Source organism: Aquarana catesbeiana, linkage group LG07 (genome assembly GCF_042186555.1).
Source record: "Aquarana catesbeiana isolate 2022-GZ linkage group LG07, ASM4218655v1, whole genome shotgun sequence".
NCBI classification, from domain to species: Eukaryota; Metazoa; Chordata; class Amphibia; order Anura; family Ranidae; genus Aquarana; species Aquarana catesbeiana.
In genome coordinates, this window is record NC_133330.1 from 213,325,350 (window position 1) to 213,397,438 (window position 72,089).

The window sequence follows — 72,089 nt, forward strand, 5'->3', positions numbered from 1 at the left end:
GCCCAGCGTTCCAGGCTACTACCTGCTGCCTTGTTCCTGGTTCCAGTCCAGCGTTCCAGTCTACTGCCTGCTGCCTTGTTCCTGGTTCCAGTCCAGCGTTCCAGTCTACTACCTGCTGCCTTGTTCCTGGTTCCAGTCCAGCGTTCCAGTCTACTACCTGCTGCCTTGTTCCAGGTTCCAGCCCAGTGTTCCAGGCTACTACCTGCTGCTTTGTTCCTGGTTCCAGTCCAGCGTTCCAGGCTACTACCTGCTGCTTTGTTCCTGGTTCCAGTCCAGCGTTCCAGGCTACTACCTGCTGCTTTGTTCCTGGTTCCAGTCCTGCTTACTTACCTGCTTCCTTACCTGCTGTGGCTCCGGGTCCTCTCTGCATTTCAGCTTCCTCTTAAGCTTCTGGATCCAGAGGGGGCCACCACTCCTGAACTTCTGGTGACTGTCGATCCTGCCAGGCACCCATACCACTCCTCACTCCTGGCCTTCTGTCTCCATTCCAGAGGAACAGGAGTGGGAGCTGTAAGGGAGGTCCTTCTCTGCACTTCAGGCTCAAAATCTACCAGGTACGTGACAGTAGCAGACAGCCATGTCTGAGTCTGAGCAGGGAATGTCTCCCATGGAGGAACTTTGTGCACACCTGGCAGGATTGACTGAAGCAGTCAAGAATCTACAGCAAGGATACACCAGGCTGGAGGAACGAGTGTTAACCTTGTCTAATCCCATTGGGGCTCAGGGTGTTCCTTCCGCTCCTTCAGTCGGGCCTTCCTCAGCAGTGGTGATGCTCCCTCCAGAACCCAAGGTCCAGACGCCTGAACGTTTCTCCGGAAATCGCCTCAAATTCAGGGCTTTCCGCAACTCCTGTGAATTGTTCTTTGCTCTTCAGCCACGTACCTTTTCCCTGGAGGCTACTAAAGTGGGCTACGTAATCTCTCTGCTTTCTGGTGACCACCAAACCTGGGCCCACCGCCTCTTGGAGCAAAAGGACGTATCCCTGACTAATCTCTCCACCTTCTTTGACGCACTAGGTCAGCTGTATGATGACCCCCAGCTGTCCGTGACTGCAGAAGCGGCTTTGCACACCCTGTCCCTATGATGGACATAACAGAGGTCCAATGGCGGGACTGGGCGGGACTGTGAACGGCGCTCGAGAAGAGCCGAGAACCCTCGGCTATGTGTATCTCGGCTCCGCCCAGTCACTGTGTTCCATTCATTCAGCTGAACGAGCGCCGCCGAGTCCCTCCGAACACCGCGGCACCATATTTAAAAATACCCGCTATGTGAATGTCGGCGGCGATCGCTCTGATAGATCACAAAAATAGCGGGGATCAGTGTATAACACGCACCCACGATTTTCCCCTGATTTACGCCGATAAATACGGTATATATATATTAATAGACTGCCTGCATTGTATATATAGTCTACACTACACTGTGTGTGTATATATATATATATATATATATATATATGTGTGTATATATATATATATATATATATACACATACACTAAGCTGCCGGCACGCCACTAATTAACCTGCCTCTAGCTAACGTTTTCTCAATGAGAACACTATATACGGCCGCCGTGTAAGCAGCCTTATATAGTGTGGGGCGTGGATTTAGCCCCCTGAGCCATGATTGGCTAAAGGCACCCTGTATTTGTCCAATCATGGCTCTCACAGCAGAGCGCACTGTGATTGGCCAAATAAATTTTTTTCCCTCATTATTGTACACACAGCACCCCATATTGACAGAAAAACACAGAATTGTTGACATTTTTTGCAGATGTATTAAAAAAGAAAAACTGATATCACATGGTCCTAAGTATTCAGACCCTTTGCTGTGACACTCGTATATTTAACTCAGGTGCTGTCCATTTCTTCTGATCATCCTTGAGATGGTTCTACACCTTCATTTGAGTCCAGCTGTGTTTGATTATACTGGGTCTGGGTTTGATGGGTTTGATGACCTTTGGGTCTGGCACAGATTATAAGGGGAACTCCACACCAATTTTTTTTAAATTGGCGTGGGGTACCCCCCAGAATCCATACCAGACCCTTACCTGAGCAAGCAGCCAGGCAGGCCAGGATGGGGAGGAAGAGCGAGCACCCCCCCCTCCTGAACCATACCAGGCCGCTTTCCCTCAACATGGGGAGGGTGCTTTGGGGTCCCCCTCAAAGCACCTTGTCCCCATGTTGATGGGACAAGGGCCTCACCCCACAACCCTTGCCCAGTGGTGGTGGGGGTCTGCGGTGGGGGGCTTATCAGAATCTGGAAGCCCCTTTTAACAAGAGGGCCCCCCAGATCCCAGCCCACCCCCCTATGTGAATGGGTGTCAGGTAAATTGTACCACTACCCATTCACCAAAAAAGTGTCAAAAAGTAAAAACCACAAAAGACAATTTTAAATGCCATTTTTTCCTTTCAGAATGTAATTTTGCTGCAGGACTGTAAAACACATCACACAAATGCGCTACTTTACAGACAGACTAAGGGGACCCCCAGGCACCATATTTAATTTTTATTGTTTCACTTTAAGCATTATTGAAATCAGTACTCCTAAAAAAATGGTTGTTTTAAAAAAAAATCTTGCATTGATACATGTCCCCTGGGGCAGTAACCAGGTCCCCATACACTTTTTATGGCAATATCTTGCATATAAGCCTTTAAAATGAGCACTTTTGATTTTTCATGTTCGTGTCCCATAGACTTTAATGGTGTTCACTTGTTCGCACAAATTTTTTTCCTGTTCGCATGTTCTGATGCGAACCGAACCGGGAGGTGTTCGGCTCATCCCTAACCCGGAGTTCAGTTTTAAAGGGGTTGTAAAGGTAAAAATGTTTTGCATAGAATGCATTAAGGTGAAAAAACTTCCGACAATACCGCCGCCCCCAGCCCCCCTGTTTTACTTACCTGAGCCCTCGAAAGACCAGCGCTCGCCCCCGACATCCTCTTCGTTGATCAGCCTGACCGCTGATTGGCTAGAGTGGATGGATTGAAAGCAGCCATTGGCTCACGCTGCTGTCAATCACATCCAATGAAGCGGTGCGCTGAGGGGTGGGGCTAAGTGATACAGTGAGCGGCTATGGCCTCTGGCTGTATCACGGGAGCGTGCCCGCAAGAACTCGGGCACGCTCTTAGTTCTTGCGGGGAGGAGCTAAAACAGCCGCCGAGGGACCCCACAAGACCAGGTTCGGGGCCACTCTGTGCAAAACAAGCTGCACAGTGGAGGTAAGTATAACATGTTTGTTATTTTTTTTTCTTTTAAATTTACCTTTTAGTGTTCCTTTAACTAAATATACTTATTGGCCTCTTTAATAGGTACACATATCTAGTATCATGTAAGATTTATTTTTGCCTTTTTTGCTTTGTAAATGTCACTTTTGCTGTTAGAAAACAGCAAGGCTGTGTTACTGGAGGAGTGAGCAAAGTAATAATTTCTTACCATGTTAACTCATCCATAGACATAGCCTAGCTGTTTTCACACCTGAGCTCATCCCTAGTAAGAACCAATTCTTAGGTAAGCTGTGGCATTCAAGCGATCCTTAAAGCAGAACTTTTCCCATAACAACTTGATATAAAATATTTTTTTTTAGCAAGGAACATTCCACGTTAATTATGCTACCAAAATGTATGTGTGTTGTAAGTTGCCTCCAGCATTGCTCCTGTTTCTTTTTGCTGGAGGCTGCCATTTTGCTGACACTCAGAGCCCATGAGCAGCAGTAAATATTTAGACTGTCAGCAGATCAGCCTCTAGTGGCTCAAATTTCCGGCCAAAAATGGAGAGCAACTGAGCATGTGCAGAGCAAGGTGGGACAGTGTATTACTGGATTATAAACAGTATAGGCACATATTTTTTATGTTTTACAGCTGTACCTGCAAAAAGGGCCATCTATGGCCATTCCTATTCCAGAGTAGTCAATGTACTGATCAACTTCTCTTGAATGGGCGTGTTGGAAAATGTTCCTTCAATCAGCACTGCAGCCAATCAGAACACAATAGCACAGCATCAAGGACTCATTTATCCACCTTGCTTGCGAAGGTGGGGGGGAATCCATTCAGCTGTTTTGATCAGTCTGCTGGCTGATGGTGAAAAAAAAAGATTCATGTATGGCCAGCCTTAGACAACCTAGTCTTCTGCTCTGGAAGCCTATCCTTTTCAAAGTTTATTATGATTTGTGTTCAGAAAATAACTATGGCACAACAACTGTTGCAAATAGTTGTTATATGATCAGCTGTTGCCTTCTTGTCCACTTTAACAAACCTGCCCATTCTCCTCACCATTTTAATTTAAAAGGTGTTTTGTAATCCCAGAACTGGCAATGTTTGTTTTTTCTTGCGCCTTTTTATATAATTATAGAGACTGTGGTGCATAAATATCCAAGAAGGTAAGCAGAATCTGAAACATAGAACAACATTGTTTGGTACCAAGTGGTCAAAGTAGCGTAGATCATGTGTATTCTCTATTCTGCTGAGTTGAAAAAAAATTGAACATACTGAGTGACCATGATTGCATCTTTTAATTTTGACTCTTGATTTGGCTCATGTGGCTGAAGCTCACCAAAGTAAGTGTACCGAAAAAGGAGCCCACCACATGTACATTATGCAGACATTTTCCTTTTATTTATCATGAATGACAATATATATTGCCCTAGGTAATAACCAAACCTGACTCTGTTTGATAACAGTATTCATTCTAGTCAGTGTATTTTTTTAAAATTATTATTATTATTTATTTATATATGTAGTAACACTTGCTGAAACGTTTTCTGTTCCTGAAATACTGTTCATTTGATTATAAGTAAATAGCTAACATGCTAACTAATAATACAAAGTTATTATAATTTGAACAAACACGATAAGGAAAAAATATTTATTATAAAGGTTTGAATGCAGTAGAACCAGTCAAGACATGCAATGAAGAGAAAATAGCATATGCTTCTATTCAAATGCAGCCCAGGTGTGCTTTCATCTGTAGCTGAATTTAAATTCTGTCAGTAAAGTCAGAATAATTAACTAATTCAGAGCTGTAGGGACTTAAGCCCATTGTCAAGAGTTGTTTCCACACTCTTCAAAGTAATGAAAATGCAGACGGCTTAATCTCTACATTCTATTTGAGCAGTTTGTTTTTCTTAATTTTTAAATCCCCCCCTGACTTTCCTTGCTTCTGTTTTCTTTTTCATATTGGTTGATTGGCTTCTTTTTATGCTGGAAAACAAACAATTGCCACTAAGGAAAAAATATATGCTTTTAAATTGAAAAGATTGGGTGAAATATACTCAAATATTGTGTGGATGGAGAAGAAGTGCACAGTAGTATTTTTCTATTAATAAAAGGAAATACCATAAATATTCTTCTTACAGTGGTAAAACTTTATGGGGAATATATTCTTATATTAATTTAGTGACCTTGACATGCCCTAAAAGTACCATAGTTAACTGTGCAACTGTTTATGCAGCTTGTGGTGCCTTCGGGTACTTGTGTTTTGTCTTCAACCATGACCATGGTATCATTGTAGAGCACCTTGGAACGATAGACCCAGCCTGAATTCTCCATAATCAAAATTAAACCCACCCCTTAAAACCTGTTTCCTGTAATCCTAGAGCCTCTAATACCCACAGAGACTAAATAATAAGGGATGGGACTAAATCTCAACTTGGAGAAATGTTTAGGTCCTATGTTTGCCCTGATCTTAGAACTTCACAGTGACAAAGAGACGCTTCTGCTTTTTTTGGGCTTGCTTGCATTGGGCGATAGAAGAGGACCAGATGACTGTCATATTGGCACCATAAATTGTGAGGTGGCTACAGTAAAGGATAAGAAAGTGAACCTCTCACTCCTTTGTGCCTTTAAGAAGAGTTATGGCTGACAACCCTAATGCCCTGTACACATGATCGAACATTGATCGGACTTTCCGACGGATTTTGTGTCAAACTTGTCTTGCATACACAGGGTCACACAAAGTTGTCGGAAAATCCGATTGTTCTGAACGCGGTGATGTAAAACACGTACGTCGGGAATTTTAAATGGGGCAGTAGCCAATAGATTTCGTCTCTTAATTTATTCTGAGCATGCGTGGCACTTTGTGATTCGGATTTGTGTACACACGATCGGAATTTAAATGATCGGCTTTTGTTGTCGGAAAATTCTATATCCTGCTCTCAAACTTTGTGTGTCGGAAATTCCGATGGAAAAAGTCTGATGGAGCCCACACACAATCGGAATTTCCGACAACACAATCCATCGCACTTTTTCTGTCGGAAAATCCGACCGTGTGTACAGGGCATAAGAGGAAGTTGAGGTAAGAGATTTTCAGAGTTTAGTAGCGATCAATAGGTAATACCTAGTCTCCGATAGGGATGAGCCAAACACCCCCCAGTTCGGTTCGCACCAGAACCTGCAAACGGACCGAACGTTTTGCACGAACGTTAGAACCCCATTGAAGTCTATGGGACTCAAACGTTCAGAATCAAAAGTGCTAATTTTAAAGGCTAATTTGCATGGTATTGTCCTAAAAAGGGTTTGGGGACCCGTGTCCTGCCCCAGGGGACATGTATCAATGCAAAAAAAGTTTCAAAAACGTCAGTTTTTTCAGGAGCAGTGATTTTAATGATGCTTAAAGTGAAAAAAAAGTGAAATATTCCTTTTAAATATCGTACCCGGGGGGTGTCTATAGTATGTCTGTGAAGTGGCGCGTGTTTCCCGTGCTTAGAACAGTCCCTGCACAAAATGACATTTTTAAAGGAATAAAAGTCATTTAAAACTGCTTGCGGCTTTAATGTATTGTCGGGTCCCGACAATATGGATGAAAATCAGTGAGACAAAGGGCATGGGTACCCCCCCAGTACATTACCAGGCCCTTTGGGTCTTGTATGGATATTAAGGGGAACCCCGCACCCAAATTAAAAAAAAGGAAAGGCGTGGGGCCCCCAGGCCCTATACTATATACTCTGAACAGCAGTATACAGGCGGTGCAAACAAGATAGGGACTGTAGGATTGTTGTTAAGTAGAACCTGTTTGTAATTTTGAACTGGTACATTTTTAACGTGTTTAGCTCCAGCAAAAAAATCTATTTTTAAGCTTTTTGGAAAACATAGGGAAGGGTTATCACCCCTGTTACATTTGTTTTGCTGTCTGTGCTCCTCTTCAGAAGATTTCACCTCACTTTCTGTCACAATGACAAATGTTTTTAGAACATTTGGGGTTTTTAGCGAAACAAGGATTGGTGATAAAGCATCAGTGGAAAGGAGAAACGTTTTTCCCATATTAACTCTTACAGGAGAGAATTTCCCTTCCTAGGGGGAGATTTCATCTCACTTCCTGTTGTCTCCTTCTGTTTGCAAGTAGGACTCGTTTGTAAGTTGGATGTTTGAAAGTAGGGGCCTGCCCTATATACTCTGCAGAAATTGTGGCCTTAGGTTTTGGTGTTGCCACAACACTGTAAGCCCTCACAGGGCCTTGCTGTGAAATATTAGATCAAGAATTGTAATTACATGCCCCTGTTGAACAGGGGCAGAAAATTTGGGCCTTAGCCACTGGTGGCAGCGCCCAGAAACAAAAATATTCTTACAAGCTATCAGCATGATCATTGAGGAGGAAGAGGATAGTCACTCAGCATAACAGGATAGTCACTCAGCATCAGCATAGGCAGTCTTGAAGGGATCTGACATTTCAATAAAATGTATTTGGTTACATCAGCATCAGTGAGCTTGCACAGTATGCAATTGAGCTACTGGCCTGTCTTGCATCCAGCGTTCTTCCAGAACGCACATTCAGTGCTGCTGGAGGCTTTGTAAATGATCATATTAGTATCTGGTGGTGTCTGGTGGTGATCCAAGACTGATTCATTTTTATGAAGGTCAGTCGATCAACCGAGTCGGTGGACAGGCTCACACTGTGATCATTTACAAAGCCTTCAGCAGCACTGAATGTGCGTTCTGGAAGAACGCTGGATGCAAGACAGGCCAGTAGCTCAATTGCATACTGTGCAAGCTCTGGCCAGTGATCCATCCTCAAGACCCAGTAACTCAGAGGATTTTCGGTGGGAAAGGTGTCCAAGTCAGATCTTGCCCCTGGGTATTCCTGCATCATGTCAGACGCTGGCAATGGTTGCTGGAACCGATCATACCTTGGAGCTGCGGACTAAAAAATTGTAACCTCCCAGTCTCTGGGAACGCATTGCACAGACCTTTCTGCAAGGCCTCCCGAAGATGTTTCATCCTCTGCTCCCTCTGCGACGGCAAGATAAGGTCTGCAACCTAACTCTTGTAACGTGGATCAAGGAGGGTTGCCAGCCAGTAAGTAAGTTACGCAGGCTTTGCAGGATCAGGAAGGCCATGCAGCGTAGGTTTGCCGAGGCATTCGGCCCGGAGTCCTCTGGATCACTAAGGACGACATGATCCGCAGCCACCTCCTCCCAGCCACGTACAAGTCCATGGGTTTCTTGGGACTATAAATGATCCCTTAAAGACTGCTGCTGATGCTGAGTGCCAGGCTCCACCTCCATGCTGACACAATCCTCCTCCTCCTCCTCTTTCTCGTCCTTTTCCTGTGTGATCAGCGGGCACGCAGGAGCACTTTCTGGATAAAGGGAGCCTTGAGAGCTAAGGAAGTCCTCCTCTTCCTGCCTCTGTTCTGCCTCAATGCCTTGTCCATTATTCCATGCAGCGTGTGCTCCAACAGGTGGACAAGGGGGACAGTGTCACTGATGCATGCACTGTCACTGCTCGCCATCCTCGTGGCCTCCTCAAATGGTGACAGGACAGTGCATGCATCCCTGATCATGGCCCACTGGCGGGGGGAAAAAAAACAAGCTCCCCTGACCCTGTCCTGGTGCCATAGTCGCGCAGGTACTCATTGATGGCCCTCTGCTGCGTGTGCAGCTGCTGCAGCATGTCCAATGTTGAGTTCCACCTGGTGGGCATGTCCCAGATTAGGTGCTTCTTGGGCAGGTTAAATTCCTTTTGGAGGTCTGCCAGCCGAGCATTGGCATTATAGGACCTGCGGAAATGCACACAGACTTTCCTGGCCTGCCTCAAGACATCCTGTAAGCCCGGATACCTGCCCAAGAACCGCTGCACCACCAAGTTAAGGACGTGGGCCAAACAGGGCACATGGGTCAGTTGTCCCTGTCGGAGGGCAGAGAGGAGGTTGGTGCCATTGTTGCAAACCACCATTCCTGGCTTAAGTTGGCGTGCCGTCAACCACCTCTGAACCTGCCCCTGCAGAGCTGACAGAATCTCTGCCCCAGTGTGGCTCCTGTCCCCCAAGCACACCAGCTCAAGCACCGCATGGCATCTTTTGGCCTGCATAAGTGGGTAGCCCCTTGAACGCCTACGGAGCACCGCTGGTTCTGAGGACAAAGCACAGGAAGAGGCCATGGAGGAAGAAGAAGAGGAAGGGGTGGAGGAGAGAGGTGTGTCAGAATCACCAGTATTGGCATTTTGGAGGCGTGGTGGTGGAACAACCTCCAAAACTACTGCACCTTGTCTTGCATCCTTCCCAGCTGCCAGCAGGGTCACCCAATGCGCTGTTAAACTTAGGTAACGTCCCTGTCCATGCCTGCTGGACCATGAGTCAGCGGTAATATGCACCATACCGCTGACCGCCCTGTCCAGCAAGGCCAAGACAATGCCTTCCACATGCCAGTAGAGAGCCGGAATTGCCTTCTGTGAGAAAAAGTGGCATTTGGGAACCTGCCACTGAAGAACCGCACATTCCACAAACTCACGGAAGGGGGCAGAGTCTACCAACTGAAAAGGTAGCAGTTGAAGTGCTAGCAATTTTGCCAAGCTAGCATTCAACTGCTGGGCATGTGGATGGCTGGGAGCGAACTTCTTTCGGCGGTGCAGCAGCTGGGGCTGGGAAATTAGCCTGGTACAATCTGACGTCGGTGTACCGATAGCAGATTGCCTGCAAGTACTTGGCTGTGACACACCTAATTCTACACCTTCATTTCTCTCAGTGCAGGTCTCAGAGAGGACTGAAGGTATAGTGGGGTTGGAGATCCCAGCTGATGAGGAGCAAGGAGAGGTCCTCTTTGGTGTGGTTCTTTTAGGTACGCTTGCCAATGAACTGCATGGCAGGTCAACATATGTCTGGTCAAGCATGTGGTGCCCAAGCGGGAGATGTTTTGGCCACGCAAGATACGCTTGAGACATATGTTGCAAATAGCAGTGGTGGGATCTGATGCACTCATCTCAAAAAATGCCAACACTAAGGAACTTTTGGAATAACGCACAGAGACAGCAGCGCCCTGCACATGCGGAGCTCTGCGGTGTGATGCAGTCAGTGTACTGCCCTTAGGCTGGCCCCTGGAGGGCATCCTGCCTCGTTGGTGATGTGCCTCCTCCTCCTCCTCCTCCTCTCTCCTATCAGGCACCCACATGGAGTCAGTGACCTCATCATCCCCTCCCTCCCCATCACTGGAGCAAACCTGGCAGTATGCTACAGCAGGGGGAACATGACTGCCAGATTGCTGTCCTTCTTGGGCACCCCCTCTGTCTGGGCTTATGTTACTGCCTTCCTCTAGCTGAGTACCATCATCGGAGCTTTCAAAACGTTAGGCATCCTCCTGGAGCATGTACCCAACACTGTGGTCAAACAGTTTGGGGACTCCTCAGGAGGACATGGTGGGGCTAGGGAAAAAATCACTGATGCCATTGAGCCGAGGGAAGAGGCCGCGTTGGCAGCTGCTATGCCAGACAAAGTACCCTGAGCCTGGGTGAGTGAGGATGGCTTGGTCATCCACTCGACCAAGTCTTCCGCATGTTGCGGCTTAACAGGGCCAGCTGCCGAAAAAAAGGCCAGGCGTGTCCCACGGCCACGTGCTGATGAGGATGCACTGTGTCCACGATCCTTCCAGACATACTATTGGCCTGCAGTGAGATGTAGCTGCACAAATCTGGGATGTGTGTATATATATAATATATACCGATTATACTGCAGCTAGCAGAATCAACTGCCTGCCTTTAGTATTATTAGTATGAGAACACCTGCACTTGTCTTCAGGTAGCTATACTGTAGGTGCAACTGTGCAGGGTACACAGTACACTAACTGGAAATATGTCAAGAGCCTACACAAGCACCTTGAGTTCGCCCACTCCTCAAAATCATCAGAAAATCAGACCTCTGCTTCCACTCATACGCTGATGATACCCAACTTTACTTTCGCATCACCGGAGAAAAAGACCATCATCAGCGACTAGAAAAATGCCTCACTTTGATAGACGACTGGATGACCGCTAGCTCTCTCGAACTCAGCGGATCAAAAACAGAGCTTCTTCTACTACACGCAAACCAACATTCCAAGACTGAGACCCCATGGGCAACGCCCACCATCTTTGGACAGACCATCTCTCCAAGCACCAAAGCCAAGAGTCTCTGAGTCATTTTTGACTCAGAAATGTCAATGGATGCACAAATAGGATCAGTAGTCAGTGGATCTTACCATCTCCTCCGCCTGCTACCTAGACTCATCCCCTTCGTCCCAGGAGAGGACAAAGCAGCAATAGTTGGAACAATTCCAGACTCGACTACGCAAACTCCCTCTACATAGGACTACTCCAATATCAGCTTGCGCGCTTTCAACTCATCCAAAACACGGCAGCAAAACTGTTAACAGGAAAAAAACCCTGGGAATCCATCTCCCCCTCCCTGAGGAACCTACACTGGCTAACCGTAAAAAAATCGAATCATTTTCAAGACCCTCTGCCTCACTCACAAATGTATACAAGGAAACGCTCCTCAATACCTATGCGAGAAAATAAAGCACTACACACCCAATCGCAGTCTTCGATCAGCTAACCAAAACCTCCTCCTTATTCCAAAAACCCACTACAAAACAAAGGGAGAACGAAGATTCGCAGTCCAAGGACCACAGCTATAGAACGCTCTACCTACTCACATTCGCATGGAAGAAAACCATCAGGCCTTCAGAAAGAAACTCAAGACCTACCTCTTCTAAGAAGCTGGACAACACAGGACGGATCTAGCGCCTTGAGGCGATTCAGTTCGCATTTGCAGCGCTATACAAAACATTCATTCATTCATTCATTCATTCAAGCACCTGGCTTCAGGTAGCTATGCTGTAGGTGCAGCTGTGCAGGGTACACAGTACAGTAACTGGAAATACTGTAAAAACGCCTGCCTGTCAGTATATTATGAAGAGAAGAACAGGATCTAGCTAAACTGAATACAGCGTGTGTGTGTGTGTATGTATGTATGTATGTATGTATGTATGTGTGTGTATATATATATATATATATATATATATATATATATATATATATATATATATACACAATACACTGTAAGTGCAGCTAACTGACTCGACCTGCCTACTCTATCTAACTTAAATCAAATGACACTGTCTCTCTATCTATCTCTCTCCAGTCTCCACCGCAACACACTACACAAGGCCGCCACGGAGGCGGTCTTATATAGTGTGGGGCGTGTACTAAACCCCTGAGCCAATTACGGCTCTCTGTACACACAGTGCTGTGATTGGCCAAGCATGTGGGTCATACTGCATGCTTGGCCAATCATCAGCCAGCAATGCACTGCGATGCCGCAGTGAATTATGGGTTGTGACGCGCCACTCAAATTTGTCGCGAACGGCCCATATCGTTCGTAATTCAGCGAACGACCGAACACACGATATTCGAGTCGAACATGCAGCTCATCCCTAGTCTCCGATGCTTTGCTCATTGAGAACTGTAGAGATAGCTGGAACATTGGCTAATTGTGTACTTTAAGTTGAGAACAGTAATGAGAGATAGAGACAGGCCGAACACCCCCCTGTTTGGTTCACAACAAAACTCGCCAAACAGGGGAAAAGTTCTAACCCAAACGGCAAACCCCAATGAAGTCTATGGGAGCCAAACAGGAAAAATGAGAAGTGAACATTTTGAAGGCTTATATGCAAGTAAATGGCCATAAAAGGGGTATGGGGGTCCGGATACTACCTTGGTGGTCATGTATCAATGCAAAAATGTTTTTTTTTAAAACAATAGTTTTTTCAGGAGCAGTCATTTTAACCCTTTCACTGACAGGTTTGTATGCTGTACGGACTCTGATGAACAAAATAATAGCTTTGATTAGTGGCTAACAAGCTGCTGATCAGAGCTATTTGCCTAAAATGACAACCCCCCCAACCGCCGTTGCCTCTCTATAGCCTCATACACATGATAGGACTTTGTACAAACTTTCCCTTGGATTTTTGTACAAAGGGTGTTGGCCATAAGTTTGTATTGCATACACACGGCAGAACTTTTTCTGCCAACTTTTACCAAATCATGTGGTTTTTCAGCTCTTTACCACCACCCTTTGGTCAACTTCTGTATTGTTGTCTGATATTGTGTCAATCTCGCCACTTTTATCAGCGAGATTGATACCTTGCGAGCCGGGTTCACACTGGTGCGGGGTTCCGACTTGGACCTCGCCAATGCCAGGCATACCAGGCCCTTAGGTCTGGTATGGATTTTAAGGGGAACCCCTACACCAAAAAAAACGGCATGGGGTCCCCCCAAAATCCATACCAGATAAGGAGGCCCCCAGATCCTGGCCCCCCACCCTATGCGAATGAGTATGGGGTTCATCGTACCCCTACCCATTCACCTAGGGGAAAAAAATGTCAATAAAAAAAACACACTACACAGGTTTTTATAGTAATTTACTAGATAGCTCCTGGATTCTTCTTCAGACTTCGGGGATCTTCTTCCGACTTTGCCGCTTTCTCCGGCCTCTTCTCCCGGTGTCCGGTTCTTCTCTTGCTCTCCGGCTTCTTCTCCCGGTGTTCGACCTCTTCTTCCGGTGCCCGGTTCTTCTGCTGGCTCCTCCGCTATCTTCTGCCTCTCTTTTGCTAGCGGTGGCCCGGACTCCTGCGTTGTCTTCTTCCCGGGACTGTGACGTCATATAGGGGCGGGGTCACCACCTATATAAGTCATTGCGGAGCGCTCAGACAGCATTACAGCGGGAGAGAGCGTCATGTCAACATCGGAAGAAAAGAAGAGGGAAGAAGACAACGTAGAAGACCGGGCCACCGCTGGCAAAAGAGAGGCAGAAGATAGCAGAGGAGCTGGCAGAAGAACTGGACACCGGGAGAAGATGCCGGAGAGAGCGGAGAAGAACCGGACACTGGGAGAAGAGGCCAGAGAGACCCCTGAAATCAGAAGAAGACCCCGGAGCTGCCTAATAATTTACTTTAAAAACCCGTGTAGTGTGTGTTTTTTTTTTTTTTAATTGACACTTTTTTTCCTTAGGTGAATGGGTAGGGGTACGATGTACCCCATACTCGTTCACATAGGGTGGGGGGGCCGGGATCTGGGGGCCCCCTTATTAAAGAGGACTCTCGGATTCCAATAAGCCCCTCGCCCGCAGACCCCGACAACCAACGGCCAGGGTTGTCGGGAAGAGGCCCTTGTCCTCATCAACATGGGGACAAGGTGCTTTGGGGTGGGGGGGCAGGCGCCCCCCTTCCCCAAAGCACCCACCCCCCATGTTGAGAGCGTGCGGCCTGGTATGGTTCAGGAGGGGGGGCTCGCTCTTCCCCACCCCCTTTCCTGACTGGCCAGGCTGCATGCTCGGATAAGGGTCTAGTATGGATTTTGGGGGACCCCAAGCCGTTTTTTCGGCGTAGGGGTTCCCCTTAAAATCCATACCAGACTGAAGGGCCTGGTATTCCCCAAGAGGGGAATTCCCTCTCGTGCCCGCCACAGTAGGAAAATGTGTTTTTCCTATTGCAGCCAGCGCAAAATGTACAGTACCATGTTGCCGAGAACCAGCGCGATGGGATCGCGCTGGAAACAGTCTAACGGCTGCGTACTGTAGTTTGTACAAAAGTCCGATGGTTTTGTGTACACACGATCGGACTTTGCTCCATTGGACTTTTGTTGCCGGAAAGTTTTTGCGTTCACACAGCCAACAAAAGTCCGATGGAAACCGAAAAAGTTTGTCCGATGGAGCGTACACACGGTCGGATGTTGCTCCAAACCAGTTAATTTGCATATTTGTTGTCAAAAAGTCTGATCGTGTGTACGGGCCTTTACTCTCACCCACTGCTTCCTCTCCTCCTGTACTGCCTGAAATGCCTGTGCTGCCCCCCGGCTCCCCCTTCCTACTGTCCCCTGCCTTCACCACCTCACTGATTCCCCTCCTGGACCAACTCTAACCCACCATCAGCGAGCCTCACCCTGCCCCAGCATGTATCTCCGTGGATCCGATGCAATTGCTGGCTCCCCCCGCTGCCACTCCAGCCGGCAATTGCTGTTTTTTTTAAATACTGAGCACTTCCCCAGCTGGGATTCCCCTTCCGTGCCCCCCCTCACTCACTAATTCCTTCCATCCCCTCCCACTGGCTGCAGCTGTTGCCTGGGAGATCATCAAGTGCAGTGTGTCAGGATGGAGAGTGAGGGGGCTGGTTTATATCTGTGTTTACTGTGTCAGTTTGTGAATGAATGGGAGTCTCTATATAGTCTCCTCTGTCAATCATACACAGTGCAGCCCTGGTGTCTTCAGTCCCTTTCTCTGTCTTAAAAAAGAGACATTATGATCGGTTTAGACCCCTGATGTCCCTCCAAAGCCCCCCTCCCCCCAAAAAAATAAAAATCTAAAAAAAATTAAGAAAAAAAATAATAAAATAAAAAAAATAAAAAACAAAGAAACCTAGTAAAGGTAGATTTAGCCATGCGTCTGAATCTCCCTTGATGCTGAAGCCCGATCCGGGTTCTGTTCGCACTCCAGAGGCTACTGACAGGCGGCGAGGAAGCTATTCGATGCCTCCTCACTACCTGTTTTAACCCCATTTTTGCCAACAAGTGAGCTTTAACCACGTGCATTGCACACAGTTGCTAGGCCTTTGCGGCATTTCCTCAGACTTGAATGCATAGAATTCGTAAGGTGGAATCACTACAAGTCAGGTCAACTGTAGGGATGAGCCAAGCACCCCCCGGTTTGGTTCACGGCGGAACATGAGAACAGACCAAAAATTTGTGCGAACACACAAACCCCGTTAAAGTCTATGGGACATGAGCGTGAAAAATCAAAAAGTGCAAATTTCAAAGGCTAATGTGCAAGTTATTGGCCTAAAAAGTGTTTGCAGACCCAGGTCCTGCCCCAGGGGACATGAATCAATGCAAAAAAAGTTTTAAAAAACGCAGTTTTTTAATGATGCTTAAAGTGAAAAAATAAAAGTGAAATATTCCTTTAAATATTGTACCTGGGGGGTGTCTATAGTATGCCTGTAAAGTGGCGCGTTTCCCATGTTTAGAACATTCCCTGCACAAAATGACATTTCTAAAGGAAAAAAGTCATTTAAAACTGCTTGCGACTGTAATGTAATGTTGCCCCCCCCCAGCCCATGAATGGGCCCTTTGGGTCTGGTATGGATATTAAGGTGAACCCCACACCCAAATTAAAAAAAAAGGCATGGGGCCCCTAGGCCCTATATACTCTGAACAGAAGCAGTATACAGGTGGTCCCCGGGTTACAGACAAGATAGGGACTTTGGGTTTGTTCTTAAGTTGAATCTGTTTGTAATTTGGAACAGGTACATTTTCTAAGTGTAGCTCCAGCCAAAAAATGTATTTAAAAGCTTTTTGAATAACATAGGGAAGGGTTATCATCACCCCTGTAACATTTGTATTGCTGTCTGTGCCCCTGTTCAGAAGATTTTACCTCACTTTCTGTCCCAATGAGAATTGGATTTTGAAAATGTTGGGTTGTTGTAGAAACAAGGATTGATGATAAAACATCAGTGGAGACACCTTTTTCCCATATTAACTCTTACAGGAGAGAATTTCCCTTCCTAGGGGTAGATTTCCTCTCACTTCATGTTGTCTCCCTCCATTTGTAAGTAGGAGTCGTTTTTTATTTTTGATCTTTGAAAATAGAGGACTGCCTCTATATACTATACAGCCTGCCCTATACACTCTATGGAAAATTGGGCCTTAAGTGTTGGTGGTACCAGAACACTGTAAGCCCTCACTGTTCCTATTGGTGGGCGCTGTAATGGGCACTGCTGCAAAATATTATATCAAGAATTGTAAGTACATGCCCCTGTTAAACAGGGGCATAAAAATTGGGCCTTAGGCAGGGGTCGTGGTGGCACAACACTTTAACCCCTCACAGATACTCTTGTTGGGTGCAGGAACGGGCCCTGCTGTGAAATATTAGATCAACAATTGTAATTACACGCCCCTGTTAAACAGGGGCAGAAAAATTGGCACAACACTGTAACCCCTCACAGATTCTGTTGAGCACAGGAACAAGCCCTGCTGTGAAACATTAGAGCAAATATTGTAATTACATGCCCCTGTTAAACAGGGGCAGAAAAATTGTGCCTTCGGCACTGGTGCTGGTGCCACAACACTGCAACCCCACACAGATATTCTAGCTGAGCCCAAGAACGAGCCGTGCTGTGAAATATTACAGAAAAAATTATAATTATACATACCTGTTAAACAGGGGCAGAAAAAATTGGACCTTAGGCATTGGTGGTGGTGCCCTGAAACAAAAATGTTCTTAGAAGCTATCAACATGAACATTGAGGAGGAATAGGATAGTCACTCAGCATAACAGGATAGTCACTCAGCATAGGCAGTCACATTCATAGAAAAATGAATCGGTTACATCAGCATCAGGTGCTTGGTAGCTGGTGATCCAAGGCTGATTCATTTTTATGAAGGTGAGGCGATCAACTGAGTCTGTGGACAGGCGCACTCTGTGATCAGTTACAAAGCCTCCAGCAGCACCGAATGTGTGTTCAGGATGCAGGACAGGCCAGTAGCTCAATTGCATATTGTGCAAGCTCTGGCCAGTGTTCCATCCTCAAGACCCAGTAACCCAGTGGATTTTCAGTTGGAAAGGTCTCCAAGTCTGATCTTGCCCCTAGGTATTCCTGCACCATGTAAATCAGACGCTGACGACGGTTGCTGGAACCAATCAGACCTTGGGGCTGCAGACTAAAGAATTGTCTGAATGCATCGGTCAGACGGCCACCTTCTCCACCGCTCCTTCTGTGACTGACTGAAGCCTCAGCAACATGTTGTCCAGGAGGACCAAGAAATTGTAACCTCCCAGGCTCTGGAAACGCATTGCACAAACCTTTCTGCAAAGCCTCCCGAAGATGTTTCATCCTCTGCTCCCTCTGCGAAGGCTGGATAAGTTCTGCAACCTTACCCTTGTAACATGGATCAAGAAGGGTTGCCAGCCAGTAATGATTCCTCTCCTTTATACCACAAATCCGAGGGTCCTTTCGCAGGCTTTGCAGGATCAGGGAGGCCATACAGCAACGGTTTGCTGAAGCATTAGATCCAGAGTGCTCTGGGTCACTAAGGATGACATGATCCATAGCCACCTCCTCCCAGCCACGTACAAATCCATGGGTTTCTGGGGACTGTAAATGATCCCTTGAAGACTGATGCTGAGTGCTAGGCTCCACCTCCATGCTGACACAACCCTCATCCTCCTCCCCTTCCTGTGTGATTGGCAGGCCCACAGGAATACTGTCAGGATAAAGGGGGCCTTGAGAGGTAAGGAAGTCCTCCTCTTCCTCCCTCTGTTCTGCCTCAAGTGCCCTGTCCATTATTCCAAGAAGCGTGTGCTCCAACTGGAAGACAAGAGGGACAGTATCACTAATGCATGCACTGTCACTGCTCACCATCCTCATGGCCTCCTCAAATGGTGACAGGACAGTGCATGCATCCTTGATTAGTAGCCACTGGCGTGGCGAAAAAATCCAAGCTCCACTGACCCTGTCCTGGTGCCATACTTACACAGGTACTCATTGATGGCCCTCTGCTGTGTGTTCAGCCGCTGCAGAATTGCCAACGTTGAGTTCCACCTGATGGGCATGTCAGAAATGAGGCGGTTCTTGGGCAGGTTGCATTCCTTTTGAAGGTAAGCCAGCCGAGCACTAGCATTATATGACCGGCGGAAATGCCCACAGACTCTTCTGGCCTGCCTCAGGAGATCCTGTAAGTCCAGGTACATGCATAAGAACCGCTGCGCTACCAAATTAAGAATGTGAGCCAAACAGGAAACATGGGTCAAGTGTCCCTGTCGGAGGTCGGAGAGGAGGTTGGTGCCATTGTCGCAAACCACCATTCCTGCCTGAAGCTGGCGTGGCGTCAACCACCTCTTAGTCTGCCCCTGCAGAGCTGAGAGAATCTCTGCCCCAGTGTGGCTCCTGTCCCTTAAGCAGACCAACTCAAGCACAGCATGGTATCTTTTTGACTGAGTGCTTGCATAGCTCATTAAACACCTATGGAGCACCACTGGTTCAGAGGAGAAATCTGCAGAGGAAGAGGCCACAGAGGAAGAAGAATAGGAGGGGGTGGAGGAGAGAGGTGTGGCAGAATCACCACCACTAGCATTTTGGAGGCGTGATGGTGGAACAAGCTCCAACAATACTGCACCCTGTCCTGCATCCTTCCCAGCCTCCCACGGATGCGGAGTGGCCCGAGGAGAAGAAGGGAAGACGCCGCGGAGGAAGATGCCGAACGAGAACACCGGAGGAAGAACCAGAAGAACCAGAAGAAGAAGAAGATGAAAGAAGATAGAAGAAAGAAGATAGAAGATGGAAAGAAGAAGCATTTAAATAAAGGAATTGTCAAAAACGGTCTCTTGTCATTTTTTACATTTTTGACACTTTTTTTGGTGAAATGGTAGGGGTACTTTTGTACCCCCTTACCATTTCACACAGGGGGAGGGCCGGGATCTGCGGGTCCCCTTGTTAAAGGGGGCTTCCAGATTCCGATAAGCCCCCCCGCCCGCAGACCCCCACAACCACCGGGCAAGGGTTGTGGGGATGAGGCCCTTGTCCTCATGCATAAGAACCGCTGCGCTACCAAATTAAGAATGTGAGCCAAACAGGAAACATGGGTCAAGTGTCCCTGTCGGAGGTCGGAGAGGAGGTTGGTGCCATTGTCGCAAACCACCATTCCTGCCTGAAGCTGGCGTGGCGTCAACCACCTCTTAGTCTGCCCCTGCAGAGCTGAGAGAATCTCTGCCCCAGTGTGGCTCCTGTCCCTTAAGCAGACCAACTCAAGCACAGCATGGTATCTTTTTGACTGAGTGCTTGCATAGCTCATTAAACACCTACGGAGCACCACTGGTTCAGAGGAGAAATCTGCAGAGGAAGAGGCCACAGAGGAAGAAGAATAGGAGGGGGTGGAGGAGAGAGGTGTGGCAGAATCACCACCACTAGCATTTTGGAGGCGTGATGGTGGAACAAGCTCCAACAATACTGCACCCTGTCCTGCATCCTTCCCAGCCTCCCACGGATGCTGAGTGGCCCGAGGAGAAGAAGGGAAGAAGACGCCGCGGAGGAAGATGCCGGACGAGAACACCGGAGGAAGAACCAGAAGAACCAGAAGAAGAAGAAGATGAAAGAAGATAGAAGATAGAAGATGGAAAGAAGAAGCATTTAAATAAAGGAATTGTCAAAAACGGTCTGGTATGGTTCAGGAGGGGTGGGGCGCTGTCTCATCCCCCCTCTTTTCCTGTGGCCTGCCAGTTTGCGTGCTCAGATAAGGGTCTGGTATGGATTTTTAGGGGGACCCCACGCCATTTTTTTAAATTTTGGCGCGGGGTTCCCCTTAAAATCCATACCAGACCTGAAGGGCCTGGTATTGATTTTGAGGGGGACCCCCACGCTATTTTTTGTTTTATTTTGGCGCGGCGTTCCCCTTAATATCCGTACCAGACCTGAAGGGCCTGGTATGGAATTTCGGGGGGAACCCCACACATTTTTTTTGTTCTTAATTTTGTTTTTTTTTCTTAATGCTGTTTTTATCAAGTAACTTTTATGTGTATTGCCGGACCGACATTAGAGCCGCAAGTAGTTTTAAAGAACTTTTATTCCTTAAGGGCCAGTTCACACCACATGCAGTCCAGTGCATTTTTTTCTGCATCAAAAATGCACGGAAAGTAGGTTATATTGTTTTTAATGGCATAGTTCACACCAGTGCTTGCAGTTCCAGTGTATTTCCAGTTCCAGAAAAAATGTAGAATATGCTGCATTTTTTAGGCACTGGACTGTACTGGAACGCTGTAAAATGCATCAAAAACGCACTGGAATGCACCTAAATGCACCAAAAACGCACTGCAACACACTTGTCCTTATTTAAGGTTAAGAAAAAAGAGGGTGGAAACAAGCACTGGACTGCATAAAAAACGCACCAAAAACGCACTGGAATGCATCAAAAACGTGCATGCAGAAAAGCACCTGGAACGCATCCGGGCTGCATTTCTATGGTGTGATCTGGCCCTTAGGGCCAGATCACACCATAGAAACGCAGTCTGGACCCGTTCCAGGTGCTTTTCTGCATGCACGTTTTTGATGCGTTCCAGTGCATTTTTGGTGCATTTTTGATGCAGTCCAGTGCTTCCCCCCCCTTTTTTCCTAACCTTAAATAAGGACAAGTGTGTTCGAGTGCGTTTTTGATGCGTTTTACAGCTTTACAGTACAGTCCAGTGCAGAAAAAATGCAGCACATTCTCATTTTTTTTCTGGAACTGGAACGCACTGGAACTGCAAGCAGTGGTGTGAACTATGCCATTGAAAACCATATAACCGAATTTCCATACATTTTTGATGCATAAAATATGCACTGGACTGCACTGGTGTGAACTTGCCCTTAAGCAATTTGGCATATTTAAAAGCATTTCTCCTTGTTTCGTTTTTGGGGTTGTCCAATTGGTGACATTGATATATGTCCCTTATGCCGCGTACACACGGTCGGACTTTTCGTCTACAAAAGTCCGACAGACTTTCGATGGACTTTTGGCGGACTTTTGGCGGACTTGCGGCAGACTTTCTTACGAACGGACTTGCCTACATACGATTACACAAAAGTCCGACGGATTCGTACGTGATGACGTACACCGGACTAAAATAAGGAAGTTGATAGCCAGTAGCCAATAGCTGCCCTAGCGTGGGTTTTTGTCCGTCGGACTAGCACACAGACGAGCGGATTTCTGGGTCCGGCGTAGTTACGACGTAAAGATTTGAAGCATGTTTCAAATCTAAAGTCCGTCAGATTTGAGGCTGGAAAAGTCCGCTGAAAGTCCGGGGAAGCCCACACACGATCGGATTGTCAGCCAGCTTTAGTCCATCGGCGTCCGTCGGACTTTTGTAGACGAAAAGTCCGACCGTGTGTACGCGGCATTAGGGTGGGACCTGGGCCCCATACCCATACCCATTTTAAGGCCAATAACTAGAAGATAAGCCAGCCAAGTGGGGACTAGTAAAATTGCCAAAGTCAGTTCCCTTAGACTGCAATGGTATTTGTTGTATAACTATTGCACATGTTAGGCTCTTTATTTGCCCCCCTGGACTGGGGTGTGTTTTGTCTCATCTGTAATTTTGGTGCATGCTGGATGATGTGCTTAATTTTGGACAGGGGGGTGGCTTATTTTGTGCTAGCTGCATTTGGGTTGTTCTGGGCATGCTCAGGGACTTTGTTTTTTTTTTTGGTGGCGCTTTTTGAGTGTGAACATTACTTGGATGTTTCTGGGCATGCACAGAGTGTGTTTTTTGGGTTAGTAATTTAAGGACATCCTTAACAGGTGTACTCACTTTGAAGTTCTCTCTACATTGGGTGAACTTGCATTTTGTGTGTTTTTTTTTTTTTTTAAATATATTTTATTGATGCTTTATAGGTATACAGTAATCATAACCTTGGTATGTGGTACAGAGACAATGCGTTACAGATTCAACAGGTTAATCCAAGGTGATCAGATATTTACTTTTTAAAGAAACAATATACAACTCAGAGGTATATAATTGCCATTGCATTGTAGGTCTTGAAGGAATATCATATGATAGATGAACAATTATCGATTATTTTCTGATATGCTGTTTGATTAACCTGGTCAGGGTTGGAGAGTCAAAGGTTTAGTTGTCATGTGTTTTAAAGGAAGGTGAGGGGTGGTTATTGGGCGCATGGTGAGTCTCTACCGATTAGAACAGATCAGCCCTCCCCTCCGAGCACCCCAAAAGGGACCTGACTGTGCTCAGAGGGGGGGGCGTAAAGATATGTAGTGATAGGGCCGGTTAATTCGGTACTTGTTGGTTGGTGGGACTTATGGGGGGATATACGATATTGTGGGTTTGGATCAGATGGTTATCATAGGAGAGAGGGTATTGCTCAGGGAAAAAAGGGAGATAGAAGGGTGACGGAGGTTCAGGGCGTGATAATCACTGATGGCTTTGTGTAGCATCATGTGGCAGTGGGGAAGAGGCTGGTTGAGGTGTTTGTTGATAGGGATAATTTATAATGTGACCAGCATGCCCAGGTATCTTTGTATTTGGATGGTGCATCGGTAGATTGATGTATGAGGTTTTGCATATCAGCTATCCTGTCCACTCGTATCCATTCTGAGATAGTGGGAGGAGAATTGCTTCTCCAATGCACTGGGATACATTGATTCGCTGCATTAATGAGGTGCAGTATAAGAGATTTTTTTGTATATCTGTTGTGGGATGGAAGTATGGTGAAGAAAGAATTGAGCGGGAGTGAAGTCAGGGGTATATGTTGTAATTTGTGTGATTAGACAATGTATTTCTCACCAGTAGTTTTGGATGAGTGGGCATTCCCACCAAATGTGGAGTAGTGTGCCACGTGCTGCGTTACATCTCCAACATCTTGGGGGAAGGTTGGGGTGGAATTTGTGGATTTTATCGGGAGTCCTGTACCATTTTGTGAAAATTTTATATCTGCTTTCCTGTGTTGATATATTGATAGATCCTTTGTGTATATGACTCCATTCATCAGAGGTAAGGTCTAAGTTTAAATCAGTTTCCCATTGTCTCACTAGTTTATCTTTTTTAAGTTCGTGGGTCTGGAAAAGGAGTGCATAAATGGTTGAGATAAGATGTCATTGGGGCTCGGTATTGTTGCAAAGTTGTACAAAAGGTGTAAGATCCCTGTGTAGGGGTGTCTTGGGTTTGCAGCTTTGAATATAGTGACGGATCTGCAGATATTTGTAGAAGGGGATATGATATTCTGGGAATTTGGAGGACATGACTTGGTGTGTCAGGAGGACATTATTGTGAAAAAATTGTTGTATTGTGAGTCGGGATCTACGTGGATCCACGGTTGGGATACGTAAGGATAACCCTGGTTCAAAGTCTGGATTGTCTTCCAATGGAGTCATGGGACCTGGTGTGGGACTCAGCTGGAGCGGTTTACAAGCCGCTTTAAAGTTCAGAAGAGTGGTGTTGATGAGTGGGTGTAGTTTGATCTCCTTTGAGATCTTGTTTGGGTTAATCCATGGTAGGTATCGTAGTGGGATCGGGGTAAATGCGTTTTTAATATGAACCCAGTCTTTGTTGTTGCTATTTACATGCCAGTCAACAATTCTGGACAGGTGACAAACCCAGTAGTACTTCTGGATATCTGGTATGTGTAGTCCTCCTTGTGATTTAGGGACTGTCAGTCTGTTCCAATTTATTCTGGGCGGTTTGGAGGACCATATGAATAGCCTACATATCTTTTTGTATGTGGAGAAAAAAGTTAGGGGAAGTTGTATAGGGATGGCTTGAAAGAGGTACAGCAGTCTAGGTAACACATTCATTTTCAAAATAGCTGTCCTTCCAAACCATGAGAATGGTCCTATATGCCAATTTTGAAGGTCACTTTGGATGGTTTGAAGAATGGGCAAGAAATTTTGTGGATAGAGGTCTTGCAGTCTGGTGGGAATTTTAATACCAAGGTACGTGATGGCTTGGGGTTCCCAGCAAAATGGGAAGTTACGTTTACATTGTGTGACTATATCAGTTGGTAGTGTAATGTTCAGGGCTTTCGATTTAGAGAAGTTTATTTGTAAGTTAGATAAGGATTTGAAAAGTTCAAAGTCTTTCAGAAGGTTCGGGATGGTAGTGATCGGATCTGTAAGGAATAGTAGGATATCGTCCGCGTATGCTGCTACCTTGTATTGTTTGTGGTTTATTTCTATGCCTTTGATATCGGGGTTGTCTCTAAGTTTTCGAAGTATGAGTTCTATAGTGAGTATAAAAATCAGCGGGGACAGAGGGCATCCCTGTCTGGTACCATTAGACACAGAGAAGGCGTCCGACAGGCGACCGTTCACTCTAATTCTAGCCGTGGGAGTTGAGTACAGAGCTAAAATCATTTGAATTAGGTGTTGTGGTATGCCTATAGAGTGCAGGGTTGCTTCCATGAAATCCCAGGCCACTTTGTCGAACGCCTTATCCGCATCCAACAATAGAAAAAAGCCGTGTAGACGTGGTGGAAAGCCAGTGGTGTATGTTCAGAGCTTTTGTGGTGTTGTCCCTCGCTTCCCTACCGGGGACAAAACCTACTTGATCTGTAGACACTAATCTTGGGATTAGGGGAAGAATACGGCTAGATAGGGCTTTGGCGTATATTTTGACATCTACGTTCAGTAGAGAGATGGGGCGATAGTTGGAGACCATGGTAACATCTTTACCTGGTTTAGGGATGAGGGTGATGTGCGCTTCTAGTAATTCTTTGGTGGCTAATCTGGAGGGTGAGAGGCTATTGAATGCCTTGACTAGCCGAGGGATGAGTATGTCAGGGAAGGATTTGTAATAACTGACCGTTAGACCATCCGGACCGGGGCTTTTGCCCGGTTTCATTTGTTTTAAGGCGTTCAATATCTCTTCTTCCGACAGTGGTAGGTCTAGAGATGTGGATTCTTCTGTAGTGAGGGGTAATATTGGGATAGGAATGTCTGAATTGCTGCCTTCTGGTCATATAGAGTATTTGTCGGTTGTGGGATATGTAGGTTATATAATTTTGAGAAATAGTGTACAAATTGTTTCGCTATGTCTTCTGAAGCCACGAATGTCTTACCGTTGGGATCTTTGATCATGTGAATAGTGTGTTCTGCTTTTCTAGCCTGTAGGGCTCTGACTAATAGCTTCCCGGATTTGTTGCCAAAGTCTTAGAAGCATTTTTTTGTTAACGTGTATTTGCGTTTAATTTTCTTATGTAGCTCGTTCAATAGTTCTTCTCTTGCATGTGTCAGTTCCGTCAGCACCTTTGAGGCTAGGGATGCTTTGTGTTTTTGTTCCAATGTGAAAATGCGTTTGGTCATTTCTTCCAGTCTTGCTTTTCTAAGTTTATTTCTTTTTGAGGCCAAGGACATGAATGTTCCCCTTAAGACACATTTATGTGCAGCCCATATTACTTCTGGAGAGGAGTCACCTTGGCCATTTTCCGAGAAGTAATTGGTAAGGGTCTGTGAAATGACCTCTGATAACTCCGGATCAGTGAGTAGGGGGTTGTCTAGGCACCAAACGTGAGAGTGGGCTATCAAAGTGGGTATGTGTAGGGTCATGGTTATAGGGTTGTGAACCGACAGAACCATCGGTTCAATAGTTGCTTTCATAAGAGATGATAGATCGTTTTGGGAGATAAACAAATAATCTAGTCTTGAATATTTGGAGTGTGGTGGGGAGAAGAAGGTAAAGTCCTTATCATTAGGGTGCAATGTGCGCCAAGTGTCGTGTAACAGTAAATCACTGAATTGTGATTTAATGGCACGTAGGGCCCTGTATGTAAGTGATGACAGGCCATTGGAAGTATCGAGAGAGGGGTTCAACGCGACCTTAAAGTCTCCTCCGACGATTAGGGTACCCAAGCTGAAGAGTAATAGTTGTTGGAGTGTTTTGCGGAAAAAGGCCACTTGTGTGTTCGGAGCGTAGAGATTGGCAATAGTGAGTTGTTTATTGTTGAGAGTACCTTTTATGAAGAGGAACCTGCCCTGTGGGTCACTTAGGGTGTCTGTTACGATGAGTGGGCAATTCTTAGATATAAGAATGGATACCCCTTTTGATTTGGCGTCCTTGTTGGTCACATGGTATACTTTTGGGAACTGTTTGTCGTAAAGTTTCGGGATGGCGTCTGTCCTAAAATGTGTTTCTTGGATAAGTGCATTATGGGTTTTAGATTTTTGTAATGATGAGAGTAAGAGAGATCTTTTTTCGGGTGTGTTTAGGCCACGAATATTCTGGGAACTAAGATTGAGTGGAGTGTATGTTTGGGCCTTCGCATGTGGCACTGGATTGGGTCCCATTACCTCCGGTGGGGATGGGGGAGTGAATAGGATAGAGGAGTAAGGATCGGGGAGATAGAGCTCTGTTTTGATTTGAGTAGCCTGGAGTTTGGGATGTTGAGCTCAACGGAAAAACCGATGAGGAAACAAGGAATCTTTCCCTTTTCCTCAGTGATACAAGAAAATCGATACTGTACAGAGCAGTAACAGAATACAGTCCACAATACACGGACTGGCATACTATTCCGCTACTGTATGGGGGTTGAATATCACCTGGCACTAGAAAGCTCCTAGGGGTTTGAAATGTATGGAAGACCTGCTACCATTTGACCATTGAAAGGAATGAAAGAGGGTGTGTATAGTTTCAGGAGATGTATTGAAAGAGGGGACCCCGTTTGATTGGGGTTGAGGTAAGTACCTGTGGGTCGCTGGTATGAGTTGGAGTCACTGAGAAATAGAAAATATTTCATATTTGCATGGAAGTGACGTATTGGTGAACCAATATGTCATGCTTATAGTTGTTTCGGACTGTTGGAGTTGCCACCGTGCCTCCGTGAGGTTAACGGCGTAAGATCCGAGGTGCGAGGTATATACTAAAGTTACGACCTGTCAGCTGAGGAAAGGTCTGTGATTCATATAACGTACATTACCGTTGACAACATGTCCTACAGTTAAATATTCTAACAAAAGAAACAGACAACTATGAAAGAAGGCATCGCATTGGTGTAAAACATATTAGGATACCTGAATAGGGAGAGTAGTCATAATCATTCTACTATGGGTCATTGAGGTGACGGATCTAGATCTCTGCATGTTTGTAACGTAGGTGATTAATAGTATCTTTCAGACTGTGGTAGGTTCATTTTGACACCACAAAGTGCTTGCAAGCGGATAACTACGATCTTCAGTTGTGTATGTGCGAACAGTTATTACCTGTGCCCGGGTGTAATTTTCAACAAAAGTTCCGGTGGTGGCGATGGTCTCAGGAGTTGAGGGGTCTTCTAGCGTTCTGATATCTAGCTGTATGTAATCCTGCATGCGCTTCGGATGCTCATGGTGGCGTATGCCGATCATTTTAGCGGTGAGTTTTGGGAGGGTCACCTCATTCGTTCCGGCTATAGGGCTATAGCTGGGTGTGTAGGATGTTTTCTGATCCGGAGTCAGAGGGTGATCTTTAGAAGTTCTGCCATCCATGGATCATCTTTCAGGTCCGACTGTAAATAGTGTTAGTGGATGAACCGGATCCAGGTGTTGCTGTTGTTTATCCTGTTAGATAGATAACCGTTGCCGGAAGTTGTGATGTACTTGCACATGACCTTTTGTGCGGTTCCTGTGATCAGTCACCAAGCATTATGGGCATTGTAGTTTTAAGGTATGGGGTATATCGGAGCTAGGTGAGCAGCCCACCTGTTGCAAATTGAAAAGGGCAAAATTGTGGTGACCGAGCAACGAAGCTCTAAGATATATGTGCATGGCTTGCGTGGTTTGCTGTTTAAATCCGGTGTTCAGTTGCCGGGCATTCTGTGGGATGTACTTTTCGGCACAGGTTTTGCATGTATAATGCTGTTTGCATCTCACTTGTCACTATATGAAAGGGATAGCCCGTGGGATACAGGTATACCTATAAGAAAGGTGTTATGTGACCCTGGGCTCCAGATATACTCTGTGCAGGTACACAACTTAAGCAATTACAAACAGTCAGAACTTAACTTAAAAAATCAAAAAATGGAACTGTTGTGTAAAGAGAAAGGCGCCGAATGTGGCGTAACACTAGTAATAGATTACTGAGTACCTGAACGGAATTTTCAATGGTCCCATCTAGCTCTCCTCAGAGGAGATGGAGTCGTAATGGTTGAAGCGATGGGCACTGTGCTGCACCGGGGTTGAGGGGGAACGTCTCCTCCTATGTCTAGTACTTAGTGCCTCCATAGGTTCCTCCGGTGGGTGTTCTCTCCTCACGCAGAGCGTCGGAAGTCTGCATACCAATTGGGCACCTCTGCCCTCGGGATGTTTAGGGTGTCACAAAAGAAATGAAGATCCTCAGGCACTTTCAAGAATGCTGTGCGGCCCTGTGAGGTGGCTATTTGGCAGAAGGGGAACTTCCACTTATATGTGATGCCTAGTAAAGGTCTCGGGTCTCTACGGTGTTGAAGAGTTATACCTGAGAGGTCTTGGTATATTTGGACGGCCTTTCCCACATGTATAATTTGTGGTGTGCTTCTGGCCTGTCTGAGGATATCTTCTTTGGTTTTGAAATCTACAAGGCAGCAGATTATATCCCTTGGGGGATCCGTGTCCCTTCCTCTGGGCCGTAGTGCTCGATGGATCCTTTCCAATGCGATAGGTGTCTGAAGGGGTCTATGTAGAAGACCATTAAACAGGCTTACTATTGCGGGAGAGATTTGGTCACCCTCGATCGTTTCGGGGTTTCCTCTGATCCTCAAATTATGGCGTCTACCTCGATTGTTGAGGTCTTCGAGGTGTCTTTGCATGTCCCTCATTTGGAGTGTATGAGTATCGACATGTTGAGTAGTTTTCCGCAGTTGTAGGTCTCGCCTCTCAGCTACTTGTTCAGCAGCCTGAACCCTGTCAGATAGGGCGTGGATGTCTAGGTGAAGCTCCGAAATGGCCGCCGAAAGGGTGTCTTTTATATCTGCGGCAATCGTCCGCAGGTCGTGGATATTTAGTTGGGGTTGTGGACGTTCCTCCATAGTATTCCCGCTCGTTGAGCTGAGGGGGAGAGTAAGAGGTGGCGATCCCATATGTGAGGACGCCTCGGCCTGTGAGTTTCTGTGGCGGGAAGAGGCCATGTTACCTCTGCCCGCTCCAAACATTTCTGGGATATTATGTCCCGTATTCTCCGGTGGTTCCCTAGGAGAGCGGGACCGAGATGTCGAGGTGTTCCGTGAGGCAGTACCCATTCGTTTTGCCGGGTGTGGATTGTTTAAACCTCCGTTAGGCTGAGTTCAGGTCTCGAGGTAGCAGGAGCTGTAGATCTAAGCAGCCATCTTCATGCCAGGTCAGGCCACGCCCCCCCTGCATTTTGTGTGTTTCATGGACTGTCCATGTGTTTGCAATTGCCTCATTAGCACACAAACCTATGTTATATAAAGCTTGCAGATAGCATTCTTAACTTTGCCCTGAAAAGAGCCAAAATTGTGTGTGTGTGTGTGTGTGTGTGTGTGTGTGGGGGCTGGCAAGAGAGTACATTTGGGTGTCCTTATCGAGTGTCTAACACATGTATTTGTATTTTGTTTATTATGTTGTTGCAAAACAGATGTGTTTTTATGCAATTAATTTGTTACTTTGGTTTGTTGTTTTTTTTGGGTGGTGGTTATTTTACCATGAAATCTTTTTTATGTTGGCAATTTTTGTTGTTTTTGCGTTGTTCACTTTGATTTAACTGTCTGTGCTGAATTATTTTTAAAATTCTTTCTCAAGATGTTGTGCCTAATGTTGTTTTAATCCTTAATAGATGTCCATTTGTGGGTGCACTCCTTTTAACTCCTGTTAATTTACACTGCAAAAGGGTCAAACCTCAAACATATTCTGTTAGTGTCTCAAATTAGCATGTGTATTTTGCTTTCCTTGCTTCTTTTCCAAGTCCTGTTTTTTTTTGTTTGGACCAATGTTCTTTTCATGCAACTGATTTCCCACCTGCAACTTAACTAGGCTGATTGGCATGTCTTAGACAAATCCCTTTTTTTATTTTTAGTTTGAAGTTACTTTCCTGGTGCCTTCATGGTAGCACATGCATGGATTGTGCGTATGCTGCCATGGATAGTGACCAGAAAAGTAACATTTCAGAGTGGTAAGTATTCAATTTTCGTTTTGAGCAGTGGTTTTCAGCCTCAGTCCTCAAGTACCCCCCTGACAGGACATGTTTAGGAAATGTTATCTTATCTAAAATAGCTGTCCAAAATACAAAACCATTGACTTTGATTTAAAGCACCTGTGCAAGATGAAGGAAAACATGGCCTGTTGGGGGGTACTTGAGGACCGGGTTGAGAAGCACTGATTTAGAGCACTGAACTAAAATCAAGCTGAAGACAATCCTATTCTAATTGTGGACATTTGAGAGAAATCAAGATTTTTATTTTTTATTTTTATTTTTTTTTTTAGGTTGGGCTTTGTGTCCCTTCTCTTAAAATTGGCTTTGCTTCCTGTCACATAGCCAAACAGGAAGTGAGAGCAAAACCCTAACAATATTTTTCCTTGGGGACACACAGGTCAATCTAACTAGTGCCCCATTATGCAAATTGCACTCTAGCACTTTGTTTTGTACACTCCAAATTATTAGGTATTTTGGGGTTTATTAAAGGCAAATCCTTTCTGCAATACAAGTGTAGTTGATGAAAATCTGATGGGTAGTACTGGTGATTTTATCATCCAATCATGTAGAGGCAAAGATGCTGTTTTTTTTCTTTTCCTTGCATGTTCCCCTAGGATCTCCAGCAACTGCACTTCTAAGGGCTCTTTCACACGGGGGATCCGTATGTCCGTTTTTCATCCTTCCGTTTTCGGATGAAAAACGGACATACATGTATCCCTATGGAGCGTCGGATGTCAGCGGTGACATGTCCGCTGACATCCGACGCCGCTCCGATCCGAAAAGTGTAACGGAGGAAAAACCTACTTTTCCATCCGTTTTCGGATCGGATCGGGTGACGACGGACACTACGGTCCGTCATCATCCGATCCCCCATAGGGGAGAGCGGCGCTCTGACAGGTCCGTAGCTGCACAGCGTGCAGCGATGGACCTGTCATCTTTCTGCTCAGCGGGGATCGGCGGAGCGATCCCCGCTGAGCCAGCGGGTGTTCACGGGGCGGATCATCACTGATCCGCCCCGTGTGAAAGAGCCCTAAGTGTACTTGTAGTGCAAAGTGGATTTACCTTTTAGTAAATAAACCCCAAGATACATAATAATTTGGGATGTACATGGCAAAATGCTAGAGTGCAATTTCCCCGAATGGGGAAACTATTTAGATTGACCTGTGTGTCCCCAAGGACATACATTGGTAGGGTTTTACCCTCACTTCCTGTTTGGCTATGTGACAGGAAGTGAATAATTTTGAATGAGAAATTGGAAAAATTTGGGAGGTGTCTTCACCCTATCAGGGGTGTAGACATCTGACAAAACTTCTAATTCCTCTGCAGTCTATCCTCAAGCAAAAATAAGAAACGATTTTAATTAGTTTAACTTTGCAAAGACACATTTCTAAGTTCAATTGTGATATATGTTAATGGCCCATTTAGACCTTTAATAGAAAGTCATCAGTTGCCTTTGACTCTAAACATTATTTTTGGCCAGTCCTAGAAATCTGCATCTGTTTTTCTATTAACCACTTGGTGTCTGTGCTATAGCCAAATGACGGCCACAGTGTGGAGCTGAATTTCTGGGAGGCTGTCATAGGACGGGCTCCCCGTGTGCCCCTTGCAGGGCGCTTTGCGCACTGAGTCACTGAGACTTGGGTGATCACAGATCAGAGTAAGGGGCCAATTCCGGCCCCTTACCACGTGATTAGCTGTCAGCCAATGACAGCTGATCACATGATGTAAGCTAAAGCTAGGCAATTGTTTATTTTTTCTCCTCACGCTGACAGCATGAGGATAAAAATAAAAGCTGATCACCGGCTTAGGTGCAAGGGACATTGGTTCCGAAGAGGCAATTCTGCTTCATCTGTGCCCACCAGTACCACCTGCCAGTGCCACCTATCAATACCCACCAGTGGTCCCAATCAGTGCTGCCTATCAGTGTAACCAATCAGTGCTGCCTCATCAGCGTACATCAATGAAGGGGAAAAATTACCTGTTTGCAAAATTAATTTATATCAAACTATCCAAAAAATATACAAAATTATTTTTAAAAATCTGTCTTTTCTTTTTTTTTTGAACAAAAGAAAAAACCACAGAGGTGATCAAATACCACCAAAAGAATGCTCTATTTGTGGGAACTTAAAAAAAAAAACATTTGGCTTAGTATGTCCACGCAATTGTCATTCAAAGTGCATCAGCGCTGAAAATTGGTCTGCACAGCAGGGGGGTTTAAGTCCCCAGTAAGTAGCATGCCAAATATGTATTTCTGTAATAAAGATGTGTGCCCGCTGTGTATACGGCATGGGCGTAAGCAAGTCGTACACATATGAACGGTACTCATTGTAAATCATGGGGTAGAACTTGTGATGCAACTTTTCAGTCCCAAGTGGCCTTAGGCTCTCTTTCCCCTACTGCAAGTTGTTGTGCGACTTGACACATGTGAAGTCGCAGGACAAGTCAAAACACATGTATTTCAATGTTCCCCCATTCTAATTTGTGCAACTCCCAAAAAGTTCTTGCACTACTTTGTTCCACCTTCAGTGCCACTTTTTCTCTGATGTTTTGAACTAGTCGCATGACATGGCATTAAGGCTCGGTTTCCACTATTCCCAGTCCAAAGTTGAGTGTTTTTTGCCGCAAGTTTTCCGCAACTTTTTGCCGAAACTTGAAGCAATGCCTGTGTATTTTTGAGGTCTATGGACCTCAAGTCACATCAAAGTGGGACCAAAGTAGTGCAGGGACTACTTTGAAGTTGCAGTTGAAGTCGCAGACATATGAACGGTACTCATTGTAAATTATGGGGTAGAACTTGTGATGCAACTTTTCAGTCCCTAGTGGCATGACAATTTGCAGTAGTGGAAAACAAGCCGAAAAAGCACATTGTAAATCACGCAACTTTGGGGTTGAAATAGTGGAAAGAGAGCATTAAGCTAAAGCGGTAATAGGAAGATGCACTGTAATGCCCTGTACACACGGTCGGACATTGATCGGACATTCCGACAACAAAATCCTAGGATTTTTTCCGATGGATGTTGGCTCAAACTTGTCTTGCATACACACGGTCACACAAAGTTGTCGGAAAATCCGATCCTAAACGCGGTGACGTAAAACACGTACGTCGGTACTATAAACGGGGCAGTGGCCAATAGCTTTCATCTCTTTATTTATTCTGAGCATGCGTGGCACTTTGTCCGTCGGATTTGTGTACACACGATCGGAATTTCCGACAACAGATTTTGTTGTCGGAAAATTTTATATCCTGCTCTCAAACTTTGTGTGTCGGAAAATCCGATGGAAAATGTGTGATGGAGCCTACACACGGTCGGAATTTCCGACAACAAGGTCCTATCACACATTTTCCGTTGGAAAATCCGACCGTGTGTACGGGGCATAAGAATGACTTCTAATTGTAGAAAACCAAACAGGCTCTTGCACTGAATCTAATTTATGGAAGATCTAACTGATTGGCCAGTGTATGGTGACCTTTAAAGATATGAAAAGTTGAATTTCTGGTGTTTAAGCCTCATACACAGGATGGGACTTTGTACAAACTTTCAGGTGGATTTTTGTACAAAGGGCGTTGGCCTTAGGGTTCTTTCACACAGGCGTGGATTCCCGCTGAGCAGGCAGATGACAGATCTGTCTCTGCACACTGTGCAGGGACGGACCTGTCAGAGTGCCGCTCTCCTCTATGGGGGATTGGATGATGACGGACCGTAGAGTCCATCGTCACCTGATCCGATCTGCAGATGGATGGAAAAATAGGTGTTTCCTCCGTTACACTTTTTCGGATTGTAGTGGGTCTGATGTCAGCGGACATGTCACCACTGACATCTGACCCTCCATAGAGGTCTATGGAGTGTCCGTTCAGTGAAAGGTCCGTCCATGTGAAAGGGGCCTTAGGCGGTGCGGGTGGCAGCGGTAAAAGGGCGCTATTTTTAGTGCCACTTTACCGGCGGTATTTGGCCGCTAGTGGTTTTAACCCCTACAGGGGTTTATATAAATCTGCAATACTCCACCGCAGCTGCGTTTTGCTGGCAGTATAGCCGCGCTGTTGCATTGATTTCAATGGGCATTGATTTCAATGGGCAGGAGTTTATACACCGCTCCAAAGGTGCTGCTAGCAGGCCTTTTTTTTAAGCCCCTTTCACACTGGGGCATTTAAAGGGTCTACAGCACTAAAAATAGCATCTGAAAAATGCCCTAAAGAAGCAGCTCCATTCACTCCAGTGAGGGCTTTCACACTGGAGCGGTGCGCTGGCAGGGCGTCACAAAAAGTCCTGCCAGCAGCTACTTTGGAGTGGTGAACTCACCGCTCCTCCCCATTGAAATGAATTGGGGCAGCGCTGGGATACTGCCAGCAAAATGCCGCTCCAGCAGCGTTTTGTGGGTGTATTTAACCTTTTTGGCCGCTAGCAGGGGGTTAAAACCGCCCCGCTAGCAGCCGAATAACGCCGCTAAAACGACAGTAAAGCGACGCTACAAATAGCACTGCATTACCGCAGACGCCCCCACCGCCCCAGTGTGAAAGAGGCCTTACTGTCCTGCTGGCGCACCGCTCCAGTGTGAAAGCCGATTCACACTGGAGTGAATGGAGCCACTTCTTTAGGGCGTTTTTCAGGTGCTATTTTTAGCGCCTGAAAAACGTGCCAGTGTGAAAGGGGTCTTATCCTTTCACACGGACAGATAGAATTGTGCTCTTAGCTGAGTTTTCTACCGCAGCTAAACGCACACAATGCTTTCCTATGGCCCCATTCACACACTGCGTTTTTGATTACATGTGGTTTGGTGCGGATAGAAAAAATAGAATTGACTCCGTACAGGAGCGATTTAACGCAGCTATCTGCACACAACCACAGATAATCGCACTGCACTCTGTCAGCTGCAGATAGCAGCGCCGAGCTGGCTCACTTATCGGGAAAGGAAAGATTTTTTTTTATTCTGCCGCAGCCCCACTATCTTCTTCCAGCTCTTTTGCTAGCGGGGGTCCGGTCTTCTGCCGCTGTCTGGTTCCTCTCCAGTATCTTTTGCTGGAGCCCTGCTATCTTCTTCCAGCTCTTTTGCTAGCGGGGGTCCGATCTTCTGCTGCTGTCCGGTTCCTCTCCAGTATCTTCTGTCAGAGCCTCGCTATCTTCTTTCAGCTCTTTTGCTAGAAGGGGTCCGGTCATCTCCTCCTCTCTTCTCTTCTTCTGACGTTGACACGACACTCTCTCGTCCAATCATGCCCCGGGACTATGCCGTCATAAGAGGCGGGGTCACCCGGTGACATCACATGGTGACCATGTGGCAGAAGACCGGACCCCCGCTAGCAAAAGAGATGGAAGAAGATAGCGGGGCTCCAGCAGAAGATACTGGAGAGGAACCGGACAGTGGCAGAAGACCGCGCCCCCACTAGCAAAAGAGCTGGTAGAAGATAGTGGGGAAGGCCGGCAGAAGATAGCGGACACGCGGAGAAGAACCGGACACTGGGAGAAGATACAGAGGAGAAGCCGGAGAGCGCGGAAGAGGACCCCGATGTTGGAAGAAGACCCCCGGAGCTGCCTAATAAATTACTTTAAAAACCTGTGTGGTGTGTTTTTTTTATTAACACTTTATTTTCCTAGGTGAATGGGTAGGGGTACCATGTACCCCATACTCATTCACGTAGGGTGGGGGGGCCAGTATCTGGGGGCCCCCTTATCAAGGGGGGTTCCTGGATTCTGATAAGCCCCCCGCCCGCATACCCCGACAACCAACGGTCAGGGTTGTCGGGAAGAGGCCCCTGTCCTCATCAACATGGGGACAAGGTGCTTTGGGGTGGGGGGCCCTGCAGCGTGCCCCCCCTTCCCCAAAGTACCCATCCCCCATGTTGAGGGCATGCGGCCTGGTACGGTTTAGGAGGGGGGCGCTTGCTCGTCCCCACCCCCTTTCCTGACTGGCCAGGCTGTGTGCTCGGATAAGGGTCTGGTATGGATTTTGGGGCACCCCCATGCCATTTTTTCGGCTTAGGGGGTTTGCCTTAGAATCCATACCAGACCGAAGGGCCTGGCATGCACCCGAAGGGGGAACCCATGCCGGTTTTTCTCGCGATGCTTTAATAGGTAGATGTGTTTTTCCTATTGCAGCGAGCGCGAGATGTACCTCGCCGAGAACCACCGCGATCCCACCATGCTGGAAACATTCTCACGTGTAGGTACTCCTGTGTGTGCGCCGGTTCACACGCTGAATTAAGGATCTATCCAGCGCACCAATTAAGGTCTGAACCAGCGCAGTGCATTCATCTTAGTAAATGACCCCCCAGAGCCTGCTTGCCCTCTTTTAGTGGCCTGTGACCAGATAAGCTGTAAAATTTTATTAGCAAAACACCGCCTGAAGTTTACTAGAAAAAGTACACCAGGAACGGCCTGCAGTCAGATTTAGGCTTGGCTAGACTAGAATGCAGTGGATATATATATGTAGGAGACTGTATATATATTTTATGCACTGCAGATCACTGAATCGCCTGCTTGCCTGAAAGTGTATTTGAAAATGTACACCAGGAACGACCTGCCGTCAGATATAGGTTTGGCTAGACTAGAATGCAGTTGATATATATATGTAGGAGACTGTATATATATTTTATGCACTGCAGATCACTGAATCACTTGCCTGCCTGCCTGAAAGCGTATTTGAAAACGTACACCAGGAACTACCTTCAGTCAGATATAGGCTTGGCTAGACTAGAAAGCAGTAGATATATATATATATGTAGGAGACTGTATATATATTTTATGCACTGCAGATCACTGAAACACCTGCCTGCCTGCAAGTGTATTTAAAAATGTACACCGGGAGCGACCTGCAGTCAGATATAGGCTTGGCTAGCCTAGAATGCAGTGGATATATATATATAGGAGACTGTATATATATTTTATGAAAAATACAAAATGTGGCGCTTACTAGAACCTCAAAATAAGGCAAATCCTGAATAAATGACTAACTCAATAATCCATAGAAATATGAAAAAACATATACAAATACATATCTGTGAAAATAGTGCAACAACAGCAGCTATATAATACAGTGCATGAAAATAAAACAGCTGATAATGATACCAGTATGGAAGTGAATATGTGATGATAATCCAAATAAAGTGCACAGTGACAAAAATTCCAAAAAGTGCAAATACATTTTGCAAATAAAATCAATAAGTGACAACACAGTCTTTATAGGTGCAATAAATCCAAAATAGCGGTGCTGGATCCCAATAAACAGGACAGTTCATCCGATATACAGTGCATCCAAATACTGTATAAGGTGCATACAGGCATACAGGGAAAGGAGCCGTGGTGACATTACTTCTGGTCGCGGCCGAGACCAGAAGTGATGTCAGATATAGGCTTGGCTAGACAAGAATGCAGTGGATATATATATGAAGGAGACTGTATATATATTTTATGCATTGCAGATCACTGAATCACCTGCCTGCCTGTCTGAAAGTGTATTTGAAAACGTACACCAGAATGACCTGCAGTCAGATATAGGCTTGGGTAGACTAGAAAGCAGTGGATATATATATGAAGGAGACTGTATATATATTTTATGCATTGCAGATCACTGAATCACCTGCCTGCCTGCCTGCCTGAAAGTGTATTTGAAAACGTACACCAGGAACTGGGATTAGAAGCTCATTGGTTTATTTGCAGAAGTGAGCCTGATTTTGCACTTTCCAGCTTTGGTAAATAAACCCCATTGTGTACTTAAAAGTTGGGTATGCCTGTATAAGGTGCATACAGGGAAAGGAGCCGTGGTGACATCACTTCCAGTTGCGGCCGAGACCGGAAGTCTCCTGTGTTACATGCTGTTTGTTCGTTTCTTATTGTATTGTTTCTATTGTAAGTGGATATTTATTATTATTATAACTATTTGTTAAAATACTACACTATGGAGTCCTCCTCTTGCCTTTGCCTTTCCATGCTTTTGAGTGCTGCCAACCTGAGAGCTTGATTGCCCCTGGTCATTTGAGGAATCGATCTACCAGAAATTGATCGGCTAGTGCGATATACTCAAGCTTGACTTATTTATATACAAGGTGAGAGGCTGTGGGAAACTCACTCACATTGGATGGAATATCTTAATTAGAGTGTGGCACATGCACTTCATGTGAGGAATTTTCAAGTCTGATTTATTTCCTTATGAGGTGAGCGGCTAGGGGAAACGGTATCATTCACATTGGATGGAGTACTCTAATTAGAGTGTGGCACATGCACCTTATACAGGCATACCCCACTTTTAAGCACACAATGGGGTTTATTTGGGGTGGCATAGTGGTGTAGTGGGTAGCACTCTCGCCTAGCAGTAAGAAGGGTCGCTGGTTCGAATCCTGACCATGACACTACCTGCCTGGAGTTTGCATGTTCTCCCTGTGTCTGCGTGGGTTTCCTCCGGGTACTCTGGTTTCCTCCCACACTCCAAAGACATGCTGGTAGGTTAATTGGATCCTGTCTAAATTGGCCCTAGTATGTATGAATGTGAGTTAGGGACCTTAGATTGTAAGCTCCTTGAGGGTGTAGGGACTTATGTGAATGTATAATGTATATGTAAAGCGCTGTGTAATATGACGGCGCTATATAAGTACCTGAAATAAATAAATAAATAAATAAATATTTACCAAAGCTGGAAAGTGCAAAATCAGGCTCACTTCTGCATAGAAACCAATGAGCTTCTAACCCCAGCTTGTTCAATTAAGCTTTGGTAATAAAACCTGGAAGCTCATTGATTTCTATGCAGAAGTAAGCCTGATTTTGCACTTTCCAGCTTTAGTAAATAAACCCCATTGTGTACTTAAAAGTGGGGTATGCCTGTATTTGGACGTACTGTATATCGGATGAACTGTCCTGTTTATTGGGATCCAGCACCGCTGTTTTGGATTTATTGCACCTATAAAGACTGTGTTGTCACTTATTGATTTTATTTGTAAAATTTTTATTTGTAAAATTTTTGGAATTTTTGTCACTTTGCACTTTATTTGGATTATCATCACATATTCACTTCCATACTGGTATCATCAGCTGTTTTATTTTCATGCACTGTATTATATAGCTGCTGTTGTTGCACTGTTGGCATAGATAAGTATTTGTATATACAGTATTTTTTTCATATTTCTATGGATTATTGAGTTAGTCATTTATTCGGGTTTGCCTTATTTTGAGGTTCTAGTAAGCGCCACATGTTTTATTTTTCATTTCTGTTTAGTGTGAGAACACTGTTTTCTTGTTGGCAGCTACTATTTCTTTCTTATTTATTTCACTTACTGTATGTGGTTTGTGCATTAGTATATTTTTTACACATATATACATATATATGTGTATATAGTGATCTGCAGTGCATAAAATATATTATGCACTGCAGATCACTGAATCACCTTCCTGCCTGCAAGTGTATTTGAAAACGTACACCAGGAACGACCTGCAGTCAGATATAGGCTTGGCTAGACTAGAATGCAGTGGATATATATATGTAGGAAACTGTATATAAATTTTATGCACTGCAGATCACTGAATCACCTGCCTGCCTGCCTGCCGGAAAGTGTATTTGAAAACATACACCAGGAATTACCTGCAGTCAGATATAGGCTCGGCTAGACTAGAATGCAGTGGATATATATATATATATATATAGGAGACTGTATATATATTTTATGAAAAATACAAAATGTGGCGCTTACTAGAACCTCAAAATAAGGCAAATCCTGAATAAATGACTAACTCAATAATCCATAGAAATATGAAAAAACATATACAAATACATATCTGTGAAAATAGTGCAACAACAGCAGCTATATATAAATATATATGAGACTGTATTACATTTTATGCACTGCAGATCACTGAATCGCCTGCCTGTCTGCCTGAAGTATATTAGAAACAGTACACCAGGAACAGACTGCAGTGAGATCTAGCTAAACTGTATGCAGTGGAGATATATATATATATATATATATATATATATATATATATATATATATATATATATATATATATATATATATACTAGACTGACTGTATATAAATGAAATACACTGCAGCTAACTGAATAATCTGCCTGCCTGGTCAATCTAAATGACACTCTCTCTCTGTCCATGCCGGTAATGACACACTACACAAGGCCGACGTGCAGTCAGCCTTATAGCATGGGCGTGGACTTAATCCCCCTGAGCCATGATTGCCGAAAGGCACCCTGCCTTTGGCCAATTATGGCTCTCTTAGCTGAGGGAGCTGTGATTGGCCAAAGCTTGCAGGTCATGGTGCATGCTCTAGCCAATCATCATACAGCAATGCACTGTGCTCCCGCAATGCATTATGGGCCATTATGCGCCACTCGAATTTGGCGCGAACGGCCCATAATGTTCGGTTTCCGATGAACAGGCGAACAGCCAATATCTGAGTCGAACTCATGTTCGACCCGAACAGAAAGCTCATCCCTAGTCAACTGTGCCGCAGCCACGAAGCATCGCTGCTGCAGCATTTACATACCCCCCTCAGCTGCCTATTGCAGCTTATGGTGGGTGGTTGGCGGGCAGCAGAAATGCAGCCCCCAACTGCAAGTGTATACAGGGCTTAAAGCTTCATTCACGCAGGTCATACTACAGTGAGGCCATGTTTAGCTACAGAGGGATACACAGGTTTTCTATGCATCCCCACGCAGGCAGTCCCATCCAGATCAATTGGGATGCAGTGGCTGCATCAGCCACTGTTCCCAGTTTGACATCCATGTGGGTGCATGTCACTGAACTTACACTGTCTGCATTTGGGGCCATGCACCTATATCTGCACAGATGACATGACATGAATAGGACTGCCTGCACAGGGATGTACAGAACAACTGTACTTCCCTGTGCAGGTAAACACGACCCTTTGTGGGCATTCACTTTAGTATACCCCATGCGAATGAGGCCTTAATAGGAATTTAGCAAGAATTTTGTAGGTTATGCCATGTTTATTGTATGTGTGTAAATGGGGATTTTAGTGTTCTTGTGTTGAAAATAGTGATTTGATAAACATTTGCGCAAATATTGCGTGGCCTTAAAAATCAGTAGAACCTTTTTTTTTCTACTGGTCATCATGTGCTTTCAGAAAATATATTGCTTGACAAACTCTGAAAGCTGTAAGTGAAAAATGAAAACCTCCAGATTTTTAGAGAAATTTTTGCGTATGTTCGATTTTCACCATTTTGCAAAAAGGCGCAATTTAAAATGTACAAATATTTGTTATTAACTCAACACAGGTTAAGCTTTTATATTTAGTAGGAATTTAATAGGAATTTTGTAAAATTTGCTGCTAATAATGATTTTGTGTACTTTTAGCAAAAATATTGTTTTGATAAACATTTACGCAAATACTGCAGGGTCTTAAAAATTAGTAGCACCTTCTTTTTATTCTACAGGTCATGTGCCTTCAGAAAATATATGGTTTGGGTCTTTTACAAACTCTGAAAGAGAAAAATGAAAACCTCCAGATTTCACCATTTCGCAAAGAGGTGTAATTTATAATGTAGCGGGGACACGTTTTTGATGTAACTTTATGTTAATGTTATATCTTATCCTCTGGCGCCATCTAGCGGCCAAAGTACAAAAGGATTGGATGTTTAGTTTATTTTTACTGTTCAGGAGTTTGACATGGAAGTGTTCTGTTTGTTTACATTTGGACAGTAACTTGACCTACCCAGACCATCCCACAGAGCTGGACTGACAACGGGGAAAGGCTGGGAAGAAGCCAGAGGAGTCTGTGGTGGTCATCTGGGAGTTTTGGAGCGTCTTGTGGACAGGAGCGGAGCATTGCAGCAGTGCCGAACAGTCAGAGACAGAACCCTGCGCAGCAGAACTGAGTTTTCTGACAGTACTGTCCTGGCTGGGTGAGAGGGCTGTTGCCCACAAGTTTCTTGACGCACTTTCATACATCAGTTTACACAAGACAGAGTTGCTGGGACCCATAGTCCCACAAGTGAAGTCTAGAGGACTTAAAACTGAGTCTATGGCATCAAAGCTAGTTATAGTGCAGCTGCATTAATACCTTACTTCCATGTTTTCAGTCTACTTTAATCAGGAGTCATTAACTTTGGATTACAAACCTACTTTGCCTTGCTAGCAGAAGAAAAGAAGATAAAGAAGGACTGTTCAGTAACATACAAGGCCTTGGGTTATTTTTACTATATCAGGGCGGTGTGATATTATAGGAGGGAGCTCCCTAGTGTTGTAATATACTAAATCAAGTCAACATTTGATTTAATATAGCCTTAAGCGCGCAAGAAATAGGACAGTGCTTAGAGTGAGATACACTCACTCTGAGGTTATCCTATTTACTTTGTTATACCTCTCATATATTATTTCAGACATAATACACCTGTATTGTACCTTTGTAATATAAAGTTTAGTTGTCTGTCAGACTATGTTGGTCTGACAGTACAACCTTTGTAGTTTAAACCTTTTACAACAACTACAGTAAATACGGTTATTATTTAAGTACAACTGTGTGATTGTTGTTTTTTCCTTTTCATCACCAGCCAAGAGGAGGGTAAGGTAACTACAAACAGGTATATTATATTGAGTATTGTGGATTTGCCTTTAAGACTTTGGTTTGACTGCACACTATCACACCACAGCTGTGTCGGGGGACTGAGATATTCAAGGGGGTATAAAGCAGAGTACAGGCCCAAATAAATCAGCAGCTCTTTCGGGGGTCTGTGCTACATGTGGGGGCTCATCCGGGATCCTGTTACTCTGCAAGCAAGCCCACCCCCTTGGCACCAGTATGGACCCCATTACAGTGGTCCAGTGGTGCGAAGCAGAAGGCGCTCGCTTGGAAGCGAGCGTAGCCATTGAACTCCCAGGGGATGACTGGAGAGAAGAACATGTAAAGGAAGTTGTGCAGGCTTTATCCCCAAAGAGGAAGGCCTGGGTGATAGCCATGAGGCCAGACTATGGGACCTCTCGCACTTATGCCCTATTAGAGTGGAGGAAGGGTGTCCCTGAAAATTTGACAATGTGAAACTGTCTGACAGAACCAAATTCTGTCTGACGCACCCAGAGAGGCCAGGTGAGAACCCTACCAAATCCACGCAAGTGAAATCAGTCAAGGCAAAAGTTCCCTCCTGGTCACGCCTGACCACAGTTGAATTGGAGCTCTTTACAGCATTAGGGAACTTTGTGGCAAAATGTCAGAAGGGCAACCTCACATATCCTGGAAATGCATACCAGAAACTTGGCATTTTCTCAGGAAGACAGCCTGTACCCCCGGAGGAAAACAGCTTTGAGGAGTGGTTGGAGCAAACAACTCAAGCCTTAGATGAATGGGATGCACAAGAAACAGAGGATTGCAGAAAGCTTAAAAGGACCTGCTTCAGAAGCCATCTGGAATTTAAAGCTCAGCAAGTGAGATTGCGTGGCTCAGGACTAGGGATGAGCTTCACGTTCAATTCGAACCCATGTTCGACTCGAACATTGGCTGTTCGATCGTTCACCGAATTGCGAACGTTATGGGCCGTTCGCGCCAAATTCGTGTGGTGCGTCATGGCCCATAATTCACTGCGGCATCGCAGTGCATTGCTGGCTGATGATTGGCCAAGCATGCACTATGACCCGCATGCTTGGCCAATCACAGCGCCGTCAGTAGAGAGAGCTGTAATTGGCCAAAGCCAGGGTGCCTTTGGCCAATTATGGCTCAGGGTGTTTAGAACACGCCCCACACTATATGAGGCCGCCTGCACGGCGGCCCTGTGTAGTGTGTTCCAGAGTGCTTAGATAGACAGAGAGCTAGATTAGGCAGGACAGTCAGTGAGTTAGCTGCACTTACAGTGTATTGTGTATATATATGCACCCCAGGTGTTGTATGTGTATATGTGTGTGTGTGTGTGTGTGTATATATATATATATATATATATATATATATATATATATATATATATATATATATATATATAGACTATATTCAGTTTAGCTAGATCTTCCTACTGACAGGCAGGCTTGTCTTGTTACAGTATTTACAACTACCTGAAGAAAATTTCTGGTGTTCTTTTGATCCTATTAGTACCACAGTCAGGAAGCTAGACTATTTAGAGTTAGTGTAGTGCGTCCTCCTCACAGCGAGCTCTGCACAGTGTTCAGCTAAAGCTACCTGTAAAAGGTTGGTGGTGTTTTCCTGATCCTATCACTACCGCAGGCAGCTAAATAAGCTTCAAGTTAGTTTTTTGCGAGCTCTGCACAGTGTTCATCTAAAGCTACCCGTAGAAGGTTGGTGGTGTTTTCCTGATCCTATCACTACCACAGGCAGCTAAATAAGCTACAAGTTCATTTTTTGCGAGCTCTGCACAGTGTTCAACTAAAGATACCTCTAGAAGGTTGGTGGTGTTCTCATACTACAGGCAGGCAGTTGATTTTGCTAGCTGCAGTATCAGTATATATATCCCAGCTTAGTGCAGCTACAGGCCATTAGTATGTCTGGAAGGCCAACAAGGAGAGGCAGACAGTCACAAGCCAATAAAAGAGGGCAAGCAGGCTCTGTGTCTAGAGGCAACAGTGCTGGTCGTGGAGATGGTGCATCCTCATCAACACCTGGCCGTGGGACACTCTTGGCCTTTTTTTCGGCAGCTGGCCGTGTTGAGCCGCAACATGCAGAAGACTTGGTCTGTGGATGACCAAGCCGTCCTCATCCTCCTCATCCTCTCTCACCCATGCTCATGGTACTTTGTCTGGCAAAGCAGCTGCCAACGCGCCCTCTTCCCTCGGCTCAATGGCATCAGTGACTTCTTCCCTAGCCCCACCATGTTCTCCTGAGGAGTCCCTCGAACTGTTTGACCACAGTGTTGGGTACATGCTCCAGGAAGATGTCCAGCGTTTAGAAGGCTCTGGTGATGATACTGAGCTTGATGAAGGCAGTAACGTGAGCACGGACAGAGGGGGTGCCCAAGAAGGACAGCAATCTGGCAGTCATGCTCTCCCTGCTGCAGCATACTGCCAGATTTGCTCCAGTGATGAGGAGGGAGGGGATGATGAGGTCACTGACTCAATGTGGGTGCCTGATAGGAGAGAGGAGGAGGCCAGCCTAAGGGCAGCACACTGACTGCATCACACCCCAAAGCTCCGCATGTGCAGGGCGCTGCTGTCTCTGTGCATTATTCCAAAAGTTCTTTGGCGTGGGCCTTTTTTGAGACGAATGCATCAGATCGCACCGCTGCTATTTGCAACATATGTCTCAAGCGTATCTCGCGTGGCCAAAACATCTCCCGCTTGGGCACCACATGCTTGACCAGACATATGTTGACCTGCCATGCAGTTCGTTGGCAAGCGAATCTAAAAGACCCACACCAAAGAACAAAGAGGACCTCTCCTTGCTCCTCATCAGCTGAGATCTCCAACCCCACTATACCTTCAGTCCTCTCTGAGACCTGCACTGAGAGGAATGAAGGTGTAGAATTAGATGTGTCACAGCCAAGTACTTGTGGGCAATCTGCTTTCAGTACACCGATGTCAGATTGTACCAGGCAAATTTCCCTGCCCCAGCTGCTGCACCGCCGAAAGAAGTTCACTTCCAGCCATCCACATGCCCAGAGGTTGAATGCTAGCTTGGCAAAATTGCTAGCACTTCAACTGCTGCCTTTTCAGTTGGTAGACTCTGCCCCCTTCCGTGAGTTTGTGGAATGTGCTGTTCCTCAGTGGTGGGTACCCAAACGCCACTTTTTTTCACGGAAGGTGATTCCGGCTCTCTACCGGCATGTGGAAGGCAATGTCTTGGCCTCGCTGGACAGGGCGGTCAGCGGTATAGTGCATATTACCGCTGACTCATGGTCGAGAAGGCATGGACAGGGACGTTACCTAAGTTTCACCACGCATTGGGTAACTCTGCTGGCAGCTGGGAAGGATGCAGGACAAGGTGCAGTAGTGTTGGAGGTTGTTCCGCCACCACGCCTCCAAAATGCCACTACTAATGATTGTGATACACCTCTCTCCTCCACCCCCTCCTCTTCTTCTTCCTCCATGGCCTCTTCCTATGCTTTGTCCTCGGAACCAGCGGTGCTCAGTAGCTGTTCAAGGGGCTATGCAAGTATGCAGGCCAAAAGATGCCATGTGGTGCTTGAGCTGGTGTGCTAGGGGGACAGGAGCCACACTGGGGCAGAGGTTCTGTCAGTTCTACAGGGGCAGGTTCAGAGGTGGTTGACGCCATGCCAACTTAAGGCAGGAATGGTGGTTTGTTACAATGGCACCAACCTCCTCTCTGCCCTCTGACAGGGACAAATGACCCATGTGCCCTGTTTGGCTCACGTCCTTAACTTGGTGGTGCAGCAGTTCTTGGGCAGGTACCCGGGCTTACAGGATGTCCTGAGGCAGGCCAGGAAAGTCTGTGTGCATATAATGCCAGTGCTCGGCTGACAGACCTCCAAAAGGAGTTTAACCTGCCCAAGAACTGCCTAATCTGTGACATGCCCACCAGGTGGAACTCATTGTTGGCCATGCTGCAGCAGCTGCAAGCACAACAGAGGACCATCAATGAGTACCTGTGCGACTATGGCACCAGGACAGGGTCAGGGGAGCTTGTTTTTTTTTCCCCAAGCCAGTGGGCCATGATCAAGGATGCATGCACTGTCCTGTCACCATTTGAGGAGGCCACAAGGATGGTGAGCAGTGACAGTGCATGCATCCCCCTTGTCCACCTGTTGGAGCACACGCTGCGTGGAATAATGGACAGGGCACTTGAGGCAGAACAGAGGCAGGAAGAGGAGGACTTCCTTAGCTCTCAAGGCCCCCTTTATCCAGACAGTGTTCCTGCGTGCCCGCCGATCACACAGAAAGAGGAGGAGGAGGAGGATGGTGTCAGTATGGAGGTGGAGCCTGGCACTCAGCATCAGCAGCAGTCTTTAAGGGATCAGTCCCAAAAAACACATGGACTTGTACGTGGCTGTGAGGAGGTGGCTGCGGACCATGTCATCCTTAGTGACCCAGAGGACTCCGGACCGAATGCCTCAGCAAACCTACACTGCATGGCCTCCCTGATCCTGCAAAGCCTGCGTAAGGATCCTCGTATTCGTGGTATCAAGGAGAAGGACCAATACTGGCTGGCAACCCTCCTTAATCCACGTTACAAGGGTAAGGTTGCGGACCTTATCTTGCCATCGCAGAGGGAGCAGAAGATGAAACATCTTCGGGAGGCCTTGCAGAAAGTTCTGTGCAACGCATTCCCAGAGACTGGGAGGTTACAAACTCCTGTTTCTGGACAACGTGTTGCTGAGGCTTCGGTCAGTCAAAGAAGGAGTGGTGAAGAAGGTGGCCGTCTGACCAAGCATTCAGACAATTTTTTGGTCCGCAGCCCCAAGGTATGATCCGTTCCAGCAACCATCGCCAGCGTCTGTTACATGTGCAGGAATACCTAGGGGCAAGATCTGACTTGAACACCTTTCCCTCTGAAAATCCTCTGGGTTACTGGGTCTTGAGGATGGATCACTGGCCAGAGCTTGCACAGTATGCAATTGACCTACTGGCCTGTCCTGCATCCAGAGTTCTTTCGGAATGCAGATTCAGTGCTGCTGGAGGCTTTGTAACCGATCACAGGGTGCGTCTGTCCACCGACTCGGTCGATCGACTGACCTTCATAAAAATGAATCAGTCTTGGATCACCACCAGCTACCAAGCACCTGATGTAACCGAATAATTTTTTTTGAAATCTCAGATCCCTTCAAAGACTGCCTATGCTGATGCTGAGTGACTATCCTGAGTAATTATTCTCTTCCTCCTCAATGATCACACTGATAACTTGTAAGAACATTTTTGGTTCTGGGCACCACCACCAGTGCCTAAGGCCCAATTTTTCAGCCCCTGTTTAACAGGGGAGTGTAATTACAATTTTTGATGCAATACTTTGCAGCAGGGCTCGTTCCTGTGTTCCAACTAGAATATCTGGGAGGGTTGCAGTGTTGTGGCACCAGCACTAGTGCCTAAGGCCTAATTTTTCAGCCCCTGTTCAACAGGGGCATGTAATTACAAGTCTTGATCTAATATTTCACAGCAGGACCCGTTTCTGCGCCCACCAAGAGCAAGTGAGGACTTAGTGTTGTGGCACTAGCACCACCACCACCAAAGGCCCAATTTTTCTGCCCCTGTTCAACAGGGACATGTAATTACAATTCTTGATCTAATATTTCACAGTAGGGCCCTGTGAGGGCTTACAGTGTTGTGGCCACAACAACACTTAAGGCCCAAATTTCTGCTGAGTATATAGGGCAGGCCCCTGCTTTCAAACATCCAACTTACAAACGACTCCTACTTGCAAACGGAAGGAGACAACAGGAAGTGAGATGAAATCTACCCCTAGGAATGGAAATTCTCTCCTGTAAGAGTTAATATGGGAAAAACATTTCTCCTTTCCACTGATGCTTTATCACCAATCCTTGTTTCACAAAAAACCCAAATATTCAAAAAAAATGTGTCATTGGGACAAAAAGTGAGGTGAGATCTTCTGAAGAGGAGCACAGACAGCAAAACAAATGTCACAGGGGTGATAACCCTTCCCTATGTTTTCCAAAAAGCTTAAAATAGATTTTTTGGCTGGGGCTAAACACGTTCAAAATGTACCAGTTCAAAATTACAAACAGATTCTACTTAACAACAAACCTACAGTCCCTGTCTTGTTTGCACCGCCTGTATACTGCTGTTCAGAGTATATAGGGCCTGGTGGCCCCACGCCTTTCCTTTTTTTAATTTAGGTGCGGGGCTCCCCTTAATATCCATACAAGACCCAAAGGGCCTGTTAATGGACTGGGGGGTACCCATGCCGTTTGTCTCACTGATTTTCATCCATATTGCCAGGACCCGACATTACATTAAAGCCGCAAGCAGTTTTAAATGACTTTTTTTTTCCTTTAAAAATTACATTTTGTGCAGGGACTGTTCAAAGCACAGGAAACACATGCCACTTTACAGGCATACTATAGACACCCCCCAGGTACAATATTTAAAGGAATATTTCCCTTCTTTTTTAACTTTAAGCATCATTAAAATCACTGCTCCCGAAAAAACGGACGTTTTTAAAAGTTTTTTTTGCATTGATACATGTCCCCTGGGGCAGGACCCGGGTCCCCAAACCCTTTTTAGGACAATACCATGCAAATTAGCCTTTAAAATGAGCGCTTTTGATGTCGAACATTCGAGTCCCATAGACGTCAATGGGGCTCTAACGTTCGTGTGAATTTTCGGTCCGTTCGCAGGTTCTGGTGTGAACCGAACCGGGGGGGGGGTGTTCGGCTCATCCCTACTCAGGACTGCTTAGACATCTTACAGGATGTGTTTGGAAGGACAGAGAAGGTTTCCGACCTGATCTACCAGCTGGAACACACTTACCAGAGTGAAGGAGAGAAGCTATCAGAGTATATAAGGCATTTGGATAGGATCATACACCAGATCCTGTTGAAAAAAAAAGATTAGACCCTAGGGAGGTGGATGAAGTCTGAGCCAAACAAGTCCTGAGGGGTGCCCAGTCATTGGACCCCATAATGCTCCAGTTAAGAACCCGTCAAGATGGTGGCATCCTGAAGTACTCAGACCTGATCCGAACTGTGCGGGAAGAAGAAGCCCTCCTTAAGAAGAAAGAAAAAATCCAAAGGCCAAAATCAGTCGTTGAAGTTAGGACGGCTAGTGCCACTAATGGCGACCCTCAGATCGAACTTCTTCAAACACAGGTGGCACAGTTGATGGAGATGATGGCCCTGTTGACTGCCAAGCACATCACTCCACCTGATGGAGGAGTTCAAGCACCCAAAGAACTGGTAAGCCCCACAGTTGTGGAAAAACACAAGTCCTGTTTCATTTGTAGAGGAGTTGGACATTACAGGTGGGTATGCCCAAGCCCAAGAACAGAAACAAAACTCCAATGGTCGGCGGAAAACTTCAGAGGGCCCCAGTGAAGGAGTCAACTGGGCTCCCTACTACAATAGTCAACTCCAAACCAACCTGTACACCTCAGACCCCTGCAATCACAGTTAGACCAAAACGGAAGAAAAGGAACCCATGGAAGCCAAGTGCGAAAGTACAAGTTACGAAGCAGGCAAAGAGTGCCACTCCCCATGGTTTCCCTCACAAGCTAGTGGGACCCTCTCCGATTGTCCCCATCCAGATAGAGGGGATATATACTAAAGCCCTGGAGACACCGGAGCTCAGGTGACTCTGTTATACAGGGACTTTTACGAGAAATATCTCAAACATCTCCCATTGCAAAAGCTGGAAGAACTGGAGATATGGGGCCTAGGGACCCAGAATTTCCCCTATGATGGCTACCTACCCATCAAACTCACCTTCGATCCGAGTATGGCAGGGAAGGCTGAAACTTTTGATACCTTGGCAGTGGTGTGTCCTCGCCCTCCAGGGGCTGACAGAAGTTCCCTCATTATTGGGACCAACACTGATCTGGTACGAAGACTGCTCACACCACTATTGCAGGAGAAGAACACCCCAGCCAAGGGTGTACACCCCATGTTAACACAGGTGTATCAGGATCTTTTACAAGAAGGCCCCACCAGAAGGAGTGGGAAAAGTCTGGCGCCTGGACAAGAGTGAAAAACTGGTACAACCAGGTGAAGTAGTCTGCCTAAAAGCCTCTATCAAGTTAAGTTGGAGACAGCCCGGTCCCTTCATCGTCCTTGAGATGGACAGGCAGAAAGAAGGCAAGGGCCTGGAAGTTATCCCCGAATTGTTGTCAACCAAGGCACTGCAAAGAAGTAGAGGGAGAGTCTCGGTCAGTGTTCGCAACACAACAGCCTTACCTGTGTTTGTACCTGCCAGAATGCTGCTAGGGCAAGTCAGCCAAGCAACCCCAGTCTCACCGTGTGGCATCATGGGAGAACTGGAGGGAGAGATTCCTGTGGAAGAGTTCTACCCAAAAAGCACACCTCTTACCCCAGCGTGGATGGAGAGAGCGAAGAACCAACTCTTGAGATGGAAGACTGCCTTCTTAAAAAGTGAGTTCGATGTAGGGCTTGCAAAATGTGGCGAACACAAAATCCACCTGGAAGAAGAAACTTTTCCGAGAGAGGGTAAGGCGGATTCCGTTGGGAGATCTGGAAGACCTACGGGAACAGCTAGCTGAGCTGAAGAGGATGGGGATTATTCGAGAGTCCCGGAGTCCATATGCCTCTCCCATAGTGGTCGTAAGGAAAAAGAATGGCTCTCTGCGATTATGTATTGGTTACAGGACACTAAATCGGAGGACCATCCCAGATCAGTACACCACACCTTGGATAGAGGATGCCCTACTGAGTTTAACAGGAGCAAAGTGATTTAGTGTGCTAGATCTCAAGAGTGGGCACTATCAGATCCCCATGTGCCCTGAAGATAGAGAGAAGACCGCTTTTATGACCCTTGTGGGATTCTTTGAGTTTAATCAAATGCCTCAAGGTCTGTCTGGAGCCCCAGCAACCTTCCAGCAATTAATGGAAAAGACAGTGATTGATATGAACCTGATCGAGGTGTTGGTCTATTTAGACAATGTCATAGTGTTTGGCAGAACACTGGAGGAGCACGAAGAATGGCTGGAGAAGGTCTTGAAGGGACTTCATGACGAAGGCCTGAAGCTCTCCTTGGAGAAGTGTCATTTCTACCAACTCTCGGTGAACTACTTGGGCCACATCGTATCCAATGAAGGAGTGGCAACAGATCCACAGAAATTGGAGGCCATTACCTCCAGGCCTAGACCAACTAACGTGACTGAACTTAGATCCTTTCTTGGATTCTATTCTTATTACAGACGGTTTGTGGAAGGGTTTGCTAAAATAGCCCACCCACTCAGAGCTGTTGAAGAATCAAGAAGGAACTGTCTCAGATTTAGAAAGCTTGGAGAAGCCAAAGGATGGCCCCAGAAAGAAGGAGTCCATCCAAGAAGAATGGACTACACAGTGTGAAGAGGCTTTCAGACAGTTTAAATGGAGCCTTACTACTGCTCCGGTTCTAGCCTATGCAGACCCTTCTAAGTCCTATGAATTACATGTGGATGCCAGCCAAGACGGGCTAGGTGGAGTACTTTACCAGGAACATGATGGACAACAAAGGCCTATAGCCTACATGAGCAGAAGTCTAGTTCCTGCTGAGCAGAACTACCCCACTCACAAATTGGAATTCCTGGCCTTAAAATGGGCTGTGGTAGATAAAATCAAGGATTACTTGTATGGTGCAGAGTTCGTGGTTAAGACAGACAATAACCCATTTAGTTACCTACTTACCACAGCCAAGTTGGATGCTACTGGCCATAGGTGGTTGGCTGCACTCTCAGCGTTCACATTCAGCTTAAAATACAGACCAGGAAAAGGAAATAGAGATGCTGATCAAGGGAGAGATTTCGAAAGTACCCTGATTCAAAAGCTGTTGGATCTTTTAGGTATTCAGAAATCTAGAACCACTCCATACCATCCACAAGGTGATCCTCAGCCAGAGAGATTTAACAGGACTCTTCTAAATATGTTGGGAACCCTGACATCGGAGCAAAAACCACACTGGAGCAGGTACATCACTGCACTAGTACATGCATATAACAGTACAAAATGTGATGTAACAGGGTATTCCCCCTACCGATTAATGTTTGGAAGAGAAGCTAGACTACCGGTGGACTTGGCTTTTGGAACCAGTCTGGATCATACCTCAGCGATTTCTCACAAAGGATATGTGGATAGGTTGAGGAAGAGTTTGAAGACCACTTATGACAAATCTCAAGTCACATCAGATCGCAGAGGATCCAGAAACAAAAAGAACCTTGATCTCAAAGTGAGGGTACAAGATTTACAACCTGGCGACCGAGTCCTGTTAAGGAATCTGGGTATACCGGGAAAGCACAAGCTGGCGGACAGATGGAAGTCACAACCCTTCGTAATATGTAAATGACTTCCAGGGCTTCCAGTATATGAGATTTGGCCAGAAGGAAGCTCTGGGCCAATAAAGACTTGACATCGAAATCACCTCCTGCCTCTCACGGAAGCAGTCAGAATTGCTGCACAGGAAGAGCTACCATCCACCTCCACTGTTGTGCACAGACCAGTGACCAGACTTAGGCCTGAGCCTTCTGATACTGAACATGAGGTAGAGAAGATGGAGATAAGCTGGTTGTGGCCATCTGAGGTAGAAGAATCTGAAATGGACTTCTCATTCCAAGCAGGGGGAGAAGACAGTGGAATTCTTAGATGGGAAGCTCCTGAATTTATACCTATAAACGGGTTAAGAGAAGATCCAAGAGAGTCTCATGTTGTTTTACCCGAAATAACTTTAGGAGATCTAAGTGCTGATTCTGAACCACCAGAAGATGGAATTGAGGAACATAAGCACTTACCTGTAACGCCTAAAGCACAAAGGACCAAAAGAGTCATTCGTCCCACAAAGAGACTGACCTATCAAACATTGGGCGAGTGTTCTGAGGGAGTTAACTTTACTGCCAGGAGAAACTCAGAAAGGCCTGATACTCCTGCTGTTGACCTAAAACACCAAACCCCAGTCACGTCCACTGACACATCTGTACATGACATAGAAGTGTAAGCTGTAAATGTACAGGACAGCTCCCCATCATGTGAAAATTGGTGGGAAGCTCCTCTGTCAGTTTTGTATAACCGCATAAAAACTAAAACATGTAGCAGAAACAAAAATTTTACATCTCTTTGGGGACCAAAGAGTTCAAGCAGGGGGAGTGTGTAGTGGGGACACATTTTTGATGTAACTTAATGTTAATGTTATATCTTATCCTCTGGCGCCATCTAGCGGCCAAAGTACAAAAGGACTGAATCTTTAGTTTATTTTTACTGTTCAGGAGTTTGACATCTAAGTGTTCTGTTTGTTTACATTTGGACATTAGCTTGACCTACCCAGAATGCACAGTAACTCCCACAAACCTCAGGGAGCAGAACTGCATTGTGGGGAGCCTATAAAAGGGCTGGGAGCAGCCATCTTAGGTCTCTTGGACATGCATGGCCAGCCTGGGAGGATCTGTGTGAGGTCCTCAGCATAGCATGGCCTACCTCCACAGAACAGCGATCCGAGTAGCAGAGTATTGTGACATTCCACAGAGCTGGACTGAGGGAGGGGCAAGCCTGGGAAGAAGCCAGAGGAGCCTGTCGTGGTCATCTGGGAGTTCTGGAGTGTCTTATGGACAGGAGCGGAGCATCGCAGCAGTGCCGGCTGGTCGGAGACAGAACTCTGTGCAGCAGAACGGAGTTTTCTGACAGTACTGTCCTGGTTGGGTGAGAGGGCTGTTGCCCACAAGTTTCTTGACGCACTTTCATACATCAGTTTACACAAGACAGAGTTGCTGTGACCCATAGTCCCACAACTGAAGTCTAGAGGATTTAATACTGAGTCTCTGGCATCAAAGCTAGTTGTAGTGCGGCTGCACTAATACCTTACTTCCACGTTTTCAGTCTACTTTAATCAGGAGTCATTAACCCTTTGGATTACAAACCTACTTTGTCTTGCTAGCAGAAGAAAAGAAGATAAAGAAAGACTGTTCAGTAACATACAAGGCCTTGGGTTATATTTACTATATCAGGGCGGTGTGATATTATAGGAGGGAGCTCCCTAGTGTTGTATTATACAAAATCAAGTTAACATTTGATTTAGTATAGCCTTTACCGCGCAAGAAATAGGACAGTGCTTAGAGTGAGATACACTCACTCTGAGGTTATCCTATTTACTTTGTTATACCTCTCATATATTATTTCAGACATAATACATCTGTATTGTACCTTTGTAATATAAAGTTTAGTTGTCTGTCAGACTATGTTGGTCTGACAGTACAACCTTTGTAGTTTAAACCTTTTACAACAACTACAGTAAATACGGTTATTATTTAAGTACAACTGTGTGATTGCTGTTTTTTCCTCTTCATCACCAGCCAAGAGGAGGGTAAGGTAACTACAAACAGATATATTATATTGAGTATTGTAGATTTGCCTTTAAGACTTTGGTTTGACTGCACACTATCACACCACAGCTGTGTCAGGGGAACTGAGATATTCAAGGGGGTATAAAGTACAGGCCCTAATAAATCAGCAGCTCCTTCGGGGGTCCGTGCAATAATGATACAAAAATATTTTTTATTAATTAAATCAGTACAGGTTGCGCTTATATATTTATCAGGAATTTTGTAAAATTTTCTGTGCTTTTATCTGCTAATATTGATTTTAGTGTATTTTCAGTGAAAATATTGCTTTGATAAACATTTGCGCAAAAATTGAGGGGTCTTAAAAATCAGTAGCACCTTTTTTTTTTTTTTTTTTTATTCTGCTGGTCATATGCTTTTAGAAAATACAGTGCCTTGCAAAAGTATTCACCCCCTTGGAATTTTTTTTGTTTTGTTGCCTCACAACGTGGAATTAACATGGATTGTTTGAGGATTTGCATTATTTAATTTACAGAACATGCCCACAACTTTGAAGATTTTTTTTTTTTATTGTGAAGCAAACAACATATAGGATAAAATAACAGAGAAATTCAATGTGCATAACTATTCACCCCCCTAAAGTCAATACTTTTGTAGAGCCACCTTTTGTGACTATCACAGCTTCAAGTCGCTTTGGATAAGTCTCTGAGTTTGCCACATCTTACCATTGGGATTTTTGCCCATTCTTCTTTACAAAACTGCTCCAGCTCCTTCAAGTTGGATTGTTTGCGCTTGTGAACTGCAATCTTTAAGTCTGACCACAGATTTTCTATTGGATTGAGGTCTGAGCTTTGACTAGGCCATTCTAACACATTTACATGTTTCCCCTTAAACCACTCAAGTGTTGCTTTAGAAGTGTGTTTGGGGTCATTGTCCTGCTGGAAGGTGAACCTCTGTCCTAGCCTCAAATCACACACAGAGTGGTACAGATTTTGCTCAAGAATATCCCTGTATTTAGCACCGTCCATCTTTCCCTCAAGTCTGACCAGTTTCCCAGTCCCGACTGCTGAAAACCATCCCCACAACATGATGCTGCCACCACCATGTTTCATTGTGGGGATGGTGTTTTTCGGGTGATGTGATGTGTTGGGTTTGCGCCAGACATAGCGTTTTCTTTGGCCAAAAAGTTCAATTTTAGTCTCATCAGACCAGAGCACCTTCCTCCATACATTTAGGGAGTCTCCTACATGCCTTTTCGCAAACTCAGAATGTGCCATTTTGTTTTTTGCTGAAAGTAATGGCTTTCTTCTGGCATAAAGCCAAACTCTATGGAGTGTACGGCTTATTGTCATCCTATGTACAGATACTCTAATCTCTGCTGTGGAACTCTGCAGTTCCTCCATGGTTACCTTAAGTCTCTGTGCTGCCTCTCTGATTAATGCCCTCCTTGCCCAATCCTTGCAAAACTGCTCCAGCTCCTTCAAGTTGGATGGTTTGCGCTTGTGAACAGGAATCTTTAAGTCTGATTAAGGCCCTGCTTGCCCCATCTGTGAGTTTTGGTGTGCGTCCGTCTCTTGGCAGGTTTGCTGTTGTGCCATGTTCTTTCCAGTTGGTTATGATAGATTTGATGGTGCTCCTAGGGATCATAAAAGATTTGGATATTTTTTTATAACCTAACCCTGACTTGTACTCCTCAACAACATTGTCCCTTACTTGTTTGGAGAGTTCCTTGGTCTTCATGGCAGTGTTTGGTTAGTGGTGCCTCTTGCTTAGGTGTTGCAGCCTCTGGGGCCTTTCAAAAAGGTATGTATATGCAATGACAGATCATGTGACACTTAGATTGCACACAGGTGGACATAATTTCACTAATTATGTGACTTCTGAAGGTAATTTGTTGCACCAGAGCTTTTTATGGGCTTCCTAACTAAGGGAGTGAATACATACGCACATGTCAATTATCATTTTTTTATTTCTGAAAAATAGCTTTATGTATATATATTTCTAATTTTCCTTCACCAACTTAGACTATTGCGTTCTTATCCGTCACATATAATTCAGATAAAAAAAACATTGAACTAAAGGCTGTATTGTAACAAAATAGGTAAAAAGCCAAGGGGGGTGAATACTTTTGCAAGGCACTGTATATAAGGGAAAAACAAAAAAGCAATGAAAAAAATTGCAAAAATGGCCCGGCCAGCTGAGTTTAAAAAAATCCTTTAAGTATAGTGCCTGGGGGTCCTCTTGGACCTGCCTGAAAATGGCACATCTGTAGCATATATAGAATATTCCGCAGTGAAAATTACATTTATAAAGAAAATAAAATGGCTCAAATTTACATTTAAACTGACTCTCAATTGCAATTCCCGACATCCGGCTATGAAAAAAAAAAAAGGTTAAAAATGGCATTAAGGGGAACACCATGCCAAAATGTTAAAAAAAAATGTTGTGGGGTTCTCTCCAAAATCCATACCAGACCTTTATCCGAGCATGCAGCCTGGCAGCTTAGGAAAGGGGGGGCGAGTGAGTGCCCCCCCTCCTAAACCACACCAGGCCACATGCCCTCAGCAAGGGGGGTGGGTGCTTTGGGGCTTTGCCCCCCTGCCGCAAAGCACATTCTCCCCATGTTGATAGGGACAAAGTTCTCTTCCCCACAACCCTGGGCAGTACCCCTACCCATTCACCAAAAAAGTGTCAAACAGTTATAAAAAAACACAGACAGTTTTTGACAATTCTTTTATTAAAAAATAAAAAAAAACAGTGTCTCCCTGATGTAAGTCGATCATTAATCACACCGCCCACCTCACTCAAAAAATGAAATTAAAAAAAAGCTTTTGCCGTCAATGAAGGCTGGCCACCTACTGCAAGCTCCGCATTTGACAGTTCTTATATAGATAAGGACAGGGCCACCTGGCGACGTCACCTGGTGGCACCACCCCCTGGTGGTAGGCATCTTTTTTTTATATTTTTCAGGTGCAGCAGGCAGTGTAATTGATGATGGATTTACATTGGAGGGGGGGGGGGCACCGTTTTTTGTTAGTTTGACAATTCCTTGATTTAAAAAAAACAGTCTCTGTGTTTGGTGTTTTGCCCCATACTCATTCACATGGGGGGGCAGGATCTGTGAGCCCCCTTGTTAAAGGGGCTTCCATATTCCGATAAGCCCCCCGCCCACATACCCCTACAATCACCAACCAGGGTGGGGGGATGAGGCCCTTGTCCCCATCAACATGGGGACAAGATGCTTTGGGGTAGGGGGGCCCATCCTGCCCCAAAGCACACACCCCCCATGATGATGGCATGTGGCCTGGTATGGTTCAGGAGGGAGGGGCACTCACCCATCTCCCCCTTTCCTGACCTGCAAGGCTGCATGCTTGGATAAGGGTCTGGAATGGATTTTTTTTTACTTTTTTGGCGGTGTTATATCGATTTGTGCCCTCCGTTTGAAAAGTGCCCACGCATGCACAGAACAGAAGGGCACTCCAGCTGATTTGCCGTTCCGTTTTGCACATGTGCGGGCACTTTTAGACTGCGGGCACATATCTACAGAACACCAGCCTTTTTTTTTTCAGCGGGGAAGCCCATTGACAGCTAATGACTCATCGATTGTTAAGGACACCTCAGCCGGCCCCCGCTCCTTAACAACCAGGTTTTACCGTGCCCTGATTGGGTAAAGCTTTTGGGTGTTCCCTGAATGGGGGGAACAGCCAATATTTGGACTGAACTATATATATATATATATATATATATATATATATATATATATATATATATATACTGTATATATAATCGCTATTCCCATGAGGACCGCTCAAAAGAATTGTACCCCAATGGTTGCCCTGACCTTGCAAGTCCTCCGACACCTCTGACACTCTGGGTTCCAGCATTCTTGTGACAGCAATAGGCAATTAGAAACACTCTTAAGCCTCACACACACACGATCAGACTTTGTACAAACTTTCCCATGGATTTTTGTACAAAGGGCGTTAGCCGTAAACTAATTAAGCATACACACGGCAGGACTTTTCAGCCAACTTTGACCAAATCATGTGGTTTTTCAGCTCTTTACCGCCACCCTTTGTTCAACTTCTGTATTGTCTGATCTTTTGCATTGGTTCTGAGCATGCGTGTTTGTACTTTGGACTAGAGTCCTATAGACTAGTGTACACACGATAGGATTTTGCACCATAGGACTTTTGTTGCCGGAAAGTTTGTCTGTTTGCACAGCCAACATTTGTCCGATGAAAATCAAAAAGGTTTGTCCGATGGAGCATACACACGGTCGGATGTTGCCTTAAAACAGCTAATTTGCATGTTTGTTGTAAAAAAGTCCTATCGTGTGTATGGGTCTTTAGACACGTAACGTTTCAGCAACCAGTGACTTCACATGTGCGCCCGTCCCCTGTAGCAAGTTTCTCTGCCCAACTCCCGCCCCCTACAGCTCGTTCCTTTTGCCAGCTCCCACCCTCTGCAGCTCCCTTTTCCCATCTCCCGGTACAAAACAGCACAAATGTAGCACTAAAAAAACACTTGAGTTTTTATTTGTGCTGATTGTAGGGGGGCAAGCTTCACTAAGCTATCCTCTATACCAGTTTTGTAGTAAAAAAAAAGAAGGTAGATTATATTTTTGCTGCTGTGGAATGTTATAATGTTGCAAAATATTAGTTATGTTTTGCACTCCTATTTATGAAATGTTTTTTAAATATAATTAGCATTGCTTTATGTGCAGTAATATTGCAGGAATACGCAGTCAGTAGTGTAGTATTGGATTGGAGAACTGTCATGCGTCTATAATTTTTAAGACAGAGTAAAGAAAGGATCCTGTTAAAGGAAAGAGCAAGCTCTGTGATTTATGGATAAAGGTCATAAACACATTGTAGATGTCTTTATTGCTGGGATGGCTTTTTCCTTTTTATTGTACTATGAAACTAATATTCCAGATGACTCAGATTTCTAATTTTGTAACATCAACAGAAATAAGTGCTTTCCCCTTAAAGCTGAACTTTGTTTATTTAGACATTCTGCCCTTCAGCCTCTGCAACTCAGTCCACTATAACTGTCCATTTTTTTTTTTTTTAATGCATAACATCATCGGTTTAATTCGTAAATTTTAGCTATTTCTGAGCAGCCAGAAGGGAAATCATTAAAGCAGCGATGTCCTTTCTTCCCACTGAGAGGCACCACTGACATGAACTACAATTTCTTTCATGTCATGGGAATTGTAGTTCTCAAAGGGCATGAATGTGGGTTGGCCGATGGGACAGACCAGGAGACCACTGGCTTGTCAATCAAATGATGCAATGAAGGTGGGAAGTTCAGACTAGAACTCTGAGACTTCTGGGTCCTCCAACTACAGTAAGCAGCAACGCAATTACGACCCCTCTCACAATAAAAACAAATAAATGGGAAATTTCACAAGACCGAATGCCAGGAGAACAGCAGGCATACTGACCACTGGTCTTAAAAGGAAAATAAAGTGATTGTAAACTATTACCTTGCAAAGAAACCCATTCAGTTTATAGTAGAAATGAAAGGCAAAACATTTGTGTATAGATTTAAAAGAAAAAACATTATATACACCTTTTTTTCTCATTTTATAAGTGACCACATACCCTCTGTTCTCAGCAGCATAAGAGCTGGGGGAGGACAAACAGAAGCACACTGAGGTTCCCAGTGAAAGGCCAGGGGAGGCATGTCATGACAACTCTGATCATTGTAGGAGAGCACACTGAGTTCCCAGCATAGCTAGAGAACTGACCACATTGTGTTCTTATGCTTAGTGTGGTCAGTTTTTAGTAGGAAAGCAAAGGGACTGGCAGGATGCCCCACAGATGCTATACAATTATATTTTCTCTAAAAATACACTAAAATCAGTAAATAGTGGATACAAACATAACAAAGTTCCTGTTAAAGCTCTGTGTGTAAATAAAGTATTGGGGGCTTAGTCACATGGACAATGTGGTCTGTACAGTATCATTTATTTATGTGGCTGGAGCCACCTGGAGCTGTGTGCAGGCAGCCTATGTTATGCCACAGGGACACAGCAGCTATACAAACACAGCCACAGGTTCTAATTTGACAGGTTTATGGATTTGAACAAAGGCAATGTGCATTCAAGGCCACAGACCCCCACCTGCACACCTGCCATATTAGGAAATGTGGCTGTGTTCATACAGCCACTGTGTTGCCTTAGAGTAACAGTTGGCTCCAGCTGCATGAACAATCCACTCATTCTCACGGTCAGAGTACCTGTGTGAATGAGTCCTTGGGGCTTATTCACACATGTATTTTGGGGGAGGTAAAAACCCTGTGGTTGAGCTCGGCTTTTACCACCCACCAACCACTACCACCTTTCGCAACAGAGGCAGTGGCTAGGGGTGCACACATGTCACAGTCACAATGTTATGCTTGATAGCCACAGCAGAAATTATACTCCCATTGAACAAGAACCATTTAAGTGAATAGTGCAGCTGCATGCAAAGTATGTGGTTCTGGCACGCTATTGCGGGGTTAAAGCAGATGGTGAGGAGGCATATTTCATCAAATGCTTTCTGAAGAGCAATTCAAATGTTGACTGATGTTCAGAGAGCAATACACACATGATCGAGTCCTTTTTTTTAAATTTTTATTCTTTTTTAGAATTTTAATATTTTTTACTTTTTTTTTTTTTTTTTTTTTTTTTAGAATTGTATTTTTTATTTATATATTTTATTTGTATTTATTTTTTTTATTTTTATTTTTTTAACTGCCCTGTTTGGGGCCTTTGGAGAAAAACCAAATGATGTCTCACATTTGAGACTGAGAAAGGGACTGAGAACAGATATTCATCAGTCCCTTTCTCTGCAGCCTCAACTGCATGGATGAATGATTAAGAAGTTCTTTGAGGCTTCCTGTTCATTCACAAACTGAAGCAACAATTTACTATGATTCCGTGATGAAAAGACACAGTGAATAATTGGTACCAATTGCTTACTGTGTTCATTCAGGAAAGTGTAATGGAAATTTGTAAGTTCTGTATATAATTGTATTGTATTTTGTATGTATTGCACACTGCCCTCACTGTGCACACAGCACTAATAATGTTTTCAGTACATGTTTACATTCTTTCGAGTCCTGATTAGAATTAGCCTGCCTATGTAACGCCCCTTGTTACCATAAACGTACAATTGTAATATTAATGTGATACCTACGTAATCATGTGCTTAAAAACCTTTAATTGCATCATAATAAAGCAGAACAGTTATTTGGAAAGATGCTGAGTGTATCTTTTGTGTCTGTTCCCTACTGCAGTAGTTATTATTAATTTGGAACCACTAATCAATATGAGGATAGGAGTTGCCTATCATCAATTTAACCAAGTCAAAAGAAAGGGACCAGTAAATAGGACATATTTTATTTATATGCCCCTCCCCCCTTCCCATGTTTTCCATTATAAACAACCCCCCCATTAATCCTCAGGAGCTGGCAGCAGGAGAGGAGGGAAGGGGCATACAGGAGTCCTGGACAGCAGAGAGGTGTAGCACAGATTCTAGAACTAATTCCCCTGCAGAGCAGTCGGAGGGAGAAAGAACAGTAGAAGTTGGTAGCACCGCAGGTGTCCGGGGCCCCTTTTGAACTGATGGGGCCCGGTCCTGGTACAGGTGGGCCAGCTGTACTGCCTTATCAGAGGCGCTGGGATCAGTTAGGGCCGGTTCACACCAGAAGGCATGTAATGCCCATTTCTGACACTAACTTTGCAATCTGCTGCTGGTGCTCATAAACTGGTAATGTTACCCCAATCGCAGGTCGCAAATGCAGTGCATTTGCAGGTACTGAACCACATGGTACCACAGTGATTTGGTGCGGTGCAATTTTGAAAAGTAGTGCACTACTACTTTTACTGTTTTCTGGTGTGATTTACAGCCCATTCAAACAAATGAGCTGCAAAATCACACTGCATGAATGGCATAGGAACGTGTACCATGTTCTTGTGCGATTTAGGTATAAACTGCCCCTTAGTGATGATCATAAGTGTGCGAACAGGGTGTGCCAGGTGTGCCTGGGCACACTGCTGTAATCACCCCATGTATCACAGATTCCCCCTGTTGCCAGTCCCCTTGCGTCCCCCTCACAGCACTGCTGGATACTCTCCTCTCCCACTGGCTGCTGCTGCAGGCACACAGGCTGGAATTTTAATATGGAGAGTGATGGCAGGGGCTGGTAAATATGTAATTTACCTGCCTCTTCCCTTTCTGAATGAACACAGTGAGTGATCGGTACCAATCGCTCCTATGTCCATCTATAGCTGAAGCATAGTAAACTGTTTTTACTATGATTCAGTTTGTGAATGAACAGGAGGCCACTCAGCACAGGGCCCTTCCCATTCATTCAACATCCAGTACACCTGAGGCTGGGGAATCTCTATGTTGTCTCTTTCTCTGTCTCAAAAGTGAGACATCAGGGGTCTGTTTAGACTCCTGATATTTCAGCAAAGCCCCCAATGGGGCTCTTAAAAGAATTGTGAAATAAAAAATAATATTGTAAAAAATAATTTTAAAAATTAATTAAAAAAATACTGACACCATCCACTGCCCTACTGACACAATTCTCTGCCCTACTGACACTGTCCTCTGCCCTACTGACTGACATCATCCACTGTCCTACTAACACATACCTCTGCCCTACTGACACGTCCACTGCTCTACTTACACCATCCATGTTTTAATACATTTTAAAATGTTTATTTACATTTATTTGTAAACAAATTTTATTTGTCTACATATATACATACAGACACATGCATGTGTGTTTGAGCTTTGGGGTGCACACCCTAATTCAACAGGCTGCGTACACCTATGCTGATGTTGTAAGCTGCCACTATTTTAGTTGATTTTGGCAACAGAGCCAAGTTAGGGCTTATGTACACTTGCATTCCCTGTGAAGAGCGAATTGCATTGGAAGGCTTATGCCGCGTACACACGAGCGGAATTTCCTACAGAAAAAGTCAGATGGAAGCTTATCATCGTATATTCTGACCATGTGTATGCCCCATCTGATTTTTTCCGTCGAAAATTCAGACAGACTTAGATAAAGAACATGTTCTATATCTTTCCGACGGAACAAATTACTATCGGAAAAAACGCTCGTCTGTGTGCTGTTCCGATGCCCAAAAAAACGACGCATGCTCTGAAGCAAGTACGAGACTTAAGCGCTTGGTCTGGTAAAACTAGCATTCGTAATGGAGATAGCACATTCCTCACACTGCAAATTCTGTGATCTTTAAATGCAGCGCATTCTTTTGTGCTTTATAATGCTAGAAGAATGAAGTTTTTTTTGCTGCTGATATTCACACAGAGTTCTCACAAACGTATTTCTTTATTATTTCTCGTGATCTCATGAATAATTTTTTATTTTTTTTTAAAGCCAGATCTCCAGAATAATGTTTAGAATTATTTTTTATAGTCATCTTTTCTTTTTTTTATTTCATCCAGATCTCCTTTTTTTTTGGATTATTGAAAAATTATTTTCTAATGATCTCCATAATATTTATTTTTTGTGTGTCAAGTTACCACAACACCATCATTATCTTGTATTTATTAACCTCAAAGAGGTTGGTTTGTGTTGTTGTCCCTTGTTAATTTGACATTGTATTTTTGAAATGTACCTGCCTACTCACAAACTGTCCTTTTTGTAGAAAAACACATAGGCAAGTATTTGTGAAAAAAAAATATCCATTCTAGGTAACAAAATAGAGAGGAAGGCAACACTGGAGAAACTTTTGGAATTTGCAAAGCCTTTTGGCCCCCAGGACAGACATCAAGTCTGTGGAAAACAAAATTGTCAGCTTGAGGAGTCCATATAATTTGGAGCCCAATCTGGTCCAGGACTCCCTGAGATCGGGACCAGCAGCAGATGACATATATGTCCCCAGGCTGTAGTACTACACCAGCCTGCGTCTTCTGTCAGACCAGACTGAACCCAGGCCATCACTTTCTTTTCTTCACTGCAGCCTTCCCTCCATGCTTCCCTGCAGCCTTCCCTGGAGGCTGTGGCTCTGGGGGTGGACTTGTGGCAGGAGGAGGAGGATGGGCGAGCTCACATACATGGCTGTTCTCAGTCAGCTGGGGCCTCAACCCCTTCTGAAGGGCCTGAGCAAAAATTCCCTCACAGAGGAAGCATTGTCCCTCTTCCAATTTCTGCAATCTCGTGGCTAGATAGCAGCCATAGGCCTCTTCAGCATCGGGGGGCTTTTGAGGACATCATTTGCTTCCCTAATAAGGCCCAGTGCTGTCTCCACCGTGATCGTCCCCTTCCTGGGCCTTTTTGTTGGGCCCACCCACCTCCTGGCTGACACTGAGCATGGCCTCCTCCTGGCTGACACTGGGCATGGCCTCCTCCTGCCTGCCACTTTCCAGACTCTCCTCCTGGCTGAGCTCATCCTGTGTATAAAAAAGGGACATAATTTTAGTTTTTGGTTCATCAATCACACACAATTTTCAGCTCATGACTTGCAAATTAAATGTTAATAAATAGAAAAGATTTCTGAGCCCAGCATTTTTCATTCTTGTCCCAAACATTTTTGGCCACTACTGTCAATTGATATGTAAATCTCTTTTTTTTAAATCACTAATTTGTTAGCAATTATAACATCTAGTTAACATCATTAATATTAGGACAATAAATATGTATAAAAATAATATACCTGACTCCAGCTGGGCGCATCCACTTCTTCCAGGATGGAAGGCCCAGGTTGTTCCTCATCAGCCTCTGCTGGGGTTGACGGAAAGGTGGAGGGAAGGCTGCAGGGAAAGGTAGAAAGTGATTCCCTGGCATCAGTCTGGTCCTCCAGAAACCGCAGTTTGTCGATGTACCACAGCCTGAGTATATACACTTGCGCTGCTGCTGCTCCTGATCTGAGTGATTTCTGGATCTTATTATGCTCCTTCTTATACATGTTCCTCAAGATCCCGATTTTCTTTTCCAAGAACACGATGGTTGCATCGTCTTCACAAATTCCAGAAGTTTCTCCAGCGTTGACCTCCTAGCATGTTTATTATAATATAAGCTGTGTTTCACCTGACACAAATTCCTCATCTCCCTGTACCTGTCTATGAAACTGGCCATGAATTCTAGGTCCTTAAAGTGATTCATATTTGCTGTAAGACAATACACCAGACAAAAACACTAATGTCAGCCTAAACTCTCCTAAGCTTATCCCAATATAGGCTTCAATCTTGAAGCAGTATAGGCCACTGATGGCCCAAGTTAAAATTTTACCTTCGTTTAGGACGCTCGCCACTTCTGTTCCTCCTTCCTCCGCACACAGATTGTACGTACGACACATGCGTGTTAGCTTGATATAGATTGTGCATGCGTGAAACTCTGCCCGCATCTCCCACCCCTGACGTTCTTTCGAGAGAATTCCCCACCCCTTCTCTTTCGGCGTGCAGTAGGAGTGACATGGCGGAGACAAAGCAGGTGCATGATAATAGCAGTAATGAGGAGGAGGAAAGCCCAGAGGCAGAAACATCCCGATCCCGGAGGAGAAGATTTAAGGCCTCAAATAGGGCCTTTATAGAGATGGTGGAGATGGAGGACATCTTGAGGAGGAACGACTATGATGGGAAGCATGGACCGTACCTAAACCCAAATATGAGAAAGGCCAAGATCATGACTAAAGTTGTGAAGAGTCTGCACAGAAATTTTTAGGTACGATGTTCCAAGGCGCAATTGAGGAAATGCTGGTCAGACCTGAAACTGGGAGGGAGCGGGATCAGTATAGAAGAATCAAGAGAGTGTTTCTAAAAAGTAAGTACTTGTCGTGTGTTCCTATCATTATTATTATACTTGCATGCTGCTCCATGTGCTTTTCTTTACTGTTGTACAGTTTAAAATGGCGACTTTCATGTTCGTGGGCACATTAATCGGTCATAGAAAACAATGTTCGCTCAGTAAGTACAATGTTTTGGGCAAATACAGGTTAAATACATTTGGTCATGCCTATTTGTCTAAAAATAAGTTTTGTACATTGCTGTCTAGATGTGTTTGTAAATAGAATGAAATGCAAGCTTGATTGAGTGTAATGTAAGGAGAGGACACTCAGCAGCTGTTTACACATCTGGACTCAGGAGCACTAGTGTGGGACATAAGAACAAACTTTTTAGGGTGTCCCACAGAGGTGCTCCAGTGGATACTAGGGGTGTCTACATGTGTGAAAGTTGTCCAAAAAAAAGGTAAGTATTCCAGCTTTGTTAAGGGAATAAATCATGTCTTCAACTTGGAACTCTACCCAAAACAGACAATTGTACCCCACTTCCCAGCAATGTTTCATATTCCTATTTCTGGACTCAAATATCCATGTGCTAAGTGCTAAGTATACCTTTTGTTTCATTCTCATAGGGGAGAAAAGACACGGAGGACACCACTCAAAGGACACCAGGAACCCCACACCTCAGAAAGAAGGGGAACTCAGAATAACACCACACCCTGAGGATCTGGAGGAAAGAGAGGTGGAGGAAGTCAGTGATATTGTCACCTCAACAAGTGAGTGTCTGACACCCCAGCGTCAGGTAATATATGTATGCATGCATATTTATAATACATGTTTTTACTCAAATTTTTAGGTGATGGTTGTGGAAGAGCAAGCTGAACATTTCACAAGTGACAGTGCACAAAGGCTAATCCAGGACATCATGGTGTAGAATCGTGAAAATGACGACATAAGGAATAAACTCAATGTTATGGAACAACAAATGAAGAACATGATTGATGTGTTGGGGAGAATCTAAATATCTATCAAATGCCACCATTTTAACATTTGTTGTACTAAACAAAAATTTGTATTTTACATTTTAAAAGCCAAATTTTGAAGATGCACACAGTGTGTCAACATGTGCTATCTGTCATCAGGGGATATCAATGTACGCGTTTTGTGGGTGCAACCCCTTCCTCGTAACTCTAGTAGGTGAGAGGAAGGGGTTGCACCCCCAAAACACGTCCATTGATCCCCCATGATGAGAGATAGCACATGTTGACATTAGGCATGGGATCAGGAGGGAAATACCCATTTTGACTCCCAAATTGTGTGCATCTTCAAAATTTGGCTTTTATAGGGGTGACATCACCCCATCTGATGAAGGCAATATCAAGACATTTTTGACACTATAATGTCTGATATTGCTTTCAGTTTTTATACGTTGAACTTTGTAACTTCAAGAGTTGTGTATGTTATGTTTATAAACATGCCTGTTTATACCCCCAAAAAATTGTAAAAAACTTGAGAAAAAAAAAAAATATTTTCCTAAAATTTTTTATAACGCACATGTGAATGTGCACAGAGTAAAAATTTTGATAATCAACAATGTGTGGCTTTTTCTTTCAATACTCAATACCAGTTTTGGAAGTTTTGGATTTTGTGTTTACAGTGACAATGGGGCTTATTTACTAAAGGAAAATCCACTTGGCACTACAAGTGCACTACGAGAGCCTAGGAGACAGCTAAAAAGAAACACAAGCAATGAAGAAAATTCAAGATTTTATCAGATATTTTTTTTTTAATTAAAAACTTATTTAGACATTGTCTGGCATAGCAATGGACCCCCTATCCGTAAAATAATTGACATATTTCTGCCGAACTTCACGGGCGCTTTGGGGTGCCAAGCCAGGACAGCCAGTATCCAGGCCCGTCAGGGGATTCACAGGAAGTCCGGCCTCAGGCCCAACTGAGACAAAATAATTTTGGGCATTTTTCCTTAAAAAATTGTGCAATATGCAGCAGGATAAGATGATGTGGTTAATTTTGTAGTCCGCCATATGTATTGCTGTCAGAAACAGGCGGAACCGGCTGGCCATTATCCCGAAGGCATTCTCAATGACTCTTCAGGCTTTGGCCAGCCGGTAGTTAAAAACCCTCCTCTCAGGGGTGAGGGTCCTCTGGGGGAATGGCCTCATCAGGTGCTAGTCCAGACCAAATGTTTCATCAGCAATAAAGACAAATGAGAGTCCTTCAATGTTGTCCGCAGCAGGTGGCAATGCCAGGCCACCAGTTTGGAGACGTTGGTAGAACTCTGTCTGGGTGAAGACTCCTCCATCTGACATCCAGGCCATTCTTCCCAACGTCCACATAGAGGAACTCATATTGTGCCGACACCACCGCCATCAAAACTATACTATTAAAACCCTTATAATTGTAATAGTAAGTGGTGGCACGATGTGGATGTGCTTCCTATGTATAGCCTCTCCACAGTTGGGAAAGTCCCAATGCTCGGCAAAATGGGAGGCCACAGTCTGCCATTCCTGTGGTGTTGAAGAAAACTGTGGAGTTGAACCAGAAAAAAAAAATATTAGTACTTTTGCACATAACATTGCAGATTACACAAAAACATTCTTGGCCAACATCAGTATAACATTTATTTTAAGGAGAATTTAAAGACAGAAATATAAGGTCCACTTATCAGATTCCCCACCCCCTCTGATGGCCAATTGTAAAAATTTTAGGGGGGTTCTAAATGAGTTTGGGACCCAAAAAAAAGCATCTGGTACTCTGCCTAAATTTAAGGACAACAATAACATTTGGACACATTTTAGGGGGTGTTTAGGGTAAAGCACTACAATGGAGCTGACAAAATACATTAAGTGATTAGGCTAGGTGTATATGGGCCCAGGATAGCATGCTGGGGAGGTTAGTGAAGGCAAATATGCATGAAGGACAAAAAAGGAGCATTAAAAGCTTAAAGCATGAATGAGGGCAAAGGGGACATTCACAGCATATTACAATCATGGTAATTAGGGAATGATGAAAGAAATACAATACATTAGCAAACATGAAATACATATAATGTGATGTTAAAGGAGAAATCTTACCTTAATGTAGTCCTTCTGCAGGACCTGAATGATAGCAGAACAGGTCTCTGGGATAATGATCCCCAGAGCCTGAGGGGAGATGCCTGTAGAGAACTTGAGGTCCTGCAAACTTCTCCCAGTCACTGAGTACAGCAACGTGGCGACTAGCCTCTGCTCCGGAGTGATGGCTTGCTGCATGCAGGTGTCCTGCTTCATAATATAAGGGGTCAGCAAAGCCAACAGATGGTGAAAAACTGGGTCCGTCATCCTGAGAATGTTCCTGAAATCATCAGGATTATTCTCCTGGATCTCACGAAGCAAAGGCATACGAGAGAATTGGTCACGCTGGAGTAACCAATTCTTGGTCCATGAACTCCTCCCCACCCTGTTCATGGACTGGGCTTGGGTCCAAGTATGAACCCCAACACCAAGCCCCCACACAGCACAAACTCTATGACCAGTACGTACCCGCAACATGGCTTAAAAACGGTCGGCTAGTCAGAACGAACTAACAGAACGCACTGAAGAACAGCAAGACCTGTGAAGAGCGAGCTGAAAATCAGAAACGAGCGAACAAGAACACACTGAAAAACAGATGCGAACTGACTAAACACACTGAAAAGCAGATACAAACCCACAAGCACAAACTGAAGAGCAGTAACGGACTGAAAAGTACGAAAGCTGAAAAGCGCAAATCGTCTCTCACCAAACTTCTACTAACACAAGATAAACATGAGATTAGCAGAAGAAGCCCAAAGGGTGGCGCACTGGCTATTGAACATCCTTTTTCTAGTCCCATCATACGTGTTGTACGTCACTGCGTTCTGGACGGTCGGAATTTGGTGTGACCGTGTGTATGCAAGACAGCTTGAGAGGAATTCTGTCAGAACTCCATCTGAAAAACTTTCAGAGTTTATTCCGACGGTAAAACCGGTCGTGTGTACAGGTCATTAGAAGGCATTTGACAGGTGGTGAGGAGGCCATATCACCTCCACAGCACCTGTTTTAACGCTTTAAACCACACACTAGCATGCAGTTGCGAGTCAGTTACTGGATGGCCCTATTCAGTTAAATGGGTTGCATTCAGTGGTTGGTACTGCTTGTTGGGTATGTTAGTGAGGATATTTTTTTCTGTGCTGAAATACGAGGTATTGTGGACATGTCATGCATACACCTTCCTACACAGCCTTTGCTGCTTCAGGGGAAGCAGTTAAGGGACCAACAAATGTGGCTCAGCTGTGTTTTTACACTCCCCCACCCTACCCGCAAGCAAAAATTAGGCCTTTGGTAGACCATTACAAAATCTTAGTTTATGTGGAGAAAAAGATATAGCATTTATATTTCTGTGTTTATTTAAGTGTGATAAGCTCATTACAATCGATAATGATTTTTTTTTTACATGAGCATTTGTAGAGATATATATATATATATATATATATATATATATATATATATATATATATATATATATATATATATATTTGCTCTTTCTGTCATGACTTATCAAATGTTACTGTAGTGTTAAAGTTTTTCTGTCTCCTTCCCGTAGTCCTCCTAGGTGACTGTGATCCTGCATA